The sequence below is a fragment of the Cottoperca gobio genome, chromosome 21 (assembly GCF_900634415.1).
Source record: "Cottoperca gobio chromosome 21, fCotGob3.1, whole genome shotgun sequence".
Classification (NCBI taxonomy): domain Eukaryota; kingdom Metazoa; phylum Chordata; class Actinopteri; order Perciformes; family Bovichtidae; genus Cottoperca; species Cottoperca gobio.
In genome coordinates, this window is record NC_041375.1 from 23095716 (window position 1) to 23167804 (window position 72089).

General features: G+C 42.2%; 2 protein-coding genes across 2 annotated transcripts in view; both read left to right on the forward strand.

The window, feature by feature from the left end:
- Window positions 1-2074: 2074 nt before the first annotated feature.
- Window positions 2075-30745, forward strand: arhgap20 (Rho GTPase activating protein 20). Its single transcript, XM_029459703.1, has 15 exons — window positions 2075-2322; window positions 5074-5159; window positions 11902-12078; window positions 13408-13557; window positions 14231-14272; window positions 14536-14620; window positions 14782-14859; window positions 15009-15075; window positions 15516-15725; window positions 18706-18896; window positions 19310-19474; window positions 20332-20441; window positions 20985-21174; window positions 25622-25736; window positions 26963-30745. The coding sequence occupies exons 1-15, from the start codon at window positions 2230-2232 to the stop codon at window positions 28651-28653; spliced, it is 3450 nt and encodes a 1149-aa protein (XP_029315563.1). The 5' UTR covers window positions 2075-2229; the 3' UTR covers window positions 28654-30745.
- A 37095-nt stretch (window positions 30746-67840) lies between these two features.
- Window positions 67841-72089, forward strand: part of LOC115026170 (radixin) — a 32913-nt gene continuing 28664 nt past the window's right edge. The window contains exon 1 of the mRNA XM_029458845.1: window positions 67841-68189. The gene's annotated coding sequence lies outside the window, so the exon portion shown is untranslated. The remainder of the gene's footprint in view (window positions 68190-72089) is intronic.

The window sequence follows — 72089 nt, forward strand, 5'->3', positions numbered from 1 at the left end:
TAAATTGTGTGTGTTTTAAGTTATCATGGAGAGAAGTATGTTTGCCATGGATACTGAAAGAAAAAACACTCAGACACACTTTTTTATTGTCGCAGCCCGGCATCTTCCAGAGTGGAACAAAGAGGAGGTAGAAACAAAACAGTGCAGCGCCGTGGCGGACGTGGTCAACCAGTGGCGTTTCCAACCACATTACTGACACACCCTCGATTTAGTCTCGCTTTTTTTGTTGTTGCTTTGGATCCCTCCAGACGGGCCACTCTTGATAAAGAGCCGGAAACAAAAGCAGTCATTTAACCCCTAAAGACGAGAGAACACAAAGTGTAATTGAAGTTCAAGAACAACTGTGACTCGGCCACACTGGGCCTTTGATGACAGGATGATTTAGTCGCAGAGAGAAAGAATGCAGTTGTCTGTGCATCGAGAATTAAAGCCGGTCTCCAGACAGAAGCCGACAGTATTTCCCCGGCTGTGGTTTCATGATCAAAGGGGATGGCCGAGCACTATCAATGCTCTTATCATCATCCTATGCATGCCACTTTTCAGAAGACAGATAAGATGGCACAGTTGTTACGTACCTTTGTGTTTGCACAGAAGAGATAACGGCCTACATGTTGTCAGAGGCAGACAGATGCACACTCGTGTCTGAGCACATTTTCTTTTGCTTTTTTGTAAAAAACTTTAATTGATTTGCAAGGAACTGTTGGTTTTTAATGGTTATAACTAGAATCATAACTGTGAAACCAGAAGAAACAGATTCAATCCAAGTTGCTAACATTCTATTTGCATGGTCAACAAATCAGTTTGACTTCAGCTTTGATGGAGGTATGTTCTCTTCTCGCCTTCAGACTTTTAAAAGTCAACACTCCCACCCACTCGGAATGTTATCCTACAGTAAGGTATACTGTAGCTGTAGCTAAAAGGCAAATGTGTCATGTGTCATGCCTATGTAGAAAAAAAAATACTGAGGACATTCCACCTCATCAGTCATGTTATTCTTGGCCCTAGAAGTACATTCTTACACCTGGCCTGGACCCTCTGCAAACCGCCATCCTGTGGTACAAGAACAGTCAGCTTCTATATGGCACTGACTGCCAGACAAGGAAAACATATGAAGGTCCCTTCAAATAAAAACACACACTTGTAGGTACACAGACAAGCTCAGGAGTTAAACCAAAAGCATGCTTTCAGGTACACGAGCTGCGTCAATGAGGATTAGTTCAGGAAATGAGCAGAAGTTAGTTACGCCTTCAAAATAAAAGGGCAAAAACGTTCATCATCCAACATTTTATACTCAGTCTTACATAAAACAGAGTAAAGCTAAATGTGTGAAATGTATTCTCATAAATTCAGCAAAGGTAAAAATATTTTGTATTTCAAATATATAAACAATAAATTGAACTGGATCATCCGACTTCTATAGAAAACATAATACATGTGCATGCTCAATTAAACCTCTTTGTGTTGTAATAAAAACTTTATTTACATTTAGAATGACACATAAGAATAAGAAGATTAAGAAGATAATAAAAAAGAAATCAAATAAAAGACAGAAATGCAGAAGAGCTTAATCCAACATAATAATAATAAAAATAATGTCATCGTAATATCCTGCTGTTCTTTTGTTATTATTGGATATTATTGGACTGTTTTTCTTTTGTCTTTGTCCATTTTGACTTTGATAAAGACAGAGTAGAGTTGAAACATGAGTCTGGTTGCACAATTAAAGACTGCAAATCAACCAATATGCATCCAGGAAGTTACCTGCTTTGCTCAGGTATCCAGCTTTGCTCCTTTTTATTTTAGGGCTTACATGTAAACTGGAAGTTCACTTTATTTGTTTGTAGTTTTAACAAGAAGTGCTAACATTTGTCAATAATGTATCTCTACTTAATACTCGTGAGGCAAAAAAAAAACACTCCCGTCCTGTACGCTCCTATTTTCAATTAAACACGGTTTTACTTTGAAAAGCAAGAGCGGAAGTTGTGTGTTTTATCCTCGCTAACTGTACAACACGAGAGTCCGTTGAGGCGGACCGGAGCCGCGCCGCTCAGACACACACAGAGGAGCAGCGCGCGGGGTTCGTCTCCTCTTTCTCCGGATCAACTGCTCTCCATCATGGACTCTCTTTGGGCTCGTGCCCTTCTCTTTGCTGGATAAACTTTGGACTTACACTCGTATCATGGGAATATACTGTCTGCGCGCTCGGTCCCGTGGATATATGTAGTCTTGATGGAAACGATGTCACCACAGCAGGGGACCATGGGACAGAACAGGTCCGACTCTCTGACGGGAGAGAACAAGACGCTCACCGACAACAAAAAGGTACAAATGTCGCTCCTCTGTAGGACTGTTGCTGCTGATGGAGGCTGACTGTGGGCACGGTTTGCGTTTTTGCGCATTGAGTTGCTCGGTGCGCTCATTAAGGATAAATTAGTATATTCCAATTAGACTCTTAGGAGACGTGAAACCTATAATATTCCTGCAAGGAACTCTCAGTGTGCTGTGTCTATGTTGTGTTTATCTTTTAAAGTTTAAAGACCAAATAGATGTATTGTGTGTCTCTATAAAATCCAAATGTCCTTTGCTTCATTTGCATTATTTTCTGTCTTTGTTTGTTATTGAGTAGTTTTTCTTGATATACTTGCAAATCAGCAATTATTTGACGTGATTTGAGTGTTTTTGCACTAGACATTGATAACGTTGATAGTGGTGCCACTCTGCCATGGTTGTATGTTAAACATTCCCTTTTATCAAACCTGTATACTCAGTGCGTTTCATTTATCTGATGACTTGGGCTATTTCCTTCGTGCACGTGGAAGAGTAGGCTACCGTTTTCCCAACCGCCTTTGCATTTTGATATTTTGTAATAATGTTACCAAATGTTTAAACCTTTTAACCAGGAAAAAACGCCCAAACCTCCATCTCATTACAGGTTTTATTGGTCTTCAATTCAATTTTTGTTCTCCTGGATAAACCAGTTTTTGTCTGAGCTGAGGAGCCGAGAAGGAACCAAATAACAGCCGGATAATGTGCTGATAGTGATTATTTGTTAATCAGACAGAGAGGAGTCAGCACGCAAACACAGACGAATGGTTCCTGCACTGCCACCAGTTCTCTTAAGTTACTCCTCAAAAGTATAAACACATAAAATACATCGTTTTAAATGTCTAATCTCTGACTTTCCTGTATATGCGTCCACTTTGTTATTTATTGCAGCTTTCTAACCGCAGCTTTGGTCCATGACACTGATAGATAGAAGAGGTGATTCTCCAGCAGCAGGTCAGTTAAGTCGCAGTAAACAGCGCCCCCATCCAAAGCGTGTTTATAAAGGTTTAACGGCATCTTAATCAGGCAGGATGTGAGCGGTGACAGGGAGGATATATCTACCCAAAAGTTTTAAAAAATTGCCCATTTGTTTAAAAGATAAGCAATGACCTGCAGCATAACCAACTCAAACAGCACCAGTGATATCCTCTGCCCTTAATGAGCCTTTATCTGTGTAAAGAAACTCACATTAACATCAAAATCAATGCATGATTGTTAACAGTTGCTGCAGAACATGTCATTCCAAGCCCTGCTACAGTGTTACCCTCCAATGTATTCAACACGATACATCACTTCTTGGACAGAATTGTGCTTTCGTAATGTTTTTGTAAGTATTTCACCACATCCCAGGGCTTGCTGTTGGTAAAAATCTCTCTCAGGAATCCCAAAGTTTTGTTTCTGTAGCAACTTTTTTTATGAGCAGTTGCACCTTGGCCTGGTTTGGAAAGCTGTGAGAAATGAGCTGTCAGGCTGAGCAGAGAAACTTGAGCGTAGCTTTATTATTACTACATAAATGTAGCGTTTCCACATGCCTCCCTTCAGTCAGGAGTTGAGATGTTTGCGTCTGGAGTTTATCTTGAGCTGCCTGACAGGAACACGCATGTGTGTGTAAGTGTTAATCAGTGTTTATACTGCAGAGCTAGCCCAAATGATAACACTGGCGTCTTTTTTTAAGTGCCTACAGTCCACGCTTCCTATTTGGCTTCTGCAGACAGTCAGCATAATTTAAGACACGAGCGCTTGTTTTTGTCTCTTTCACAAGAAGCCTGACTGTTGTTTCATCATGGTGTCCTGTCAATCACCTCGCACCTGCAGGAGAAAAACAAGCATGTCACTCTTACGAAGATTATGTCGCCTTCAAGACGGATTTCACAGAAGCCCATTATTAATGGAATTCGCTGAGCGTGCAGACTGCACTGGGACAATTTCTGCCTCACCTTAATCTCAACCATAATATTTTGCACCCACCTTAAACCCAATTAAACTTTCCCAAAATGTAATTAAATTCAGAAAGTAATTTCAGGCCAGGTTTGTCAGGAATGTTACCCATAAGCCACTGCAAAATGAGTTCAGGAAGCGCAGTCTTATTTCATTTATGTCGCTACTTTTCTCCCCAAATCTTTTCCAGATTGAATGACCGTCGTGTACGCGAAGAGCTCACATGGTTTTGGTATATTGTAAATAGATTAGGTTTAATTTAAATAGCTGCGGTCGCTGCAGGGATGCTTGTCATACTTCTGCGAGGCAGCGTACAGTTCACCGTGTTACAGTCAGAATATTAGCGGAATCGTAAACATTGTGCAACTGCGAGACGACATATTTCTCTTTCTTTTATTTCCCTTTGTGATTTATCTTTCTGTCGGTCGCAATCTTTAACTGTTTAACTCACTTCCTGTTTTCCTGTTTTCCTTCTTTACTGCTGTCACTTCTCCTTTTCATTCAGTCTCTCTCACACACACACACACACACACACACACACACACACACGCACACACACACACACACACACACACACACACACACACACACACACACACACACACACGGTTTTGTCTATTTCCCTCTCCTGTATTTCCTGCAGTGACCACAGCCAATAACCCGCCTCAAGCTGTGCTGAATGTTTGCTTTGCAACGCTGTTATTTTATTATTCATCATGTGATGCAAACCAAAGAAAATAGTGCAAACCTTCGCCTCCAGTCACTGTTTGCATTGACCCCATCCTCTCTCTCTCTCTCTCTCTGCTGTAGAAGATGAAGACTTTGGCCCAGAGACGACAGTCCGCTCCCTCGCTGGTCATCAGCAAAGCACTTACGAGATCGAGAAGCACGTCCAGGTATGAACGAACACACACACAACCTGCTTTCACGATAAAGAGCTGCTGATGTCACTGTTGGCCTGCAGTTCCTCAATGGAGCATTGATCTCGCTCAGTAGATGGTGTTACAGATGTAGCTGCGGCAGAGCGCACCGCTGGAAGAGAGATTAACCCCGCTGTACAGGTTTGGCTGGTTTCTGAGCAGTTTGTAATCGTGTCTCTAAGTTTACAATTAGTTTCTTTCTGGCTCTGTATAAACTTCTGCTAACTTAATGCCTTTTTATGGATGGTTGATGCATTGACTCACAAACTTCTCATGTTTTTCATTGAGTTCTCTCATTCTGTAATACTGACCCCGGGGATTTAAGGGGGAAATAGCAAAGAGATTAGAGAAACTGAAGCTGCGAGGCTGCAGGTTGAATTCACCAGACTGACTGGAACAATCTGGAAGAAGAAAGTGAGCAGAAGTGGAAAGCAGCTCTGAGTTGTCTCTCGCCGGAGAAATACAGATTACAGAATTTATGAATTGTAAAACACATTTTCACAAGATACCGACAGTTACGCTCGTCTCAATCATCACTAAGAGTTCGGCCTCCCTGAATCCTTCATGGCTCAGAGCGGCTTTGAATGCTCCCTTCTCCCAGAGCTATCCGGCTTTTCATCACCCTCGTATCGCACAAATCCCTTCCTCGTCCTTTAACAGGGTCGGAAATAAGCAATTACAAACCCCTTGGGGACGGTGCCGGCTTTTCAGGGGGGATTTTAGAGCAGGGAAAATCAATTTAGGGAAAGTCAAAGAGCTTTGAAGAAAATTGTGAAGAAAACAGCTTGAAGTTAAATCAAGAATTGCCAAAAGAGGAAGGGCATCAGGATCCCGCAAGGAATGTCATGGAGTTCCTTGTGGATGCGGGCGGAGAAACCTCAAAATGCTCCTCAAAGCTTTTCGGCTTTAAAATATAGGTTATTGTGCCATCATAACTTCTCTAATGAGCAAATGCGTGGTGAGGAAAGTAGGTTTATAGCATGTTTGTGAGCTTGTGGCAGCGCGAGGAGCAGGGAAACTGAACTGTTGAGACCAGTGCTGAGGGAAACCCTCCTCACTGTTTAATGGGTCAGTGCTCTTGGGGCTGTTTGTGTCTGTTTGTGTTTGTGTGTGTGTGCATGTGTGTGTGTGTCTGCTGAAGAAAGGGAGGAAGACAAACTCACGTATTCAGTTTGTTAGGCATAGAGGAAGAGCGACAGACAAGCTATTGAGTGAAAGTCACTCAGTCTGACCAGTGTGTGTGTGTGTGTGTGTTACAAGTCTCAGGAGGTGTGGAGCCAGGGCTTGACACTCTCAGCTGTCACCCCTAGCCTTTGACCTCTCATCAGGAGGTGTAGGGGCCAGTGGGGGTCACCTTGGGTCAACACCTCCCATGTCAGTGAGTGTGTGAGGTGCTCATTAATGTCCGGATGTGGATATATGTGTGCAGGGGGTGAGATGGGAAATTATTGTGGTCAGGTGACAGTAGGTAAAGGTGAAAGGTCGTGGTAGTGATTATTGGGAATTTCTATCATGTCATTTACTTCCATAGTTTTTTAGAAATACTCTTAGTTTTTTGTTTGTTGTTAGGGCGGCACAATATATCATTTCAGCATCGCAACGTGCAGTACTCACATCGCAGGTAGCTTTTGTATAAAACCCCAAAGTCCTACAGTTACTCAGTTCTGCAGCAGTACTTAGTGTTTTCTTTTATCATTCGATATACTTGAGTTCCAGCTTTAAGCTCTTTCTGGACATCCTTCTTCATCTTGATGTCGGACTACTGTAGTTAAAAGCATCAGCTGGATGTCTTCAAAAAAGCAAATAATCATGACAATAGGGATTTTTATATATTTCACAGACTTCTCCTTTATCCTTCTTTTGCTCCCTCTCTCCTGCATTACCCATCAGGCCAAGAGGCGCTGAAAGGCTCTCTGGCCTTCAGCTCAGCCACACTCACACACACACACACACACACACACACACACACACACACACACACGCACACACACACACACACACACACACACACACACACACACACACACACACACACACACACACACACATACGTGCACCTCATCCAGAAGTATAGCCTCATTCTTACAGCCTCCAGGCGTACAGTACGGGGTGTTATGGGTTCAAACTGCAGTGTAGGTCTCCTTCTCCTCAGGCAATGAAATGTATACTGCAGGGAGGAAGGTGGCTGCGCCGTAAAGCATAGAAACATATGATTGGCTGGCTGCCCTGACCTCACACTCTCACTCACCATCAGCCACAGTGTCACCACAAAGTGACACATACAACAACATCTCTGGCCATTCTTCTTGCCCCGGACACACCTTTGTAATAATACAGTTATGAGGATATCACTGTATTTATTCAACCATTTTAATCCCTTAAGCATTAAACTCTTAGAAGAAGAGAGAAAATGCTTAGTTTTGGGTTTATTTTGTGATATTTCTGGTTGTTTGAGGACATTTGGTCCTCAGAATGACACTTACAAGAACATCCACTGACTCGCACATCATGCAAAAGACTTTTCCTGGTTTTAATAATGAGCTCTGCTAAGCATATCACGGCTGACAGACCCTGGTCACTTCTCTTTTACTGACTGAAAAAAAGGGAAGAATTTCAATATTCTGACCTCATCCTTTGTGTGTATGTCCCTTTATGCGTGTGTGTGGGTGTGTGTGTATGTGTGTGTGTGTGTGTGTGTGTGTGTGTGTGTGTGTGTGTGTGTTAACCTCTAGCATTGTGTGTAAGCCAGGGCTGACATTATAGTTTGACTATGGAAATGATCTGTCCCAGTGAGTCAGGTGGAAACAGGAAGAAGACAAAGGGTTAATGAGATGTGAAGCAGTCAGTTTGATTTTAAAAACGTCTCTTGTTCTCACACACACACACACACACACACACACACACTGAGCTGTCAATAGATGTTTGTCTGGACAGCTTTCATCTGAGAGAAAGAGGTCAAACTACTGGTGATGCAATCCTCCTCATGCACAAACACACAAACACACAAGTTTAACGGGGGAGTTGCAAACAGACTAGCACTCATGCACACACCCTCTGACTTTCTTTCCCACAAATTCTTCTGCACACACACTTTTAAACACACTCACATATCTTCAGTGAAACTCTGACTCGCCTCTTTTACTGTCTTTTTCTCCCAGTCGGAGTCGACATGTTGCCAAAGGAACAAAGGAGCGAGTTGAGAGCTTCTTCTCCGGCCAGCATCTTTCTGTTCATTCACGTCTTTTTGGTTCGACTTGGATTGATGCCATAAAAACATAAAAAGTGTTGGTGGCCTTGGAGTCAGATCAGTTGCAGACAAACCGATGATGCAGATTATACATAAACAAACGGTCAGAGTGCTTCTCAGTGTTATTAAAAAAGCTGAGCAGATGGACGCTTATATAAGTTTGTCATTGCTGCCCTCAGGGAGTCGGTCTGCTGGATCAGGGTAGAACATTTGACAGCTGAGGTGACGTAATAGTGTTTGAAAATCATGAGGCCATTTATTAAGCCAAAGAAACCCAGATGAAAGTGAGAGAGGGAAAGACAAACGTGGGTTGAGAGAGAAACATGGACATGGATGGTGAGGGAGAAAGAGGAAGTTGCAGCTGTTTTTCCAGCTGTTGTCCTCAGAGTGTGTCGTTACAGGTGTGTGTGTGTGTGTGTACATGTCACTCATGGTTGTGTCCATGACTCAGACTTTACTTATCTCTCCCATCCCAGCCTCCATGACTTAAGCCCTCAGTGAATCAGACGTGAGGAGTGATGCAGGCACGTCGGTCCTCATGAACGATGCAGATCTGTTCCAGTTTAGCTTCTTATTCGAGTTTTTTAATCTAATTTTGGTCTTGTGTTACATGTTCTATAACTCCAGTAGTTTTAACTGCTCTCTGTTCCGGTTATTATTTATTTTCCATCTTGTGTGTACGATTTTATACGGCATTGTTATTATTGTTTTTATTCATTTCTAAAAAAACAACTTCCTTGGTTGTATTTGTTCCTAATTTCTCTTACTTATCTTGTAATTCCTTTAGTCTATAGTCTGATTGAGGGTCTAAGGACAGACAGCTTCTAGATTTCAGGTTACATAAATCAAATAGACTTTCAACTTGCCCTGTTTTGTGATTTATGCTGATAAGATCATTATCAACCTTTATATACAAATCATGTCCGGCGCTGTTTAATTATTCATGCTGGGACATTAGTATGCTGTTGTTGTGTGCTTCATTTACACTGGCCCCTTATTGTGTTCCCAAAAGTGAACCGCTCTCCCCACACGATGCCGTGCCGCAACAAAGGTGTCCATGTATGCGCGGGCGGGCTGAGCACTCAATTTATCAACATCACATGATGTACAATGGAGCCATTAGCTGCTCAGCCGTCAGATTCAAAGGACGGCCGGCTCAGCTGTCAATCTCACATTCAGGAGGGAGGGATGTGTGGTGAATACGGAAGATGTCGTCTTTTTTTGGGGGGCAGCGAGATGTGAAAGGGGCTTTCCAGGAAGGTCTGACCATTTGTATTAGTGTGTGCGACTGTGGGCTCCTCTGACAGGAGCATTTCCTGGATCTGCATGGACACTAGGAACAGAGGAGGATGTGTTGATAAACTCAATGGGAATTATTCCCAGTGCAACTTAATCAAGCACCCCAAACAAGTCCTCCCAACGTCCCACTGGGGGGGTCTTTTACCCGTGTGCTGTCCTCCTGCAGTGGCATGTGGAGAGACATTAAGAGAGCAGTTACTGCCATGTTGAGACATCCAGGAGATGCTCTGATGCCGGGTGAGTCACATGTCACGGATGAAGATAACTCATTTTGAACTTTATGAAATCTTTGGAGAGATTTGGACAAAGGGGAACGGGGGGGGGGATATAGAGGCTGACCCTAACCCAACAAACATTAAGATGTACATGTTATTGCTGCCCCCTGACAAAGAAAGAAAGAAACACTTAATGTGTTGCAGTTGAAGGGTGCATGAGTTATGTAAATGTTTTCATAGGGGGGTGAAATCATTTCACAGTTTACCACATGGAAAGTATTTTCTTTCTTCCAGGAACAATAGCTGATTGTTTTGCAACTGTAAGCATTATCGCAACATGGTGTCATGTCCTTAAGCTAACCAAAAGACGTGTTCTTCTGTCTGTTACTCGTTTTACACTCAGTTCCAATACTTCTTTAACTCCCCGAGCGTGCAGGGCGACGTGTCCCATCCAGCATCAACTCTTATTTGGCTGCATTCATCGCCTATAATTGAATTCTCTCAGCCCCGTTTTAGATTTATTTTTGGATGACACACAAAGACAGACAGAAAGGGAAGCACTCCAGCGTAGTCATCTGTTCTTCGTTAATGAATTATGTAACCAATCACTTATACAATGTATTAGTGAATCCAAGCTTCTCTTTCTTCCCAGAAAACCTTTGAATGACCACCGGGTGCTTTGTTGAAGGGGCAGTATGGTGTGTGTGTGTGTGTGTGTGGGTATCGAGGATGTGCACGAGTAAGAGAAGGAATGGAAAGTAGAATATGGTTAGAAGTGGGTGTGCACATGCGTGAGAGAGCAGACAGCGTGTGTGGGTGTTTGTGTACATGAAGGAGACACAGAAAGGTAGAGACAGAGATAGAACATGTGTACGTGTGTGTGTGTGTGTGTGTGTGTCAGTGGAGATTTAGGTCTTTTATCTGGTAGTGAAGGGTAAACAGGAAAGGATGGAGCCCTCAAACAATTTCCTCTTCCTCCAAAAAAATCCCCTCTGTTTTCATCTGTCTATCAGCGGCACACGTTGAAGCAGAGAAACAAGATAGACACATTCAATCAAAAAAAACGAGACATTTCTGTCATTGTAGCAAACAACCAAGGAAGTATTTCTTATAAAACTTTACAAAGTGCTTCGCTGAAAGGAGAAAAGAGTTCCTGCTGTTCAATCTCAGATTTTAGTGGCTGTTTAAGTCCACAGAGCATCTTTGTGCAGCTGCAAAACATGCAAATAATAATACATTCGTAGCCAAAGGATTGCACTGAAGGTCCAAAAGGGGAATATTTATTTTACTGGGAATGTTTGATTATGTGTGTGGTTCAAACTGTGAAGGAAATGCAGGAAATAACAAGGTAAATATTCCACTTTTGGACTTTAATTTCGCTGCACAAGTTATTTGGACATCTAAACCTTTTCCAAGTTTGGTTCACCACGACATGGGCCTCATCTCTTTTTTTTTTAGTTCCAGGGTTACTGCTGCGTCGTAATTCCACACTGTGGAGGAGTTTGGAAAATCCCCGAGTGCTAATACAGCACAGTTAAAACGCTGGAGTGGATAAAGCTATATAAACACAAGATGTTCCAGGTTATTCAGGTTTAGCTGCTACCTCGTTAGATTCAGCTTCTTAGTGTTGGACTATTGAGCATGCTTTAGTGATGGCCTGTTACTTCTTTCTTATTTCTGAACTTTAAGGAGCTTCACAGTCTTCTTCTGATGGTTAGTAAGCGGCTCCATTCTAACACTTAGTGGGGAGTCGGTGCCTTGCTTGTTGTTAAAAGGGAGAAAGAGAGAGTTTGACTATTTGTAAAGCCCTTTAAAGGAAATTTGAGATTTGTGAAGTTGGTCGATATGGATAACATTCACCTGACTTGACTTGCATTTGAACGCAACCAACCACATCCAATGCTGGGGTTCAAAACTTGTGTCTAATAGTGTATTTCCTTCTTTGTCTCTCCCCAAGGGAAAGCTGCCTGACGCCAGTCAGCCCAGAGTCATGTCCCCTGGTCCAAGGCTTCCTGGCTGAGTGTCCACGCCGCCTATTCTTGGGTCATGCCCAATCGCAGCTGAAGACGGGCCTGCAGACCCAGGAGAGACACCTCTTCCTCTTCACCGACACGCTGCTCGTTGCCAAGGCCAAGTAAGTTTCCTTCTGTGTGTCTTGTGTAATAACAGAGAGGATGAAGGAGTGTATGTTTATGCGGTTGTGTGAGTGAGAGGGAGATGGAAAATGCAGAGAGGGAGACGTAAACAGGAAAAAATAGACAGAAACAAATTTGAGAAACAAAAAAGCAACATTTCATAGTTGTTTCTCTAACGCTGAAGGCAAAAACAATTTGTACAGGATGGAGTTACATCCTATCTTTTCCTTCTCCTTCTCTTACTCTCTTGCTTCTTTAACTTCTCCCTCCCTCATTTTCTCCCCAGTATATAATTATTTCCTAGCCAATTAAATCCATATGAAGCCTGGCTCAGATCAAAGCCACGCTGGCCTACAGTATGGGGCTCCCCACCCACAAACTGCCACACCCACATGTTCAAAAATAGAACCTTAAAGAGCACATTTATGTTTTTGAAGTCCACAAACACACAAATACATACACTAACTCACACATTTAAACACATGGACATGTGACGGACTTCTGCTCCGTGTACTTATACTCACTGTACACACACACACCCCTCAATGTCGACACAGCGAGACCTCTGTGGTCCGTCCTAGGAGTCATGTGCCAGTGGGTGGAACTGACCCTGCCAGCACAGACTATACGCTATACTTGGCCATTACATTGTGGCTGAACACAGGGTGAGTTTGAGGAATGTGTGTTGGTATGTGTGTGTGTTTGAGAGAGGAGAGAGGCAGTTAATTGATGTGTGTGTGTGTGTGTGTGTGTGTGTGTGTGTGTGTGTGTGTGTGTGTGTTTCTGTGCCTTTATATCTGTGTAATAGCAGGGAGAGTATGTGTGTAATGCCACATGTGTGCGTTTGGACTTCTTCCCTCTATAATCACAGATGTAGTGGTGGGTAAATACACTTCTGCTGAGCATGCCTGTATTAAAATGCTGAAAATAGCTCGATCTTTCAATGATTCTAATCTATATAAAGCATTTCTTGAAGGACTGACATATGTTAGAGGTTTGTGGAAAAATATCTATGAAGAACATTAAAAGTTAGATTGTAACAGTAGAGGATCCCAGTTGGTTCCTTGTGGAGGACATTTGGGGTTTTTATGCAACGTTTTACAGTAAAGCTTCTGCAAAGATTTCTCCTAAAGTAGAAAATCATTGTAAAGTAAATATCTTTGAGTTTTTGGACAGTTAGTCAGAAGACACAAACTATTTGGACGGGTCATGAACTTGTGATTTTCACTATTTCCTTAGATTTTGCAGATTAATTGGTAATGAAAATAAATTGTTACTGTAGTTGGAGCACTAGTCTAGTTTAACATATCACATTGTGTCTTCTGCAGGTCTTCCACTCACTTCAAAGTGAAGGCCCAAGTCCGAGTGTGTGAGATGTGGACGGCCAGCTGCCTGGAGGAGGTGTGTGAGGGAAGCACCAACCCAGAGAGGAGCTTCGTCATGGGCTGGCCTACTTGCAACAGTGTGGCCACTTTCAGGTACACACACTCTCACACACACACACACACACACACAAACACACACACACACACACACACACACACACACACACACTCTCATAAGCAAGTCGTTCACATTCAAAAAGAGGAATGCCTGCACTTTTATCTGTCAAGATGATCTTAATTTGATCAAACAGGAGCCGTCTTAGTTTCCTCTAATATAACTTTGTTCAGTACGTCTGCTTGCGTTGCATGACAATTATTCAAGCCAGGCCAAATGCCTCCAGTATACTTTAAAAAGAGTACACTGTGTTCTGAGGGTGCCAATGCACATTACAAAGGGAACTAAGAACTGAACACGCCACCACAAAATCCCTAAACCCTTAAGTGTGAAGGCAGCTCCCAGACGTAAAGACACTCAATCCAACCATAACCACATGTGCACAACATGCACCAACATGCAACACGCAACACGCATACAAATGCATTCATATATGCTGTGCTGTATCTTTGCACCTTCCTCATTGGCGTACACACTTCCATGTTCATTCACACACACACACACACACACATTTCGCACCAGAAGGAATGGGGTCCTAGCTCGAGGTGAAGTCTGCGGTTTAAACCAGGCGAAGTTACAACAGAGCAGAACAGACAGTTGCTTTTATTCGATTTCCTCTGATTATGTTTTTGTCTCTTTACTCCTCTTCAGCTCTGAGGAGCACAAGGACAAGTGGTTGGCACTCATCAAAAGGTAAATGTCTGGTTTTGGTACAATATGTTAGCTTGCTTCATCTTACAAAGATTTGAATTGGATGGAACAGAAGTGATTAAATAAAAGCTTTGTAAATAAACACATGCTTTACATCCAATGCATACATTGTATCTGCTAAGATCAATTGATATTTTACATGCTAGCATTTATTCTAAGTAGCCTCCCATATCACAGCGCTGGATCTGCCATATGAATCTATATTAATTTGAACTCTGACCTCTTTCCTTTCCCCCTAAACACAGTCGGATAATTGAGGGAAAAGAGAAGGACGACCCCAAGACCATACCTCTGAAGATATTTGCAAAGGATATTGGAAATTGTGCATATGTAAGATTCTCTTCTTCCCTCTGTGATTTTTATTGCTTCTATAAGCACAAAAGAAAGATGTTTTTCCTCGTCCGTCTTTAAGCGGGTAATTAATGACATTACTTGCAGAGCTGCCATTTATGTAACACACATGCATAATGTTTCCATAATGTTTCCACCAGGCCAAGACGCTGGCGGTCAGCAACACTGACAGCACCACTGATGTCATCCGCATGGCTCTGCTGCAGTTTGGCATATCGGTGAGCAACCAAAGATCCATTTCCAACGACTATACTTTGTTATGTGATTTTAAAACTGTAGAGATTCAGTCCGGACGCTAGAAATAAGTATAAAACAGCACAAATATTGTGCATATTGTTAAACCCGATTCTCTTTTTCCTCCGTCTAGGGCTGCGTTAAAGACCACAGATTGTGGGTGAGCTCCAGTAAGGACGACCCTCCGTACCCCCTCATTGGTAAGACACAAAGGTTCTTCACCTCCAACAGTGTGGGATTTATAATAAGACTGGTGATTCTGCATGCATTCTTACTATTGCATCTTTTATAAATACATCAAAGTTAAACATCCTGTCTCATCCCTGTGTTGAGCACACGAAGCCGGGCAGGACTAATGCAGAGAATACCCACAGGGGGGGGTCACTAATGCACCAAACACTCAATATCTGAGAGCATCAGAGCCGTTAGTGTCACGGTGGTCTTTCCATGACATTCTGTTCAATATTGTGTTCTGTAGCTCACACTGAACTCTTAACACCCCGACTGCAGGCCGCTGATTCATCGCTGCATCGCACGAGTTCTGCCCTAATTATTTTATTTGTTTACCTTGACTCACGTCACATGCACAGACTGCACCCACCAGACCCTCTAACCTCTGCGCCCTGATCCTCTCTTTCAGGCCACGAGTTTCCCTTCAGTATTAAGATGAGCCACATTCGGGATGGTGGGAGCAGTGGCGGAGGACTAGGAGGAGGAGCAGGGAGGGATCCAACAAGTCCCACAGACTGCCCAGGGGTGCTGCTCCTGGACCAGTGTCTCCCCCCGGACACCCAGTGCCAGTTTATCCTCAAACCCAGCAAGGTTGCCCCAGAACAGGGTTCACTTTTAGGTAAGACAGATGGTCAGGACTCAGGATTAAAAGCTATGTGAGCGACTTCAAATAGCTGTGTGAAGTAAGAGTTGTGAACTTGAACTTTTCCTACGTAATAAAAAGGAGAAAAAGTCCAAACAACACTGATGAATATTGATGCGTCATGTGAGACACCAGGTTTTATAAGACAAGTATGTCATTTTGCTTTTTAAAAATCGTAAAAATCTGTCTTTTCAAACCAAAACTACTAATTTAGTGTTAAAAAAATCAGCAATTTGTGTTTAAACGTGCAGCAAGACAATATGCATGAATCAACAGTGAGAGTATGTGAACACATTAGCTTTCCAAATACTGTGTGAAACCGCAAGATGAAACATGAGGATACAGAAGTATTAATGCAGAACAGAAAGTTCTCTGTGACTTACATAAACCACTTCGCTTTGTTTGTGCTCATTCGCGCCACTCGGTCATGTTGTTAGTCGAGAGGATGAAGCGGTAGGTGAAGAGGAAAGAAGAGTCAACGAGAACGGTGGGAAAGGAGATTTTAGCGGACGAGGGGTTACAGCGGAGGTTAGGAGAGACGCCGTGTCAGAATAAGACAAACATCAGACAGACAAAGAGGAAGAAACCCCAGAAGGGATGGATGAGGGTGAGAATAGGAAGATGGGAAGTGAAAAGTGATGACACGGCGATTGAGTAAGTCTGAAGGCCAGCGGAGGTGAAGGAAAAAGAAACACCAGACTGCAACAGATAGAGAGAGAAGAATTTACAGAGGGAGAGACCTCAAAAGTGAGAGGGGTAGAAAAATGAGAAGGAAGAGAAAGAAAAACAAGAGGCAGGAACAAGGGTGAGTGACCGGGGTGGAAAAAAAGAGGGGGTGAGGTTCAGAGGAAAACAAGTCGAGGAGAAGAAAGTGTGTGTTTTCCAGTCGAGGAGGCTGCAGTTTGCCAGCCACAAGCTTCGCCTCAGATTCCTTTTCCTCAAGCATAACAGCATCTTACGTAATTGCTCCATACCAGCCCCGCCGCCATGTCGACCTAATCGTTCACACCCAACCCAAAATCTAACAAGCAAGTGTGTTCATTGAGTGGCAGCCGCGGCAGAAGCATTCATTCTCAAACAATCCTGCAGGAAATCCTGCCTTGAATGTAACACACTAATATAAATGAAAGGTTTGCTGATGTACATTTTACAAATTGCTCCAAAACGTGTCCGTTGCAACATCCTGCATGTGTTTCTAGAGTTGAGTTACTGCTGTGACAGCATCCCTGTTCAACACAAAGCCTCAGTGTCTGGCTGCTGGTCGGCAGCGTAAAGAGTAGATGTCCCTTTCTGACTTTCTGAAAACAAAGATGGCGTCCACACCTGTTCCCAGAGTTTTAGCTTTTCGGTCGCAGATCACCATCACAACCACATCGTTCACTAACATGCACCATTAAACAGCCAGACGCCCGAGTGGTTCATTCTCTGGAGCTGCACAGTGTTGATTTATTAAGAAGGGTTCATGTGGAAGAACTGAGTTTGTTTATTTTTTGGGAGGTTTTACACAATAAAAAAGTAGGGAACTAAACTGGCTCATAGGGCATCTCTCTCTTCATGACAGTGTTTATCAGTTCCTTCTAACACGCTTATGACATTATAAAAAGGATGAGATCATAGGACGATGGACGCTGCCCACCTCGTCCTAAAACTCTCCCCTGTGATGATGTAACGCCCGATTTACAACAAGGTCATGTTTTTTCCATGATGGCGAGGCCGGCTGTGAGAGCTGCACAGTAACTCTGTTACTGCTGAACATTGTTCCAGAGTGTATTTGGGCGCGACGCCACAACAGATCGTTAAATAATGAATTCTATGTGAGGTTTGCCACATATTTTGTGGGTCTTTTGAGCTCCTCCACCCACTGAAAGAATCTGTCAGGAGAGTCGCACCCTTGGATACAAGTCACAATCGTTTTATAACTTAATGTTAGACTTCTGGTGTTGAAGTTGTTACAATTAAATTTCCCTGCAACGGCCCCTTTATGATTTATTTCAGCTTGTGCACATTTATACAGCTCACCAGGGTATTTTAGAATAATTGCAATCCAGAATATAATTAATGATTATTATTTTGATTATTAATTCATGTATTGGATCATTTTTTAATATTATTTTTTAATTGATTAAATGTTAAGTCCCTAAAGCCCAATGTGACATTTTCACAGTGCTTGTTTCGAGAGGAAGGCGTCAAATCATCACATTTCAGATGCTGAAACCTGCAAATATTTGATGTTTAATGTCTTCAAAGTCTCTGTTCCCTAAAGGCAACACAGCTGTAATGTTATGTTGAATGCTGAATGTTCTACATTCTCGTTAACACGCACTTCAATGCACGTTCTATAAGTGCAGAAACATGCTGAGCTGTTATCTCATAGAGAACATGTAGACACCGTGAAGACAGACGTGCAGACAGACACTCCAACACAACTGACACAGGTACACATTGTGACATTATGGCACCACCAAGCAAGTGTTTAACAAAGCACGCAGTGACACACACAGAGCCCCATACATGCATGTAGGATGAACACAGACACGCACACACACACGCACACACACAAACTTCAAATTAAATGGTGCTCTTGAGCGTCAGGGCACGTCTACATATATTTATCTCAAACTCTGAGTCAATGGTTCTTTCTTCTTCTGTCTCTTGCTGTCTATCCCACCTAAACTGTGCGTGAGTGTGAATATTTGGCCAACATTTAGTGATATCATGATATCAAGCGCTCATGTGCGTACGGAAAAAGTCCAACATCTGGGACTTTTAGGCCAACTGTTAAACAATTTAACCCAGAACTCTAAAAAAAGGAAATCCTCCAAACCCATTACATTTGAGCTCAGTGGATCATCGAGCATCGTGCACTCTAGTGACTTTGACATTTATTACTCAAGCAACAGCAATCTGATTATGTCTGAAGCCACAGCTCACCTCTTCCTCTTCTTTCTCCCCACAGAGCCTGGTCAGCAGAAGTCCTTTAAGAGGAAGAGGTCTCTGATCAACTGGCCTTTCTGGAGAGGCTCCAACACGCAGCTGGACGGCCTGCCCCTGTCCCCGACCTCGCACTCCCCAACCCAGGGACGGCTGTTCGGACGACCCCTGAGCTCCGTCTACTCTCCAGACCACGGTCTGCCCAAGCCTGTCATGGTGAGTCCGACGCAGGTCATGTGGGCCATGGGAAGGGTCAGGGCCCCGTCTGGAGGGGTCACGGTGTATTTGGGGAAAGGGGGATGTAGTGTTATGAGCGAGTGGATTCATTTTCACTGTTAGATTCCTGTTCTGTGAGTTAATGACCCTCAACACCAAGTCATAAAGAAATAATGGACAAACGTGAATTACTAGAGAAGTGAAATCTGTTGAATAAGCGATCCAGTTTCTCCCGTCAACAAAATGTTTCTGTGAAATCTAATTTCACTCATCCGGAAATCCCTTCATTTCCTTTGGTTTAAAACATCACTGGACTTTCTGAGCAATTAAGTGCTTTGGTGTCAAAGCATTAAAGCATTAAGCTTCTGCTATTAGGAGCAGAAAGCATTTCTGTGATACTGTGTTCTCTGCAGGACATGTTGGTGTTCCTGTACTTGGAGGGGCCGTACACCAGGGGCGTCTTCAGGCGCTCAGCTGGGGCCAAAGCCTGCCGGGAGCTGCGGGACAGAGTAGACAGTGGAAGCGAGGACCCGGAGATCACACACCAGTCTGTGTTCGTCATCGCTGCTGTCCTCAAGGTAACACACACACACACACACACACACTCAAGCACACACATCACACACTGCCCCGTCACACTGGTTTGAAACCAGACAACAGAGAGCAGGAGCGACTGATGTGCGTCCAAAGTCACATAAATCCAGACAGGATAATCTGTCTCTGCACAGCCAGGCAGGCTGCCAGCCACACACACAAGGTGCTGCATTGTTCAGCATCCAGCGCTGGGCATCCAGGGAGCAGCTGAGGTGCTTTGGGGTTTTATACAGAGCTGATTCATCTCCCTTCCTTGTCGGGCTCTACCTGGACAAGGATTGTCCATCGTTGGTAATCAATTAGTCCATTGACAGAAAAGTAATTGATGCCAACTGTAGTAATAACTTCAAGTGTTCAAGTTATTTCTCAGGTAAAACTATAGTAATGTGGACACATTTCTGAGGTGATAATCTTTCTTCTAACATTTGACACGAGGTGCATAATAATGTTGAAGGAGTCGTGTTATGTTTGATACTTTCAGCATGTCTTTGCTCTAATTCCCTCTTTGTCTCTTTGAAAGCTTTTTACTTTTTGACCTTATTACGGCTATTTCTGTTAATCCCTCGAGGAGTTTCATGCACCAGATGACCTCATTTTATTGGCGCAGATATATCAGAACTTTTGTTCATGTACCTGATGAAGGTCGCGTGGACTGAAATGTTGCATGAACTAAGGAGGAAATAAAACAGCAGTGTGCAGTTAAAATACAAAACATTTGCTAGATACTACACGTGTGCAATGTGAAGGCATTGCTGGCATCAGTGTTGCATTTTATAGACTAAATGATTAACTCAGTTCTTGGTCATTGATTTCAAAATCTCTCTTCATTTTTTGCATCCAGGACTTCCTGCGCAACATCCCGGGCAGCCTGCTGTGTGTGGATCTGTACGAGCAGTGGATAGATGTGATGGAGGGGGAGGGAGGGGAGGACAGGACGCAAGCTGTCCAGAGGTAAGAGAGAACATCCTCTTCAAACCCTGAAATAAATCACATTTAATCACCAAATCCTACTGCAAGCACACACAGTCCAAGTCATACAGTCCGTTATACAAGGAAACACCTGAATGAATGAGAGTTCTGGTGGCTTTATGGTGGCCCGACACCGTACTGTGTGTACTGTGTGTATTGTGTGTACTGTGCACACACAGAGTACTGTGTGTGGGTGGGTACTGTGCGTACTGTGTGTACTGTGCGTACTGTGCGTACTGTGCGTATTGTGCGTACTGTGCAACTTTGTTGTTTATGTCTAGAGAGGGAACGAGAGACAGGGAGAGACGTCACGTCAGCTCCAGAGGCAACAAACTAAATCCTTCTGCTCAGGAAAATAAAACATGAAAGCAACTATGAATATGTTTGTGGAGAAATTCCTTTGGAGATCAGCAAACAACATGACAACACACACACACACACACACACACACACACACACACACACACACACACACACACACACACACACACACCTTTCTAACCTTCGTCCTCCCTCCTCTCTCAGGTTGCTCCGCCTCCTGCCCAGTGAGAACCTGCTTCTGCTGCGACATGTGGTCGCCGTGCTGCACTGTATCCAAGGCAACGCCCACGACAACCAGATGAACGCCTTCAACCTGTCGGTCTGCATCGCTCCCAGCATGCTTTGGGCTCCAGCGCCAAGCACCCCCGAGATGGAGGGGGAGGGCACCAAAAAGGTGAGGAGAAACACGCACACACACACACACAGACACACACACACACACACACACACACACACACACACACACACACACACACACGATGTGAAGTGTTTAAAGGAGCTTATTATTGAATCTTGAATCTGGCAGATGGTTATATTTAATTAAATAGTTCTACATTTTGGGCAGAAACTTGATTACTCTGCTGATTATTTTCTCAATTAATCAGTTTATAAAATGTTTAAACATTATGAATAAAGCCACAGCTTCGTTCACCACTTAGTTTAAGACTACAAACAGGCTCAACATCTTCAAAAAGTGTCAAAATCTCCACCTACCAGCCTCCCTAAAGTCCACGTAGAACACATTATATGGACTCCAGTATTTACGCTAAGGATAAGGATATTAGCACTTGGAAAGAAAGCAAATAAATGTAATTGAACAACACTCTGAGTACACTGATGTGCTGCAGGTGTGTGTGTGCGTGTCAGAGAGGCTGAGACAGTTTGCAAACTCTGAGGAATTTAACATTTCAATAGAATAATAGAATCTGCCTCAGCAGGAGTGTGTACGTTGCGTGGTGTGTGTGGCACCAGACGAGAGTTTGACAGACAGGCAAGAAGTACACCGTGTGTGCACATGTGTGTTCCCCTGCGCACACAATTTGAACGCCGTCAGCACACAGTTTCCCTGCGGAGAGTTGACCTTGAAGCAGGAGCTGACCCACTAACGCACAGCTGTAACACACACACATTCAACCCCGTCCCACACACACACACACACACGCTCAGTCACGTTCACATGTCATCGCTGACGATCACTCATGAGCTAAAATCATAACATTCTTACACTCTGTTGAGCTTGAAATCCCCGAGCTTAGAGCAAGACTTGACAGGAAAGAGGAAAGCTTCACAGTTTCATGCCGGCTTACTCCCAAGCACACGGGACAATATATGTATCTACTTAGAGGATTAAGTCACCATTAAAGGGTTAGTTCTCACAATTTGTTTTACTTACTCAGCTTTGGAGACGATGTCTGGATCTATTTTACATGAATCTTTGAGCTAAGATGTCAGCACTGATTTCTCAAGCTAACTAACTCAAAGGTGAAGCAACATGGCTCACTCGTGCCCCCCCCCCCCCCCCCCCAACCAGAGCCCATCATGTTGTCACTAAGACATACAAAGCATACAAAGCTTTTTGAATTGTGGTCTATTTGGAAAAGTTACTGTATTTGAGTTACACACAATCTCACTGGGTGGCTGGTTTGCTTATCTTTTCAAACGGTTGTGTGTGTACGCTTGAGATGTTTGAGGTTCATTGAGAAAACATGCAAAGAATTTCCTACAGAATCCTGAGGCCAAGTGTGTGTTTAGGCAAAAAAAAGAAATTGTGTCGCTGAAACACCCCTCTCTTTCTCTCCTCACACACACACACACACACACACACACACACACACACACACACACACACACACACACACACACACACACACACACACACACACACAACCCTGAAATATCTCTTTCACAAATACTCCCCTGATGGCACTTTCCCTCTCACACTGCCTGTTTGTGTGAGCAGCCTGAGTGTAGGCAGCCTGTTTCTGGGAAAAAAACTTTAAATAATAACAAAGTGAGATTTCGACATTTCCCTCGTTGCGGTTCAGAGCCGCAGGCCAATTTAAACCGGCGTGGGCTCCTGGCTGTGTAATGGCCAGTTTCCAACCTTGTCTGGAGACACGTGAACGCTCAGTTTAAGCCAATTCCGTTTAGTCTCTGCTTCCTTCCTTCTTTCCTGCATCGTATGATTTAAATGTCTTTGGTTTCGCTGTTTAGGAGGTAAATACAGCTTTAGTTTGAGTTCGGCTTTAGCTGGAGACAAATCATTCAAAAGAACGTTGTTTTTCTCTCGCTTCTATGTGGACCAAACTTTTACTGTTACGTGTTTGTCACAGTGACTTCGTTCATACCGCAGGAAAATAGTTTGTGAAGAAGCAGAATAGTTGAGCGAGAGTTTAAGATAACATCCTATTGAGTTAAAGAAGAAGAAGCTGTTCTGAATGGGCTGGTGATGGACGGGTGAAAGGATGTCCGCAGGCTCTTTTCTCAAAGCGCTCTGTATCACGGAGCAGCACCTCTCTGAGTGACGGTGAAGAATGTCGACTGGAGGAGGACAGGGAGGCTAAATGAATGAGTGTTACTGTAGATAAGAAAGAAGAGGGAAGTAGAAAGGAAAAGAGAATGGAAGTGGGGAAAACATCTGAAAGGAAAGGAAGAGATGAAAAGCTTTTTACTTTAGCGTCTCAGAGGAGAGGAAAGGTTGGCGTCCAATCTAATGACTTAAACATATTTAAGACTTTTCGATGAGCTACACGTCTTGTTACGTGCAGAGTAGAAGCTGCCTTATTGGCAGGTAATGGGAAGTAATGGGGAGTGCAATCAATGTTATCTTTCCTTTAATTATTCTGCAAAGACAGTAAAGTAACACAGGCTCGTTGTTGACTTTCTGTATGGAAGGTGCAACTTCAACTATCAGATTAAACTTATTTAATATGCTAGCTGCTGCTTTTAGCCTCATTAGTAAAAACAAAACAAAATGAACGAAACAGGAAGAGATGCTCATTACTATAAGCCTATTATCGAATGATTTGCGGCTGGATGGTTGTATCTATACGTCAGACATACCAGCCGAGAAACTAAATGTCCCCTGTAATCACGGATTGATGATCACATATCAACCAGGGAGCTGTTAAAGTGTCAGTCAGACGACGTGCTGTTCTGCAGGAATGAGGCGGTGGAATGTCATTGTGCGCTGATAGCAGACAGATGTCACAGTGGTAACAGTATCGAAAGGGAAATACATCTTACCTGTAATCAGAAACAGGTTTTTCACTCTTAAAGATAATTGGTTGAAGCAACATCACTGAAATTCTTCTTTGTTTTGTAGAATATGATTTATGGAAAGGTGTGCAGATACTCACGTCTCAGCAGCTGTAGGTACCTGCAGACTGTATTAGTGTCCGTCGTATTGGAGGCACTGAGAGATCACAGGTGACACATTTGTGCAGCCATGTGCTTGTTATGTAAGTGTCACTGCATGTTATGGATTGCACAGCTGATAATTACCTTAATCCAAGTGAAATGTGGCCTCAGGCCTTCATACAGCAGTCCTCAGCACATGTGGTATCTGCAGAGAGGTCGTGTACCCACACAGGAGATCCAACCAGGACACTAATGTTGCATGTGGTAACAGCACAGAGAGATTAAATGTCTGATTGCTGGAATAAAACGGCTGTAGTTATGTAACAGCTCTCATCTCCCGTCATCTGTCAGGTAAAATGTTTGTCATATTTTAATCCAAAATGTGGTTTATTATCAAAACACAGTGAAATAACTTGTTGACAGTTTGTTGCTAGAATAGAGACAAAGTGCACTTGATCCTCCGTGTGCACTTAGCAGAGAATACTGAACCTGTTGTGCAGACTCTTCTTCTGAACACTGAGTCACACGGACACCACACAGCTGTACGCACAGACATCTGGCCCCACAAACAAACAAACAATTGACAGATTTTAGTGGAAACTTTCCGTAAATTGTGGAGGATGTGACTTTCTGAGTGGCCCTGGCGTCTATCAGTGTCGTAGCACGGCAAATGTGTCTCGTCAATTGTGTGTGTTTAGTTTTAAAGGAGGTGGTTTCAGCCAAACAAAGTGATTTGTTTGAGGATAGATTCCAACTGGGCGGAGCACAGGCCCTTTCAAACCTTCCCTCGTAGTGACTCTTTAAGAAAACAGCAGATAGTTTATGTAGAGAAGCCATTTGCAAAATGTGTTATCCTTCTGTTATCCCTCTTTGGCGTTTGTAGCTGTAATTGTGGGTATTTGCTCTTAAATATGACGATGAATGAAATAGTGTGCATCGTCCTAAAAGACATGAAACCGGGAAGAAGGTGTGTCGATGTTTTCTTGGTCGGTCTGGAATGCAAATTCTCGTGTAGTTGGAAAGTTGACATCAGCGCAAACAAACCAACACACACATTTCTGAGAACGATAATATGGGACACACACACACACACACACACACACACACACACACACACACACACAGTTATATATGATTTCAGTGACAACAGTACAAGTGTTTCAGCATCAGAGTCACATCTGTCAATGTCAAAATGTTTACTAGGCAGCGTGAATATATTGTGTGTGTGTGTGTGTGTGTGTGTGTGTGTGTGTGTGTGTGTGTGTGTGTGTGTGTGTGTGTGCATGTTAGCTGAATTACTGCTGAACTGTGTCTGGTTCCCTGAGGATCTGCTACAGCAAATGAAGCTCTGCATAAACAGAAACATAATTACACCTTCAGCCAACTGTATAACAATGAAAATGAATGATCAGCAGCTGGAGCGAAAGTAAAGTAAAGTCAGAAGTGTTCACGCTATGACCAGCTGGTGTTTCTCCCTGCAGGTGTGTGAGCTCGTTCGCCTCCTCATAGAGAACTGCAGCAGCGTCCTGGGAGAAGACGTCACCTCGCTGTTCAGGAGCTTCAGCCAGAAGAGCAGCTGCAGCGACCATGGATCAGGTCAGGACTGAGAGATGAATAGAACATGAATGAAAGATGAATAGAGTCTGATGGAGGCCAAGTCTGTAGAGCTGGCTTTTACCCAGAATTCCCAGTTTTGTTCTTTCACAGCTTAGATGGCAACGTTCATATTTCAGCTCTGTTGCGTATACATGTGGAGATGATGGATTGAGTGTAAAGAAACATGTCAAAATGTGAACATTACAATATTTTTCTTTTTAAATGCCATGAACAAAACTGCAACTAGGAGAATTAATTCTCTTTAAATGCAATTCTTAAAACTTGCAAAGTGGTTTCTTTGGTTTTCAGTTATAATACATTTCTAAAATCAAAATATGTGCACACGTAGTTCTTAATGAGGGTCAGGATCAATGTGAGAGTCTTAATCAAGTGTGTGTGTGTGTGTGTGTGTGTGTGTGTGTGTGTGTGTGTGTGTGTGTGTGTGTGTGGTTAAACAGCAGCTCCTTAACTGAGAGTGCTTGTTGACTGTCAATGCTTCAGTGTGTAGCACCTCAAAATATTGTAAAAAGGTGGTTTCAGACCGACTGGCTCGCTGTGAGTTTGATTAAGGCTCTTTCAGGCCTGTTGATTGGGGTCAGCAGATCGACCTGCAGTCATTCCAGTGATTGTCAGGGTCACAGGTGCTGATTAACACAGCACTGAATCTCCTCTTCACAAACACCGCTAACTTTTCTTCCTGGCGCTATAAATACCCACCAGAAGGTCAAAGAGCACTCAGCAGGACGACACTTTGTCCTCTGTTCTCCTCGTCTCCAACAGTGAACTGAGGCTTTGTTCATTTCAGCGGCCAACATTCTTAGTTTCTCTCTCACTCACTTGAGCTTTGTGGAGGAAGCTTCTACCAGAGGAGAGAAGCAGAATGTGGGCGACATACTTACGGTTCTAATTGCATTTTTTTTTTGTGTAGGTTGTTGTGTAAATAAAGGAAGTTTGATCTGCCACAAGTTGGGCTGCTAATTTTGGTTGCTAGTAGGTGGAAATAGCCTAAATTGCAGGATACTTGCATGAAAGGGAATGTCTGCCAAAGCTGTGTAATTTAAGCACACATGCAACGTAATCTTAAAGTAAGAATTATCGTGATTCAACAGTTTACCACTTGTTTAGTCCAAGTCCCGTAATAATATTCTTTCTCTGCTCTTCCCTTCATTGCTTCATCTTCCTCCTCATCTATCGTCCCCTCTGTCTTTCCATCTGTCTCTTCACAGATGTGTCATCCTTCCAGATGAACGACTCGTCCTACGACAGTCTGGAGAACGAGCTGAACGATGACCCCGAGTCTCCCTTCCAGGAACAGCTGCCTCTTCGTGACAAGGACAAGCCCGACAGTCGCAGTCGTGACTCCGTCATCACCCTCAGTGATTGTGACCCTGATCCCGACCCTGAGACCGACCACCTACTGCAGCTCCCCCCTCTGGCCAGACCCCGGAGGTTTAGCCCCGCGGTTCGACAGCTCCGCACCCGCCAGACAAACGGGCCGTTACAGGGTCCCAGGAGGCTGAGGAGGAGTTCAGAGCCCGCCTTGTCCCTGGCAAGCACACTGCCCTCGGACACAGTGATGATAACCGCCATTAACCACCACCCAGCATTAAGAAAGGTGAGCTATGATGCCGCCATGGAGGGGGAGGGGGCGGAGGAGGTGTTTCTGGAGCAGGGGCTGAGCGGGCTGCACCTGAAGGAGGTGGAAGAGGATGGCTGTGAGAAGGGAGGAGTTAAAGTCCAGAATGGTGGGCGAAGGAAGATGAAGCACGCCCCTCCGCCTCCGTTGCGACTGGATGCAAGCTGTTCCAGTCTGTCGTCACCGGCGACCTCACCCACAGGCTCCTCCCTCAGCTCTTTAGACTCCGCCTTCTCACAGTACTCTACGGACTACGGCACCAATGGGGCGAATCCATTGGCTGAGCCTGTTCCGCTCTCCCCTCTATTTCCTGGACGTCCTCAGCTGTCACTCAGGGACTCCCCCCCTCAGAGGGAAGCCCCGCCTCTTTGGCCACAGCCCAACCAGGCTCCTCGGAGCAGCCAAACTCCCCCACACCCACATGGTCTCCACCCTAACACGTGGCTTAAGAAGGACCGCCGCCTGTCACTAAAGCAGTCTGATAGTGGAACCTCAGAGGAGGTCTTGCCTGAAGTAAACGGGAAAACCCACCCGACCAGTAACGGCTACTCTGACAGCGCCCAGGAGGCCGAAGCAAACCGAAACTGCCAGCGGAGATCCAGCAGCCCTCCGTCTTACCAGCAGGCTCTACAGCAGCTGCAGCACAGCCGCTCTCCTTTCTACAGGGGGACAGAGAAAGCTCTGACGGTTAGAGAGCTGAGGCAGCTCCAAGACCCGACCTGCACCTCCAGATCCCCGATCCCAGTCTCCCCTAACAGCCCAAATCCACACACAGGAAGTGAGGTCGCACAGAGGCTGGCTAGAAATGAGTGTGCGCAGCCCCCACAGGGTGTCTTCTATGGACAGAACGCCACCGCTCTGGTCCTCCAGAGGCAAAAGTCCCATTCTACAGTCATGGAGGGACACAAAGGGCAGAGGACCCTTCCCCTTCCCCGCCGAGCATCTGAACCTTCCAAGGTCACTGCAAACTCCTTCTCCAGCCTCACCCTGGACAGACCTCGCTCCTCTAAGGCTCAGCCCCAAGATGGCGGCCTGAGAGTGTCCGAGGTGGAGCCCAACCACGACGAGCCACGCTTCTGCCTGTCTCCCTCCGCCACCCGGGCTGTAAGGGACTACTTTTCCTCCCAGGGTGAGGAGGATACAGACACCTGCCTGCGGAGGAGTCAGGAGGTGGCGCTGGCTATTGTGCAGGGGAAGAGGGACTGGCAGAGCAGGCGGTGCAGTGACCCACGCGTGGACGACTTTGACCAGCTTTTTTTTGCAGAAGAGTCATACGTGTAAATAAGAACTTTGTACAGAAAAGCTGTGTATGAGAGACTGGTTTTTATCGTGTGTTCACTTGTAAACAACTCCCCCCACATACACCTTTTTCTCTCCGGCAGCAGCAGTCATCCCGACACAAAAAGGTGTTGCAGTTTACTCTCATGGTACATCCAAGGTTTTAGATTTTAAAAGGTACAGATAAACATCCTGCTTCCATGTTTCACCTCCTTGTGATCTTAAACTGTTCAAATGTATTCAAATTCCTCGTCAACCGTAGATTGAAATGTTTGAAGTTGTTATAATCCATAATAATTTAAGTTTAAAAACTCTTTCATGTATTTGACAATGAAGTTGCTTTGTGGTCCTCACATGATTATTTATTGAGTAGTAATGCCTGATTCTGTGGATTCATTAGAGAAGATGTGAAGAAACACTTTCTATTGGACATCTGGATCCCTAAACAATCATTAAAGCTGCGAGTCGAGTTCCAGATCTTGTGCCAAAATCTGGTTCCTCTGAGAAATATTTTGTGCGTCCTTGTTTTGTCTTTTGGAATGTGTTGTTGCTTTTTAAGCACATTAGGAAAAAATGAAGGAAGACGAGCTCTTTAGAAGTGAAAGAGAAAAGACAAAGAAGCTTTTTTTTTTCTTTCTCTGGACGCTTTTAAACTGAAAATTTATTTTTTACCATTTCCAAAGACGGCACAAAAAAAGACTGGTGAGAAATCAAAGCCATGACTTATTTTTGTCGTCGGTTTTTAACAGCAAAACATATAAAATGTTATTAAAAATAGCCCCGAATTTGCATGAAAATTCAGACTTTACTGTATATAATCATACTCATCGCATTCTTCTCGTGCAGAAAGAAACATATTAAAGTCACCATGTTTTTAAGGGAATACAAATGACAACAATACGGTCATGATGACAGCTGTGACTCCATGGAAATACTATGAACATGCGTTCAGCTCCATCCTCAACACCGGAGACGTTTGCAGGAGTTGAGGAAGTTTTAGGGCAGACGCCTCCACTGTACATTAAAACACCTTAGTCTTTGTTTCTTTCATGACAAATTGCATCTGTAAAGTGAAACATTTTCCCAAAGTGAGTGAAGTGTTTGTCTGTCTGAATCAATAGGGCCGGTATTTATTCATATGAGCTGAGTTTGCAGACACACAGCACACAGTGTTGTCCCCTGTAGCTCTGGTTTGTATCTGTGTGACCCGGACGGGAGGGAAGGGGGGCGGGGGGGTATCAGTGTGTGTGCGTGAAAGAAAGTCAAAGTGTTGTGGAATATGATCATTGACAGCGTGTCCAGAGCAGGAATGTGAGGAAATGTGTGCCATTGAAGGAGAAATCTCTTTTTATTCTTGCTTGTATACACTTCATTATTCTAAACTAGAACTTTCAGTCTCACAAGAATGACGAGGACACCGCCTGTGTGTGTGTGTGTGTGTGTGTGTGTGTGTGTGTGTGTGTGTGTGTGTGTGTGTGTGTGTGTGTGCTGATACACCACAGTTTCTCTAACTGTTGTATGTTTTGTCCATAATTATATGATATCACTGTTCCAGTGCTGCAGTCATTGCAGTGCTGATTTCTTATGTGACATTTAACAATAAATGACCTTATTTCACTGTGCATTCATGTACTGAGAAGTGTGTAAATACATACTTATAGGTATCCTTCTGTAAGATCCATTTGTACCAGTGTTAACACAGTGTTATTATGAGCTACAGGATCACACACTGCAATAAGGTTGTTGTCATGTTCGGAGTTGCCCCTTTAAATGGTCTCAAAATGTACTTTATCCTGTATTATTACTATATTATAATTGTTTTCTCCATTACAGTGAATTGTGTTCAACGTGTATAGTTCTGCATATTTATGATACAGAAATATATAAATATATATATAAATATATTATCTTGTTACTTTGGTATGTCGTGTTGTGTGAGAAAATCAAATGTGTATTTTTGTACATGCCAATTCTGCTGCTGCTGTCTCTATAGAAAGTATATTTGCTACAAAACGCACCATTTGTATATTGTGTACATCTGATGTCTAATTCTCACGAGAACAAATGATCATTGATTTTAATAAATGTTGCTCTTGTGAAACTACTTTGCAGATTGAATTGATTGTGTTCTTTAGTGAAGCTATTAAAGTAGTATTTCTGCACGGCGGGAGACGGGATACATGCAGAGACACTTGGATCAAAGTGATTTACTGCACGCTCCTCACCAGATTTAGCGAGAAAGTCGCTAAACTGGCAACACTGGCTCTGCTGCGTCACCTGGAGCAGCCTCGGCTCCACTGACGATCCACGTCTTTGCCTATTTTTGGATTAGCCAGAAGTAAGACGGAGTTGGCACTGCCAAGATGGCGACTGCCAGAACCGCCCACATTGAGCTCCACGACGGCTCTTCAGACACCTATAGGTGACGTCACAGGAGACTATGTTCATATTTCATTTTTGGCTTCTACCAAATGCAAAAGGGGAAATATCTGTCTCTGTAGGTGCGTTCACTGTCTACGTGCTGTTTGGTGATGAGCAGGTAGTGCACGCTGGGTGTTGAGAGATTTTTCACTTAAATGAGAGCTGTGAGAGTGAACGTTGCGGGTTGCACAGCTTAATAACAAGCTTAAACTCACTATAAAGCTCTCAGCTCTGTAAAGCTGAGGAGAGCTGCAGACTGGGGCATCATTCTCAGTATTGTCATCAGTATGAGACCAATTTCACATTGATACATGGATATGAAAATATAGATTATAGTGAAAAATGTGATATATTTACTCAAACTTAAAATAATTGGTTGTTTGAATAATGCTCGGCTGTACAACGTCAGCCGGTGAGGTTGTAGAAGTTGGAGCATTACATAATTCCCCTCTGACTGCAGCCTGAAGCGTCCCAGAAAGGTTTGTTTTAACTTTACTGAGTTATGAGTGCGAACCTGATACGAATATTTACTGCAAGGAAAGTTTGAGGGGCAAAATTTACTTGCACAAGAATGAACTGTGGCCTTGTCATTGTTCCTCAAACCTTAATTTATAATCTTTTCTGAAAGCATTAGCACACAGTTTAACCAGAAACAGAACAGCAGCAGTCAAGGTTGACTCGTATATTTAGAAACACATTCTGGGATGTCAAACCCAGCAGAAATATAGACGTAATCATCAAAAGCCTTGAGATTTGTACACCGGTGTGTCTTATTCTCCTCTTACTTTCCACCAGTACGTGACATTAAGATACTGTTTGCTGATGTGACTCCATGGGCCTGATGTTCCTCAGGGAGGCAGGCTGCTCCACAGTTAAGTGATGTGATCCAAACACAACTTTGTTGCATAAATGGGAATGTCCCCGACAAAATTCACAGAGAATATTAAGAATAATAAGAATAATAAAAATAATAGGAATAATAAGAATAGGAATAATAGAATAGGAATAAATAAGAATAATAAGAATAAATAAGAATACATAAGAATAATAAGAATAAATAAGAATAATGGGAATACATAAGAATAATAAGAATAAATAAAAATAGGAAAAAATAAGAATAGGAATAAATAAGAATAAGAAGAATAAATATGAATATCATCAAATCAAAACAGCCCAATATCACAAATTACACATTTGTCTCAGTGTGCTTTACAGACTGTACAGGTCACGACACCCTCTGTCCTTACACCCTCTGTCCTCAGACCCTCTGTCCTCAGACCCTCTCATCGCACAAGGAAAAACGTCCTAAAAGAAACCCCATAATTAAAGGGGAAAAAATGGAAGAAACCTCAGAGACTGAGGAGGGATCCCTCTCCCAGGACGGACAGACGTGCAATAGATGTCGTGTGTACAGGATAAACAACATAGTACAAATACAACATTTGACAGAAAATGTGTTGAAAAAGAGAAAGTTTGGATGAATCCAGGAAAATGTCAAAAAGGGTTCCCGGTGTCCAGCAGGACCAGGGCAGCAGGCGCAGCCACGATTCATGATCCTGACGTAAACTTTATCAGTGGCAACCTGCCACATGAGACACAGACACTCCGGGGATGATGCCCCGGATGATGAGTTAGTAACATACATTTACATAAATGCATACAGATAGAGAGGGAGAAGAAGAGAGGGAGGGGAGGAGAGAGGAAGAGAAGGAAGAGAGCAGGGAGGTGTCCCCCAGCAGTCTAAGCCTATAGCAGCATAACTAGGAGCTGATCCAGGGCAAACCTGAGCCAGCCCTAACTATAAGGTTTATAAAAAAGGAAAGTCTTTAGCCTGCTCTTAAATGTGGAGAGTGTGTGCCTCCCGAACACAAACTGGAAGCTGGTTCCACTGGAGAGGAGCTTGATAGCTGAAGGCTCTGGCTCCCATTGTACTCTTAGAGACTCTAGGAACCACAAGTAACCCTGCAGTCTGGGAGCGTAATGCTCTAGTTGGTTTATAAGGTACTATGAGATCTTTAAGATATGCTGGAGCCTGACCATTAATTGCTTTGTAAGTCAGGAGAAGGATTTTGAATTATATTCTGTATTTTACCGGGAGCCAGTGCAGAGCAGCTAATACAGGAGTAATATGATCCCGTTTCCTTGTTCTTGTCAATACACATGCCGCTGCATTTTGGATCAACTGAAGAGTCTTAAGCAACTTTTTGGGACAACCTGATGACAGGGTCTATTGGGGTGATAGGCTCAGGTGCAGAGACAGACACAGGCTTGGAGTGAGTCAGAAAAGTCTTTACTTTTAGAACAGGTGGCAGGACAAAACTCAAAATACATCCAGACCACTAACAGGTAAAGTCTGGGCAAAAACAGGATCAACAGAGGATATCCGAAAAGCAGGCAGCAAAAGGATCTCAAGAACTAAAGAGTAAAAATGCAGTTAACTCAGGAACTCGAGACACAAAAACAGACACTTCAAGAGACGGCTCAAAAACTCACAAACTTGGCCTCCGGCAACAATTCAAGACTCAGCAATGAACAGAAGAAAACAGGCAGCTTATAAAGGCTAGCAAACAAGGAACAGGTGCAACCAATGAAACAATCAAGACAAGCACATGACACAGAAATGAACGGTGGCGACCCCACATGGTCCAAAGAGCAACTGCAGTCCAAAAACCCTGACAGGACCCCCTTCCCTATGAACGTCTCCTGACGTTCCCACACGGGCGATCAGGGTGGCTCTGATGGAAGGCCTCGATGAGGCCCGGATCGAGAACATGCCGAGACGGGACCCAGGACCGCTCCTCAGGACCATAGCCCTCGCAGTCCACCAGGTATTGAAGGCCCCTCCCCACCCGGCGAGAATCCATTAGGCGGTGGATTGAATAAGCAGGGCCACCATCAACGATTCTGGGGGGCGGAGGGGGTTTAGCTGGAGGGACCAAAGGACTTGTGGCGACAGGGCGTAGGCGAGAGACGTGGAAGGTGGGATTGATCCGCATGGACCGAGGAAGTTGGAGACGGTAAGCCACTGGGTTGATCCTCCTCAAGATCTTGAAGGGCCCCACGAACCGTGGCGCCAGCTTGCGGGACTCCACCTGTAGAGGAAGATCCCGTGTCGACAGATAGACCCTCTGCCCCGGACGTAGCGGTGGTGTAGGTCTGCGGCGGCGGTTGGCATCGCGCTGGCGTGCGGACCGCTGCAGGGTAGACCGGGCCTTGCGCCAGACCCGCCTGCACCGTCGGACAAAGCTCTGGGCCGAGGGAACACCCACCTCAGTCTCTTGGTCAGGGAAGAGTGGAGGCTGAAAACCAAACTGTCACTCGAAGGGACTGAGACCTGTAGCAGAAGAACACAAGGTATTATGTGCATATTCAGCCCATATCACAAACCTGCTCCATGATGATGGATTGGAGGAGGCCAGGCATCGGAGGGTGGTTTCCAGGTCCTGATTTAGCCTCTCAGTCTGACCATTGGACTCAGGATGGAACCCTGAGGAGAGACTGACCGTAGCCCCAATCAGTTTGCAGAAGGCCCTCCAAAACTGTGCGGTAAACTGGGGCCCACGATCCGAGACCACATCCAGGGGGAGACCAAAGAACCTGAAGACATTCTGGCACACAGCCTCGGCGGTCTCTAGTGCCGAAGGGAGTTTGGGCAGGGGAACGACCCGACACGCCTTGGAAAAGCGGTCGACAATAACCAACATGACTGTTTCCCTGAGAGGGGGGAAGGCCTGTAACAAAGTCCAAGGAGATGTGGGACCAGGGCCGCTTGGGGATGGGTAGAGAGCGAAGGAAACCATGAGGCGGGGTACGGGCGCTCTTACTCTGGGCACAGACAGAGCAAGCAGCAACAAAGGACCTCACATCTGCATTCATGCCAGGCCACCAGAACCGCCTCTTAACAAACTCCAGAGTCCTGCGTGCTCCCGGGTGGCTGGTAAGCCGTGAAGAGTGCCCCCACTGCAGAACTTGGGATCGCACCACAGTTGGGACAAATACCCGATTGGAGGGTCCATTCCCGGGGTCTGGCTCCCTCTTCTGGGCCTGGCGAACCAGTGACTCGACTCCCCATCGGACAGGAGCCACAATCCTCGAGCTCGGGAGGATGGGTACTGGAACTCTCTCACCATCTGACCTGTGAAACAGTCTAGAGAGTGCATCAGGCTTCTGGTTCTTCGAACCGGGGCGGAAGGACAAAACAAAATCAAATCTATTAAAAAAAAGAGCCCATCTTGCCTGCCTGGGGTTGAGACGTTTGGCCCTCTGAATTTACTCCAGGTTTTTGTGGTCGGTCCAAACAGCAAAAGGGTGTTGGGCCCCCTCCAGCCAGTGGCACCACTCCTCCAAGGCCATCTTGATAGCCAGGAGCTCACGATCTCCAACATCATAGTTCCTCTCAGCAGGCGAAAGGCGAGCAGAGAAGAAGGCACACGGACGGAGTTTTCCATCAGCCGGACGCTGGGAGAGCACAGCCCCCACTGCCACATCCGAGGCGTCCACCTCAACCATGAAGGGGAGGGAGAGGTCGGGTAAGGTAAGGATGGGGGCAGAGGAAAATCTCATCTTCAGATCCTGGAAGGCCCGCTCTGCCACTGGAGACCACTTAAAGGGGCCAGATTTCTTCTTGGTGAGATCAGTCATGGGGGCAGCAACTGCACTGAAGTTCCTGATAAACTTCCTATAAAAATTGGCAAAGCCAATGAACCGTTGTACCTCCTTGACCGAAGAGGGTTGGGGCCAATCCCGGATAACTTGAGTCTTCTTGGGGTCCTTGATGAGACTCCCTTTGGACAGGATGAAGCCCAAAAAGGACACCTTGGAGACATGGAATTCACACTTCTCAGGTTTGACAAAGAGGTGGCTTTCCAACAGGCGCTGGAGGACGACTCTGACATGATGGACATGTTCATGGAGGGACTTGGAGAAAATCAAAATGTCATCCAAATAAACAAAGACAAAACGGTTCAACGTCTCTCTCAATACCTCGTTGATGAGTGCCTGGAACACTGCCGGGGCGTTGGTTAAGCCAAACGGCATCAGTAAGTACTCGTAGTGGCCCGTTGGTGTGTTGAACGCCGTCTTCCACTCGTCACCCTCCCTGACCCGGACCAAATGGTAGGCGTTACGGAGGTCCAACTTGGTGAAGACGGTTGCCCCTTGGAGGAGTTCAAAAGCAGTGGTCATTAAAGGCAAGGGGTAACGGTTCCTCACCGTGATCTTGTTTAACCCCCTGTAATCTATGCATGGCCTGAGGCCGCCGTCCTTCTTCCCAACAAAAAAGAATCCGGCACCAGCAGGGGAGGACGAGGGGCGAATGATCCCAGCAGTCAGGGAGTCCTTGATATAATCCTCCATAGCTTGGGTCTCAGCGGGTGACAGGGAGAAGATCCTACCTCGTGTAGGGAAAGAGCCTGGAAGGAGATCAATGGCACAGTCAAAGGGCCTATGAGGGGGCAGGGAAGTGGCCCTCCTCTTGCTAAATACCTCAGCTAGGTCGTGGTACTCTGAGGGGACTCGGGACAACTCGAGAGAGCTAGGAAGCTTAGTGGCTGGAGGCACAGCTCTAGTGAGGAGACAGGAGGACTTGCAATTGGGACCCCACTCAACCACAGTTCTTGAAGACCAATTGATGTGAGGGCTGTGGTGAGATAACCAGGGGAACCCTAGCACAACAGGGAACTCGGGAGAATGAATAAGATTAAACTGAATCTTTTCGTGATGATTGCCAAAAATAGACAAGACAACAGGAGAGGAAACATGAGTCACAGTACCTTGTCCCAAGGGCCTACCATCCAAGGCGGTCACTGAGAGTGGATGGTCCAGCCTGGAGATGGGCAGGTGAAGGACCCTGGCAAGGGTGAGATCCAAGAAATTCCCTGCAGCGCAGAGTCAATGAGGGCCTGAAGAGGATGATGTTGGTTCTCCCAGGAGATGGTGACCGGGAGCTGCAGGCACGAAGTCGAGGCTGAGGGAGTAAGAGTCGCACCCGTCAGCTTTTCCCGCAAGCTCGGGACATGAGGAACGAAAGTGGTTAGGGCCTCCACAATAGAGGCAGCGTCTCTCCCTCATCCTCCGGTTCCGTTCTGCCTGGGACAGGCGAGTACCACCAAGCTGCATTAGCTCCTCAGGACAAGGTGGGTTACTCTGAGGTTCCCGAGGCCACTGAAGCGGAGCGGAGGTTGAAGCTGTGACTCCGGAACTGGGGCGACTGTCCATTTGTCGTTCGTGACGCCTCTCCCACATACGGTTATCGAGACGGATAGTCTGGTCAATTAGGGACTCCAGGTCTGACACCGGATCTTTAGCTGCCAGCTCATCCTTGATTCCGCCACAGAGGCCATGCCGGAACGCTGTCATCAGGGCCCCCTCATTCCACCCACTTACAGGAGCCAGGGTTCGGAAGAGCACAGCATACTCTGCCACACTAGAGCCGCCTTGACACAGCTGGATCAGTCTGTTACCAGCGTCTTTACCTCCTACTGGATGGTCGAAAACCCGGCGCATCTCATCGGTAAAGACCCTGTAGTCATTACAGGAAGGGCCCTGCTGTTCCCAGACGGCTGTAGCCCATGACCGGGCCTTTCCAGTCAGGAGAGTGATGATGTAGGCGATACGGGAGCGCTCTGAGGGGAAGTAGGAAGGTTGAAGCTCAAAGGTGAGAGAGCATTGGGCTAGGAAAGCCCGGCAGTCCTTGTGGTTACCCTCATACCTCTCGGGAGCAGGGAGCCGTGGTTCAGACGGAAGCGGACCGCGGGCACCCATGGAGCTGGACTGCTGAACTGCTGGAGTCAGTGGAGTAGATGGAGGTGATGGTAGACCCTGTGTCCTTGCGTCCGGCAGACGAGCAAGTAGATCCACAAGGGACTGTTGGAGGTTCTGCAGAATCCCCTGCTGGTGGGACAAGAGAGCCTCGTGACGACGCACTGTAGCATCATGGCTTAGAACTGCAGCGTAGAGTTGCTCCTCCGACGTCGGTGCCGGCGGAGACTGGGGGTTAGTTGTCTCTGCTGAGCCAGATTCCATGGCTGAGTCTTGCTGACAGGGTCTGTTGGGGTGATAGGCTCAGGTGCAGAGACAGACACAGGCTTGGAGTGAGTCAGAAAAGTCTTTACTTTTAGAACAGGTGGCAGGACAAAACTCAAAATACATCCAGACCACTAACAGGTAAAGTCTGGGCAAAAACAGGATCAACAGAGGATATCCGAAAAGCAGGCAGCAAAAGGATCTCAAGAACTAAAGAGTAAAAATGCAGTTAACTCAGGAACTCGAGACACAAAAACAGACACTTCACGAGACGGCTCAAAAACTCACAAACTTGGCCTCCGGCAACAATTCAAGACTCAGCAATGAACAGAAGAAAACAGGCAGCTTATAAAGGCTAGCAAACAAGGAACAGGTGCAACCAATGAAACAATCAAGACAAGCACATGACACAGAAATGAACGGTGGCGACCCCACATGGTCCAAAGAGCAACTGCAGTCCAAAAACCCTGACACCTGATAACAATGAGTTGCAGTAATCCAGCCTTCAAGTATCAAATGCATGGACTAGTTTTTCTGCATCATTTTGAGACAGGATGTGTCTTATTAATAAGAAGACTAATAAGAATAATAAGAATAATAAGAATAATAAGAATAATAAGAATAATAAGAATGAAGAATTAACAATAAATAAGAATAATAGGAATCTGTGTTATTAGAGCTTGGTTTAGTTAAGATGCACTTTCATATGTTGTATGTGATTAAAATTGTCATTTAAAAGTGAGTCAGTAACAATATTCTATTTCCCAGCTGAGGATTCCTCTGTCCTCACATCTCTTAGCCTCGCCCTCGTAAGACGCGAAAAGACGCAAGTAAGGGAAGCGAGGAGGCCAAATCCAGTAATGGGATGAACCCAGTGACATTCTCTCTACCTGTCCATCAGACGCCCTCTGTCTTTTTCACCTCCCCTGATCACCTGACTCTCTCATCCAGCCCTTACTTACACAGCCATTCCCTTCACCTGACCTTCCACCTGTTTCCACTTTCCCCCATCAGCAGCACATTCACTGATCGTGCTGCTCACAATGAAGCAAGACAAATCTATTATGTATCTACTAATCTACTATGTTGTATTCATACCAGGTTTTTAAAACACATATTAGTGATCTTGTAATTGATTCACCCTAAATGCAGCACTTTACTCTTGTAGTCCGTAACATTCAGTGTGGTACAGTTAAGGTCTGAAGGTCTCCAGATATGTGAAAAACACTTAAGTTCACCACCTGAAACAAACCATAAAATACATTTTTACGCACTGAAGTCAGCAGACATGTTGGAGTTCATGGCATGTAACAACCAGCTGTTGAACAGCATTGAAGAAGCCGCCATCAGATAACAACAACAATCCTCAAACTGTACCCGAAATGTCAAGGCGTCTTTCTGAAGTGTTTTCTTCTGAGAGTCCTTTATGTTGACCTGGAGGAAGATATAAGTAGGGAGAGGAACTGTCATTAACCAAATGTAGCCTATTTATAGCTCGACACACCTGGCTTGTGGATTACCTGCTGCATGGCATCATGAACCCTCTGGATGGGTTCATGATGTCATAAGTAATAATCATTTATCGCAGGTGAAAACACAACCGAAATCTTCTAATACCTGACTCCACACTGAGCTTCTTATTTCAGAAAGAAGGTTTATAAGTGAAGTTGATGTTACATACGATGGAAAACAACATTTTAAGTTTGTCTTTTGAAAAACAACAATTGAAATAAATACAAAAAAATTCAAACATGATCTTGAACCTCTTGTTGTGATGTATTTCATGTAATGTTATTTTACCTTGACCTCTCACACACTTGGTAAAAAGCTACTCTTTGGTAATAGCAGTCAAGATACAGTAAAGATGACACTATAGCAATAAAATGTGAGTTCTCATTAATCAACTTGATTTGTGGAGTCCAACACCAGCAAATAAAAACAGGCATTATGGTCATAAATCAAAAATAAAAGAAGTAAACTCTGGAAAGCACTTCATATATAATTTATGACTCTGATAGAGATAAATTAAAACATGAAAGCAAATATGTAATGAAACACCATCACATGTGAGGATGTTTAGAATGCAGATCCGAGCTGCGTGTGGAGCCGATCAGCTTCTGAATCGTTCATCTTCCCTCCACAGAGACGACTCACAGCTGCAGCAGCATCACACACACCGCTCACCTGATCCCACTCTGAGCTGCTGCTGCTGCATCACACACACCGCTCACCTGGATCCCACTCTGAGCTGCTGCTGCTGCATCACACACACCGCTCACCTGGATCCCACTCTGAGCTGCTGCTGCAGCATCACACACACCGCTCACCTGGATCCCACTCTGAGCAGCTGCTGCTGCAGCATCACACACCGCTCACCTGATTCCACTCTGAGCAGCTGCTGCTGCAGCATCACACACCGCTCACCTGGATCCCACTCTGAGCTGCTGCTGCTGCATCACACACACCGCTCACCTGGATCCCACTCTGAGCTGCTGCTGCTGCTGCATCACACACACCGCTCACCTGATCCCACTCTGAGCAGCTGCTGCTGCATCACACACACCGCTCACCTGATCCCACTCTGAGCTGCTGCTGCTGCATCACACACACCGCTCACCTGGATCCCACTCTGAGCTGCTGCTGCAGCATCACACACACCGCTCACCTGGATCCCACTCTGAGCAGCTGCTGCTGCAGCATCACACACCGCTCACCTGATTCCACTCTGAGCAGCTGCTGCTGCAGCATCACACACCGCTCACCTGGATCCCACTCTGAGCTGCTGCTGCTGCATCACACACACCGCTCACCTGGATCCCTCTCTGAGCTGCTGCTGCTGCTGCATCACACACACCGCTCACCTGATCCCACTCTGAGCAGCTGCTGCTGCATCACACACACCGCTCACCTGATCCCACTCTGAGCTGCTGCTGCTGCATCACACACACCGCTCACCTGGATCCCACTCTGAGCTGCTGCTGCTGCTGCATCACACACACCGCTCACCTGGATTCCACTCTGAGCAGCTGCTGCTGCATCACACACACCGCTCACCTGGATCCCACTCTGAGCTCCTGCTGCTGCATCACACACACCGCTCACCTGATCCCACTCTGAGATGCTGCTGCTGCATCACACACACCGCTCACCTGGATCCCACTCTGAGCTGCTGCTGCTGCATCACACACACCGCTCACCTGATCCCACTCTGAGCTGCTGCTGCTGCATCACACACACCGCTCACCTGGATCCCACTCTGAGCTGCTGCTGCAGCATCACACACACCGCTCACCTGGATCCCACTCTGAGCTGCTGCTGCTGCATCACACACACCGCTCACCTGGATCCCACTCTGAGCAGCTGCTGCTGCATCACACACACCGCTCACCTGGATCCCACTCTGGATCCCACTCTGAGCTGCTGCTGCTGCATCACACACACCGCTCACCTGATCCCACTCTGAGCTGCTGCTGCTGCATCACACACACCGCTCACCTGGATCCCACTCTGAGCAGCTGCTGCTGCATCACACACACCGCTCACCTGTTCCCACTCTGAGCTGCTGCTGCTGCATCACACACACCGCTCACCTGGATCCCACTCTGAGCTGCTGCTGCTGCATCACACACACCGCTCACCTGATCCCACTCTGAGCAGCTGCTGCTGCATCACACACACCGCTCACCTGATCCCACTCTGAGCAGCTGCTGCTGCTGCATCACACACACCGCTCACTTGGATCCCACTCTGAGCTGCTGCAGTGAGGGGCAACTCAAACCAAGACAACTGCACTGTGCATGGGTACCATGTGCTTTTGATAAACTGCGAGCTCCAAACGTTCCCTTTCCTCTTATTATATGCTTTGTAAAGTAAGTCAGCAGCTGAACTTCCAGCCTCACATTGATCCACAATGCACCTCGAGCGGCGACATCTGGAGCTCTTTTCTACGTCTTTACCAAAATGTTTGAGTATCAAACTATCAGTTTGTGCAGGCTCTTTTTTCACCTTATGATTTCAATGACTACATCGACATGCACAATATACTTGACATGTGTCCTGTAAATAGCATATTTCTTATTAAATCTTATTCCGAAAGTAGCATTTTCTGATTAAGACATGTAGGATATGCCGATATTATTTGGGTTTAGGATGCTTTGGACAACACATTCAATGCATCTCAATCAGGGAAGTTATCACAGTTTGCGTCACACTTTTAAAACATTTTATAAGACTTGGATATCAACAGCACAATGCTGATCTTTTCAAGAAGGTGTTTGAAGGAATGAAAGAGGGAAGCTGAGTTTGCTCGGTCCTCAAAGACAACTCACATCTGCAGCCGCTGGATCAGCCTCACTTCTTCTCTGGTTCCCATTATGTGCTGGTCAATGCAATTCAAATCTCCCCAGGGTGAGGGGTTCACTTCTTGGACATGTACACAGCTAATTTGTAATAAGCGTTTGCAACACACAGCCTCTCACCTGTTTATGATTCAACACACACACACGCCAGAGATACATGTCACATGTGTGGTTGTAAAGAGAAACTTTTAAACATGATGAAAGTCTTGGATATCAACAGGTTTCTGGATATGTGCAAATATACCAACGCTGAACTTTTCAAGATTGTGTTTGACGGAGTGAAAGAGGGAAGCTGTGAACAAATCATATAGAATCATACTTTGTGAATGCTTGTTCCTGGCTCTGCAGCAACAGTTCCCACTCTCACAACGGCACTAACGTTTCTTTTGTTTTCAGAAGGATGATGAAGGAGTTTTAGGGCAGCTCGGCTTCTCTGCAAGATTGCCCTGCCAGCTCGTAGCTCTCTGTGCAGTGAAGTCACGCTTGATACGATCTATCCCTCTTGTGAATTTCAGTCAAAACAGCAATTAGCCTGTTTTCCTCCCCACACTGTTGACCTACTGAAACGCATGTAAATCCCTGCACAGGAACCTTGGTAACATTCCCACATATTGTTTTTCTGACACACATTCTGCAGCTTTGGTGAAACGCTTATGTTGCAATGAAAAGCAGGAGTCAGTTTGAGTAAATTCCCCCTTTATGCCCTCGCGGGATCCTGCATCTGATGTCGATTAAGTCTCTATGTGCAAAACATCACGAAATAATGACACTGACAGAGAAATATTTCCACGCCAAGTTGCAATCCTATTTTACAATCCTGTCCCATGTGATGGAACCTCCAACCCACCAAATATAATTGTTTGGGGATTTATGGGACTCTGTAGAGGTACGGAGCCATTTGAAGAAAAACATGTCGTTTTTTTTGTTTGACATTTTTACATCTAAATACCACAAATTGCAGGCATAGCTTCGAAGAATTTAAGACCTCCAACGGACAGGAGAGAAGATGTATGTGTTGGGGACAGAGGACTGGAGGAATGGGGACACAGAGAGACAAACACACCTGTGAGAGACAGAAAGATTGCATGTGTGTGTGTATTTGTAAGCATATCAGTGTGTATACACTGGAGTGGCACACTAGTGGGCACTTTGGAGTCCACTAGTGTGTGTGTGTGTGTCTGTGGGACTCAAGGTTCCCTCCATTGAATACACAGTAAAACAAAGCTGCACTGGCACAGTCACAGTGTGACTTGTTTGAATGTGATCGTCAGAGTCAACTGATGCTGATGCACGACTTCATTTCTCTGCCAGTAATAATGTCACGCTTCATTAGGAGTCCAGAAAACCAGACGCAATTAATGCACATTCAAATATGAGAGTAGACTTTCTTCAAAATTGTTTCTGCATGTTGCTCGACTGCTGCGTCAGATTTAACTTTACCAACGTTTATAATGTGTTGCCCTGAGAGCTCGCCTGTGTAAAAACGTACCACACTAGACGGACTGAAGATGACCATGCAGACTCTTCCTCTCATCTACAAAGGCTGGAGTCTCTGTCGATTTCTTGCCTCCAGCTCCCTTTTGAACAATCATTCCCCTTCGTCTCTGTGCAGCGTACACAAACACAAACGTGCACATATGCACACACATTTAGATGTCTGCTTCAAATAGCAACTCATTATATTAGCAGGCTAAATATGCAGACATGCACACACAGGGACACGGCCACGCTTCTCTCTTCTCTGCAACATGGGGGAATCCTCAGGCAGGCTTCCCTGCTGTGTTCCACGTGCCCGTGTGTGTGTGTGCTTTTATATTTGTGACCCTTTCATGTGTGTGTGTCAGTGAAGGTGGGCAGGAGGGCGCATGAGTCCGACCTTTGCTGGCATTAAAAGAAACGGATTAAGCCAAACTTTCATCTACTCCTTTGTCATCACCACCAGCGCTCTCATCCAGGCTCCCCATGAAGTGATTGTCTCAATGCTTTGAAGATCCTTTTTTGGAACCCCAGAATATTCCTTTGGGAATCCCGTCATACGGGGACCTTAAAAGTGTTACGGCCTGTTGCAGATCAAGCTGTGAAGCACAGTGTTTGTCGTTTTGTGTTATGATGGCTGCAAAAGCTGCATTCATGTACATTTAAATCAACAGAGCACTCCATAAGGATCGTGTTGCATCTTCACATACAACATATATTTTAAAAACAGCATTTAGAAACTGGACAATCGTGTTTGTCACCAAAAATCAAGCCTTGAATTAAGAGCAGTATCCTTTATTCCCTTTGTGAGGATCTCTAACAAACAACAAACTAGATTTAGGATGCACTAGGTGACAGACCGTGAAACATGGAAGGAAACATGAGAGGGGGAGGAAATGGCAGGTGAGGTGGGGGTGCTGCCATGACCTTCCAGTACAACTGAAGAACCCCTGATACCCGTCTGCCCAACATCAAGGCATCAAAAGCCCACGGTCCCCCCTCTATTAACACCTCCACCCCATGTCCCTCTCTGATGATTGACACGTATGTGAGTCATGTTTGGTGGCAGGTCAAACGTATTCATGTTGAAGGGTTGTCTTTTGTTCCTATTAATAGATCGCTGCATGCGGTCATTTCTGATGATTATGCAGCAGACTGCAGACGTTTAAAAAGATAGTGCACGTGATGTTTAACGCCATTCTGTCGACAAATGGCATTTTTACAACTTCTGAGCTGGATTTGTTGGGAAATGCTTACATGTCCTGTACAAGTGTGTGCAAGCATGTTTGTGTTTGTGTTTGTTTGTCTGTCAGCTGGTGAGGTTACGAAGGACAAAGCAGGATTGAGCTTCTAACAGCTTCAGGTACATTTTTGCGAAATAGATACTGAAGTGCAAACTGTCAGGTTGGTCTTCACGCCTCAGACGCTCGCTGCTCAGTCAGTGTGTAATTTACACCACACAAACCATCCGTCACTCTTATTACCCCTTATTACCAGCTAAACCTTTTGATGTGACACAGATGTGTTCCTGCACACACACACACACACTTGTGCAAATACAGTATTATATAAATGCACTATAACCAACCTCAACTTGTGATACAGTGAAACCTCTGAACACTTGAGTGTGAGAGTTTGCATTAACAAAAAACAGCATCAATAGAAAATACAATATATATTTTATTAAAAATACTTATAATAGTATCATTTAATGTACTTTTAAAACTATTAAAAATGGGAATAAAGACCTGTCTCTATTATAAGCATGTTTCAAATGAAACCCGAGGTAAATAAAGGTCACGCTTTGAGAATTTAAGCTGAATAGAACTCTGCAGATTAATGGATCAATTGACTCAAAAGCTTTATTTTCAATAAGCTTTGTTGACTATAAAGTCGGGCTTAAAGTCCACGGACTGTGATTCAACAGCATGACCTCAGAGGAAGAAGTTGGCAGGCACGGGAGCTGCAGTTGAAACCTTCTTCTTACCTGGTCATGGGTATATTCCTGACCTCCAGCCCTCTTACATAAGTTTATTTACTGCACACTCAGGCAGTTACAGTTCCCTATCGTGGTAATCCAAAACTTTTGATATGGCCAAAATATAATTGTGCACCATGTACTGCTTCCCAAGAAGTGACTCAGCCCTACTGGAGGTCTCCAACTCTTGTGCAACAGTGGCTGTGTACAGCTACTTTAGTTTTATAATGCATTTACTTCACTTACGATCATGAGCTCGGGGTGTTGACCAAGATAATGAGATTGCAGAATCGTGGACGTGTCTTTTGGAGGATATTCTGGACCAATCCAACGGGGAGAAAGCCAGAGAGCAGACCAAGAGGAAGGAAGATACAATATATCACACGTGGCCTTGGAACACGTTGGGTTTGAGGATGATAAGAAGCTTCGAATCGTTGTGACTTCTCAATAACCCGTCTAGAAAATGGATTTAGAAAATGTTGGCTAGTCAACAAACAGAAAGTAGTGCTGTGTTTATCTCTCTGAAATATAAAACATTTAAAAATAAGAAGTTTGATAAATCTGACCTTTTTTTTTTTTAATATTCTGCAAATTCTTTATGCCAAATTTACATTATGAAAAAAATTAAAATCATGTTAAAAAATAGCTTCAAATAAGGAAAATATTAATGAATTAATAAAAAAATTAAAGAGCATACAATAATATTCTAGACAGTAGTGTAGGTGGGGCAATAACTCATGTTAATTATTGAACCGAGTTTCTATCCCCTTAGAATCACACTTGTCACCATGATGCTCGACCAGCGTTTGATGGACACTCGGACCATGTTGTCATAGACTGCAGGGGGTTTGGATACAGTATAAATGTCATATGTTATGTAATTAGTGATGTAACTATAAATAAATGAAGAAGAAAGCCTCGCGCACGCCTCCACCAAGACGCTCGTCAGTTTAGTTTGATGCATAAAAGTGGGAAAGTGATTGTGTCACCAACATCTCTATGTGTGTTGGGACTGTGGATATTCACAGCACATGTACCAATGTGTAATATTATTATTATGTATAATGTCTTCACTGTGTAACATCATTTTGTTTGGGAACCTTTGCAAACTAATTCAATAACAATTCACAATGTGTGGTGCAGAAACAGATGGATTCACTTTAGCTCAGAAACAAAACAGCGGCTTGAAGTAAAAAGAAAATAAATTAAAAAAGTTATTGTGGTTTCGAAACATCAGCACCTCAGTGTGATGCGACACAGAATAAACATCTATTTTAATTCACTTTAAACTCTCTAAACTCTATTATATTTGAATAGTCACCACATTGTCAGATGATCTTCAGCAGCCACCACAGTACGAGGAACAATTTCCACTTTTCATCCGCTTAATAAATCCCGCACAAGGATTTGGTTTACAAATTCTCTCCGATCTGATATATAATCTAATATAATCATTGTAAGTGGCCCTAAGAGGCTTACGCACAATTCGATTCATATCTGACAAACGGAACAATAACAGAATGAAATCTAATATTCGGGCGTGTCTCCATCCCTGATTAGTGACAGAATATAATCCTCCACGCTGACCTACTTTCTGCTTCTCTATTGGCTCACAGCCCAGCAATTGTCGAGGGAGGCAGAGTTCACCAGCTGTCGTTCACCAGCCTGTTTGATGGCGAGGAACTCAGATTATCAGCGTGTTCTTCTGTGTGTGTGTGTGTGTGTGTGTGTGTGTGTGTGTGTGTGTGTGTGTGCGTGTGTGTGTGTGTGTGTTTGCAGCCAACAAACAATGAGTGCTGTGAGTTTAAAACGTCCAAAGAAATGCTCTGATTCTTTGCCATTTTTGTATTTGTGTCACTGACCGGTGTTTGTACACAGTCGATTACCTTTTGACTGTTTTATAAGTGTATTTATTTCTAATATCTATTTCTAAAGTCTGGTCCCCGGTTCCTCCAGGCGAAACGCAAGGAAGGGTCCCTGAGTTCCTCAAGAGGTTCTTGATCCCCTGGGAGAGTTCCTGCGATTGAAAGTGTGATTCTCTCACAGCTGACACTGAGTCATGTAATACTGGGCCTCTGAGCGTGTCAGAGCTGAGTCATGAAGGTTTGAACACTCTGCCGTGTGTTCGTGTGCACTCCAGTTGCCCTGCCTTGCCAGTTAGTCTCATTTTGGGGATGCGGGAATGTAACGTTGTGTCATTAAGTGAAATATTTGAAACAGGGATGAACGACTTAAAGAGAATCAGGTGCAGTCTGTGATCTCAGGCCGGTGTCGGAGAGAAGTTCAGTGTTTGACTGGCTTGTGATGAATCTGCCGAGACTCTCGCTTCTGGTTCCTCTGCACCGGGTGGAAACCAAGAATCATAACCAGAGCACTCCCTGTTTGGTCTTCCTCCCTTCGCCTGACAAAACGAGACTTCTGTCAATGTGGTGCTGGTGAGTTTGGAAGCAGAGAAAGAGAAAGAGATGGATAGTGAGGTGAGAGGTTGGCTGCGTTCAACTGTTTTCGGTCAAATCTGCATCGCAAAAAGTGTCGATCGAGACTGAATTGGGATTTGATTTAAAGCTGTTGGTATTAAATGTGTTCCGGTATCAATTATTCCTCATTGTCTTGCCAAAATATTCAAAGATTCAAAGATTAGCATAGTTATTTCTCCAGAACAGCAACTTTGTACATCACACAAGGTCATTACATTCAGCGTTTATATAAATGTTTGCTAAATGCAGCTTTAAAGCAGAGAAAGGATGAAAGGAAGCCGACACACAGACAGCCCCACCTGCAGACACACAGGTAAACATCGGAGAGGAACAGAGCACCTTGTTATATTTCCAGGTATTGGGACTTCTGCAGATACTTCCTCAGGATTAATGAGAGCATTTAGCTGAAACATCACTGACCTGCAGGAGCCAATCAGAATCACAAGTCATTGTTTCACCGTTCCTGTGATTGCAACTCACCGTGTCCTGCAGCTCGAATATGTAGAACTCCGCACGGTGTTCAGCTCTAGTGTCGCTGTTACGGCCCACTGACGACATCGCTCCCAGTTTAACACCTGCCATGTTGGATCTGATAGAAGCACATGCTGCATGTATCACCTCCTGCTGCTCCCTTGTGATACCGTGTCACAGGATGGACGGAAATTAGAAATGATGACATAAGGAAAAATGACTAATCGAGCATTCCAAGAAATAAGGCAGAGAATATTAATTGAAGCAATAATGGCAGCTGTTTTCTCTGGGGGGAATGACGTAAAAAAAAAAATACATTACACAAAAATAGGAAAGGTTACACATGATGTATCACGCAAAGTGTTGACGTGCTACAGTTACTTAGAATTAAGTTAGTATCATCAATAAAAAGTAAAAAACTACAAACATGTCGCCAGATTTGATATGAAAGAGTCCCTCTCTGTTTGGCATAGATTTTCTCTAGATGTAATACATTTCATGTTACATAATACATGTTGGGAACATCTCCAAGAGCTCCTTATTAAAAGAAAATCTAATAAATGAGCCAAAAGAGTTTGCTACGTATGACATTGTTGGAAACGGTGAGACATTGTTTGTAGATCTTCGGTCTTGACCTTGAGGTTTCTTTGAACATGTTTTGTAATCTGCAGTCTATGCACAACTTTGAGTACATATGTTCTATACTCCAGGAAGGGTTTGTTATACAAATTGAGTAAAAACAAGCAAAAACAAAACACGAAGAGGAGAAGAAAACCAGATGGGAAGGAAAACACAAAGAGTGAAAGAGCTGTCAAGTTCAAAAAGCACTCTTGTCCTTGTTAAAAGCATCAAAGCGTTGAGTTCTGACAGGGTTGGAAAAAGGTCGTCCTGCAAGAGGAGGCTGCAGACGAGGTCAAAGGTGAAAGTTTGAACCGTGGTGGAACAAGGCAGAGAGGGAACCATAACTTCTACTTCATGTGAGAGAACCTCAGTGTGTTAATACAACTGAACTACATTACTTTGTGTTTCTGTTTGCACAATCAAATCCACAAACTTCAGGGGAATATTCATTTCCAAAACTGTATATATAGTGTTGTGTAAATGAACTGGAGTTGAAAAGCTTTTAACGATGAAGCGATGGGACGAGACAAAGACAAACAGAGACAAAAGAGTGAATGTTTTATTAAACAGGTCGGTTTTGCACCTGTTTGCCTCGGTGGTGAGATCAGAGCAGGGAATCAGTGCACCTGAGATCTTGTGAGTGTCTTGCTCCTGCAGTTGAACAAATGTAGCTTTTGGCTTAAGAGGTTTCCAAGCTTCCGACGTTTGTTTTTTAATTTCAGTTTTCATTTGAATATGTAAAAGCAGAGAGCATGTATGTATGTGTGTGTGTGTGTGTGTGTGTGTGTGTGTGTGTGTGTGTGTGTGTGCAGACCAGAGGCTCACACACGAGGCAGCGAGGCTAGTTTCTACATGGACGTGTGAAAACAGTCTAGTCAATGCGAGCACAAAGGTCGGCAGGGTCAATACGGGCGGCGGCAAGTCAAATATAGAAATGACATTTAAGTAACAAACGCTGTTGTCAAAAGCGTGGCCGATGGAGAACCAGCCGGGTTGCCTGGAGAGCAATAGAAGGTCAACGCTGGAAAAGCATTCGCATCAGCACACTACATGTGGGTCTTACCTTCTGCTCATCTGCCAGAGCAGCCTGAGCAACAAACTCATCAAACATGGAAACAGACATGTTGTGCACAACCTGCAGCATTTCTGTACGTGTGGTTTGTTTTTGTATTAACAGCTTCTGTAAGCCAAAGTGTCTTTGCCTTCGTTTTCTTCCAGCAACAGGAGCTCATGAAGCGCAGAACGCAAGTTTTCCTGCTAAATACTTTCAGTACTTTTTCCTGCTAAACACAATACTGTACTTTACAATCGCCGCGCAGAAGTTTCTGCTTTCTCATTGTTTGATTAATCCGCAGAATAACATGTTCAAATGTTCAATACAAGTTATCTTAGCTCAATATAACACCATGTTCCTTCATAAGCAATCACAGAAAATACTAAAAGGGCTCATTGTCAAGGCTGCCCAACACACACACGCACACACAAACACACACACACACACACACACACACACACACACACACACACACACACACACTGCTGCTACTGCAACAACAAGTGCGGGCAGAGGCCTCATACAGGTAATCGCTTGCCAACTCCACATGGTCGCTTGTAAAACTCACAGCGTAAACAACAGAGCCAACAATGAGTACAATTACACACACTAATATCTGAGGAGTGTTTCTTTAAAAACAAAACAAACAAAGGGCATTTCAGTGGAACTTGTGAGTGACTCAACTGTCAGTTTCTTGTCTTGTTTTCATGTATAGCAGCGATGACATCACACATCACACAGTTTGAAAACGTGACGTTATACAAGGTTTTTGGGAGCTGGGAAATGTACACCATGATACCACGTTTAAACAATTCTAAACAAAAACACTGTGTTTACGTCTGCAGTCACATTTCTAATGGAGTTTACCGGCAGTCTGAGCTCATATTTACAGTATCTTCTGTGTGAGGGAAATATTACCTTTTAAGCTGTGTGTACATGCACACTGTTTACATCTCCATACTGTGAGCACGAGTGTCTCGGTGCACATTAACTAACAGAAGGTTTTATATATCAACAAATGCAATGACCTCCATACACAAGGAGTTAAAAAAGATCTTTGTAATGTACATAAAGACACACTCAAGAGACCCCCCCCCTGCCTAGAGATTCCCAAGAGAGAAGATGTAATCATCCCAACACCAAAAAAGGACAGTGAGGGAGAATGGAGAACACGACAAACACACATCAACATGTGTTTTAAGGCCAATACTAATATTTTACAACTGAGTTTACCAGCAGCTAAAATCTAAATATTTAAAACAATTTTAATTTTAGCATATTTACACTATTCAGTGCTTGTGAAACATCCTTTTGACCATCATGGATCTCTAAAACTAATGACGGATAAATCTAGTTTCTTACAACTCGGATCCTAAACACGTCGTATAAATCAGACAAATCTTGCAAAATTGGACGAGAAAATAAAGTAAAAATCAAATCACATTGTTCATTGAGCTGCCACACGTGTGCACACCTACAGTGTTACCTCCCAACATCTACATTTATAATCTTGCTAAACTCTTGTTGACAACATTTCTGATCGACTGACCCACTCGTGTTTCTTGCCATTTTTGGATCTCAGCTATAAACTTGTGAACAATCTTATCGTAAACAATCATGAGAGTTGTTGAGTTATTCCTCCTCTTTCCCTCCCCAACTTTCCTCCTGCTGTTTTGTGTCTCCCCCCCCCCCCCCCCATCTTCCCCTCCCCCGCTCTGTTTCTGTCCTCAGCTCTTGGATGTTGTGATTCCACCATATAAAGCCACAGAGGGTCCTGGTCTGCAGGCGACACGTGCCACATGTCACTGTGCGTGACGGGGATGTGAACGTCTAAGTAAAACTACTAATACTAATTACTAGGATTGCTCTTTATTTATCATCTCTTTATCATTTATTTAGTTCTCTTTTAGTATTGTAATACTATATTTAGACACTGTATGTGTGCTATAAGGAATAATGTGAAATTATTGCACTGTGAAATAAATATATTGCGTAGTATAAGTAAACAATATAAATATTCAGCCATTCAATATTCATTTCTCAATGTGTTGAACAATTTAAATGCTGGATATCACTGAGCTTGAGTGTTAAATATGGTTTTAATTATTTATGTCTGTTTATTTAATTTTGTTTCTGTCCCTGTTTTACATCATAATAAGCATCATTACAGTAATAACAATAACAAGAATTACAATTGCCCTTCTTATCACAATTAAAGACAAAATTAGATGTGTTCAGCCGGCAGCACATTGTTCCACCTGAATAATATTTATTTTGGCCTTCAGAAGCTCTGGTGGCCGGTTTCCCTGTTTCTCCTCTACGCTGCTGAAAACATCACGTCACCTCACAGGCTGTGTTTACTATCCATCTCTGTGTTGGTCCAGTTGCCAGAGCTCGACACCCAAACAAAAGCTCACGTAACTGAGTTATAAGATCTGAACTGTGTCCAGATGATAAACGGAGCAGTTGATCTCTGATGAGAGTTAAACTTGACTCCGTCCTGTCCTGCAATACCACTTGTTCCTCTAGAGGTGATAGTGAGTCACTGTAGCTCCAGTGTGCCTCAGTACAGAGAGAAGAAGAAGAAGCTGCCTGGCTGTAAATATTACAGCCATGTTCCATGTTTGTTTATTGGATTACATTCAAAGTGGCGGAAAACGAGAAAACCACCCGCACCACCTCGCTCTGTCCTCACAGCTGACGGGAGGATGTCTCTCTGAGCGTATAGTAGCTACAGAAAACTACAGAAACTGCAACAAATTGTCACAATACTCCAGCGTACTGCTTGACTGCCTGTGTGAAGTGCACATAAGAAGGAGACGAAATAAAGAAAAGAAAACATCAGTAATTGTTTGATTCTGAATTAGTCGTCTGAATCCAAATGTGTCGTCTGGTTGCTGCATCCATCCATACATCCACCCATCCATCCATACATACATCCATCCACCCATCTATCCATCCATCCATCCATCCATCCACCCATCCATCCATCCATCCATCCACCCATCCATCCATCCATCCATCCACCCACCCATCCATCCATCCATCCATCCATCCATCCATCCATCCATCATCTACCTCTTATCCGGGGTCGGGTCGTGGGGGCAGCAGCTCCTGTAAGGAACCCCAATCTTCCCTTCTCCGGGCCACATCCTCCAGCTCCGACTGGGGGATCCCGAGGCGTTCCCAGTGAGGAGATATAATCTCTCCACCGAGTCCTGGGTCTTCCCCGGGGTCTCCTCCCAGCTGGACGTGCCTGGAACACCTCCCTAAGGAAGCGCCCAGGTGGCATCCTTACTAGATGCTGAACCACCTCAACTGGCTCCTTTCAACGTAAAGGTTGCTGCAGCAACATGGAAACTGGCCTTCATAATCCAAGTTCTTGGTCGACAAAGAAACAACCATTTCATATAGTTCTACAGAAAAGTTGTCAGCAGATATTATAAGAGCAACATTTGAACAAGATTCATACAAAGGAGAAACGTGTTCTGAGGTCAAAACAAGCTAAAAGTCATTCAGTGTTTTCACTTGAGTTGCTTTTACCTGCTGCATAAATGCCAGAAAGATCAATCGTGGTCAGAGAACATTCAGTCACAATGTCAAACCACCTCCATGTGCAAACACATCGGCTATTGTGAGCGGTACTGTACAGAAAAGTAACTCATTACGAGCACATAAGGGGGCCTGTGTGCTGTGTTTCCTCTGCTACACATACCTCTGTTTGCTTCAATGAATCAATAGACAAAGAATGTCACGTGCAAACATCAAGATTAAACTGTTCTGCACTGTTTGTTTGATAATTCAGACACAAAGGGATCCAGAGATGGAGGACCAGGTGGAGATCTGCAGCCCTCGTGTGGCAGCAGAGGAAGCTTAGTAATTTACTTTACCTCACACGCCTCAATACTTGTGTGTATTTTGTATTGAGCTATAAAAATGATCAAGTAATGAAATGCATGCCCTCCTGAATACATCAAATATTAAGTGGGCAGATAAAATGACTCACGATAGAGAAGTTAAAATGTTGCATTTGTAGACAGGCCGACATGTTGGCAACAGAATAAAGTTTATTCAGACAGGACTTTACCTGGTCAAGAACAGGCTTTCCGGATGATATAAATGTATAAAAACCAGCAGGACATGGCAGAGCAAAGTATGACCGGCTACCCAAACTTACAACGCAAACAAACCAGCAGTTTAACAGCAAACTGAGGAGAACAGGTGTGTATGATCTGATTATCACATGCAAACTGTGAGGGAAATGTGAAAAAACTTATTCTGCATACAGTATCTCATACTCAGAGTGTTTGAATCAGATTAATCTGCGTGAGGGAGGATCTGCAGCCTGTCCTTGATACTCTCTGTGCGCCATCGTTCTGCAAACATGTAGGAGGAAGAACATGTCCACACTAAACTGCTACTTAATTACATTTGGCTCAGTGAAGATAAAGAGTTTGGTGTCAAAGTTATAAAAAAGCTGATTGATGGGCTTGAACGTGTGATAAATGCCACACTTGATACTATATCCTTAAACAACACAATCCTGTTTAAGAGAAGGTTTGTGCTGTCTGTATGACATGTTGTCGTGGAGACAACAAACTGCTGTCATGTTCATAAATGGCCAGAAGGTGTCAGTGTTGCACAACAATGTTAAAACAACCAGCACCAATGCAACATTAAAATTACACCTGCTCTTTAATTCAATTAAACTATTCCTGAAACAAATTGAGTTCAATGTAAGATATTTATGTGCAGCCTATTCCACCATGTTGGTCCATGATTATAAGTTATAAACGCACTTTAAGGTTTTAAGGTGTTTCTGTATCATTTATTAAAGGCTTAACAGACTTGAATTGACCTGTGTTACGCTACTATCTGTGGCATCGAGTGCACCCATGAGATTACAGTAATCCCATTTAATGTACTTCATTACTTCCTAAAACTGGTCTGAAAACACCAGTGAGTGTAGTGACGCGGCCTTGAAGAGGGCAGAAGGAGAAGAAGAACCAAATGTAGGAGGAATGTGAATAATATGATAATGTGTTAGGCGTTTAGCTGAACTGAAGATGTTAAACCACTAGCCTGCTCTGTAGAGTAAAATGAAATATGAATACTAAACAATTAAGTGTGACTCTGTAGCGTTTTCATTCTCCTCGCAGTGTTTCACATTGATGTCAGAGATGCAAACTGAGGAATCAGGCATCCATTTTAAACTGACTCTTTCTATTTCTCCTGGTAGTGAAGCTGCTGGTGTCCAGCACACTGCTTCTGATGGCTGAAGCCTGTATTCAGAGCAAACACACACTGACCGTCTCTCTGCTCTGTACATGACTGTGAATATATATCCTGTATATTGTGAGGAGCGTCGCAAATAGTGTGTGAGGAAAATGAGAGATGGATTTCATCTTCTTCTTTTTCTTCTTCTTCTTCTTCTTCTTCTTCTTCTTCTTCTTCTTCTTCTTCTTCTTCTTCTTCTTCTGTTCTTCTTCTTCTGTTTCTTCTTCTTCTTCTTCTTCTTCTTCTTCTTCTTCTTCTTCTTCTTCTTCTACTTCTGTTTCTTCTTCTTCTGTTTCTTCTTCTTCTGTTCTTCTTCTTCTGCTTCTTCTTCTGTTTCTTTTCTTCTGTTTCTCCTTCTTCTGCTTCTTCTTCTTCTGCTTCTTCTTCTTCTTTTTTCTGCTTCTTCTTCTTCTTCCTCTGCTTCTTCTGTTTCTTCTTCTCTTTTTCTGTTTCTTCTTCTGTTTTTTTTCTTCTTCTGCTTCTGTTTCTTTTCTTCTGTTTCTCTTCTGTTTCTCCTTCTTCTGCTTCTTCTTCTTCTGCTTCTTCTTCTTCTTCTTCTGTTTCTTCTTCTTCCTCTGCTTCTTCTTCTTCTTTGTTTCTTCTTCTGTTTCTTTTTCTTCTTCCTCTGCTTCTGTTTTTTCTTCTTCTGTTTCTTCTTCTTCTTCTTCTGTTTTTTCTTCTTCTTCTTCTTCTTCTTCTTCTTCTTCTTCTTCTGCTTCTTCCTCTGCTTCTTCTTCCTCTGCTTCTTCTTCCTCTACTTCTTCTTCATCTGCTTCTTCTTCTGTTTCTTCTTCTTCTTCTTCTTCTTCTTCTTCTTCTTCCTTCTTCTGTTTTCTTCTTCTATTTCTTTTCTTCTTCTTTTTCCCCGCTTCTTCTTCTTCCTCTGCTTCTTCTTCCTCTTCTGTTTCTTCTTCTTCCTCTGCTTCTTCTGTTTTTTCTTCTTTTTCCCTGCTTCTTCTTCTTCCTCTGCTCTTCTTCTTCCTCTGCTTCTTCTTCTTCTGTTTTTCTTCTTCTGTTTCTTCTCTCTTCTTCTTCTTCTTCTATTTCTTCTTCTTCTTCTTCTTCTGCTTCTTCTTTTTTCTCTGCTTCTTCTTCTTCATCTGCTTCTTCTTCCTCTGCTTCTTCTTCTGTTTCTTTCTTCTTCTTCTTCTGCTTCTTTTTCTGTTTCTTCTTCTTCCATTTCTTTTCCTTCTGTTTCTTCTTTGTTTCTCCTTCTTCTGCTTCTTCTTCTTCTTCTGCCTCTTCTTCTTTTTTTCCCGCTTCTTCTTCTTCTTCTTCTTCTTCTTCTTCTTCTTACTTCTCTTCTATTTCTTTTCTTCTGTTTCTTCTTTTGTTTCTCCTTCTTCTGCTTCTTCTTCTTCTTCTGCCTCTTCTTCTTCTGCTTCTTCTTCTTCTTCTTCTTCTGCCTCTTCTTCTTTTTTTCCCCGCTTCTTCTTCTGTTTCTTCTTCTTCTTCTGCCTCTTCTTCTTTTTTTCCCACTTCTTCTTCTGTTTCTTCTTCTTCTTCTTCTTCTATTCGTTTTCTTCTGTTTCTTCTTTTGTTTCTCCTTCTTCTGCTTCTTCTTCTTCTTCTGCCTCTTCTTCTTTTTTTCTGCTTCTTCTTCCTCTGCTTCTTCCTCTGCTTCTTCTTCTGTTTCTTCTTCTTCTGCTTCTTCTTCTTCTGTTTCTCCTTCTTCTGCTTCTTCTTCTTCTTCTGCCTCTTTCTTCTTCTGCTTCTTCTTCTTTCTTCTGTTTCTTTTCTTCTGTTCTTCTTCTGCTTCTTCTTCCTCTGCTTCTTCTTCTTCCTCTGCTTCTTCTTATGTTTCTTCTTCTGTTTCTTCTTCTGCTTCTTCTTCTTCTGTTTCTTCTTCTGTTTCTTGTTCTTGTTCTGTTTCTTGTTCTGTTTCTTTTTCTTCTGTTTCTTTTTCTTTTTCTGTTTCTTCTTCTGTTTCTTTTCTTCTGTTTCTTCTTCTGCTTCTTGTTCTTCCTCTGCTTTTTCTGTTTCTTGTTCTTGTTCTGTTTCTTGTTCTGTTTCTTGTTCTGTTTCTTCTTCTTCTTCTGCTTCTTCTGTTTCTTCTTCTTCTTCTTCTGTTTCTTTTCTTCTGTTTCTTCTTCTGTTTCTCCTTCTTCTGCTTCTTCTTCTTCTTCTTCTTCTTCTGCTTCTTCTTTTCTGCCTCTTCTTCTTCTTCCTCTGCTTCTTCTTCTTCCTCTGCTTCTTCTTCTTCTTCTTCTTCTTCTTCTGTTTCTTCTTCTTCTTCTGTTTCTTCTTCTGTTTCTTCTTCTGTTTCTTTTCTTCTGTTTCTTCTTCTGCTTCTTCTTCATCTGCTTCTTCTTCTGTTTTTTCTTCTTCTGTTTCTTCTTCTTCTTCTTCTTCTTCTTCTATTTCTTCTTCTTCTTCTTCTTCTTCTTCTTCTGCTTCTTCTTTTTTCTCTGCTTCTTCTTCTTCCTCTGCTTCTTCTTCCTCTGCTTCTTCTTCCTCTGCTTCTTCTTCCTCTGCTTCTTCTTCTGTTTTTTCTTCTTCTTCTTCTTCTGCTTCTTTTTCTGTTTCTTCTTCTTCCATTTCTTTTCTTCTGTTTCTTCTTTTGTTTATCCTTCTTCTGCTTCTTCTTCTTCTTCTTCTGCCTCTTCTTCTTTTCCCCCCGCTTCTTCTTCTTCTTCTTCTTCTTCTTCTTCTTCTTCTTCTTCTTCTTCTATTTCTTTTCTTCTGTTTCTTCTTTTGTTTCTCCTTCTTCTTCTGTTTCTTCTTCTTCTGTTTCTTCTTCTGTTTCTTCTTCTGTTTCTTTTCTTCTGTTTCTTCTTCTGCTTCTTCTTCTGCTTCTTCTTCTTCTGCTTCTTCTTCCTCTGTTTCTTCTTCTTCTTCTTCTTCTTCTTCTTCTTCTTCTTCTTCTATTTCTTCTTTTGTTTCTCCTTCTGCTTCTTCTTCTTCTGCCTCTTCTTCTTTTTTAGGTTGTTTCTGTATCATTTATTAAAGGCTAACAGACTTGAATTGACCTGTGTTACGCTACTATCTGTGGCATCGAGTGCACCCATGAGATTACAGTAATCCCATTTAATGTACTTCATTACTTCCTAAAACTGGTCTGAAAACACCAGTGAGTGTAGTGACGCGGCCTTGAAGAGGGCAGAAGGAGAAGAAGAACCAAATGTAGGAGGAATGTGAATAATATGATAATGTGTTAGGCGTTTAGCTGAACTGAAGATGTTAAACCATAGCCTGCTCTGTAGAGTAAAATGAAATATGAATACTAAACAATTAAGTGTGACTCTGTAGCGTTTTCATTCTCCTCGCAGTGTTTCACATTGATGTCAGAGATGCAAACTGAGGAATCAGGCATCCATTTTAAACTGACTCTTTCTATTTCTCCGGTAGTGAAGCTGCTGGTGTCCAGCACACTGCTTCTGATGGCTGAAGCCTGTATTCAGAGCAAACACACACTGACCGTCTCTTGTTGTACATGGACTGTGAATATATATCCTGTATATTGTGAGGAGCGTCGCAAATAGTGTGTGAGGAAAATGAGAGATGGATTTCATCTTCTTCTTTTTCTCTTCTTCTTCTTCTTCTTCTTCTTCTCTTCTTCTTCTTCTTCTTTCTTCTCTTCTTCTTCTTTTTTCTTCTTTGTTTCTTCTTTTTCTTCTTCTTCTTCTTCTTCTTCTTCTTCTTTCTTCTTCTATTCTGTTCTTTTCTTCTGTCTTCTGCTTCTTCTGTTTCTTCTTCTTCTGCTTCTTCTTCTGTTTCTTTCTTCTGTTCTCCTTCTTCTGCTTCTTCTTCTTCTGCTCTTCTTCTTCTTTTTCTGCTTCTTCTTCTTCTTCTTCTTCTCCTCTACGCTGCTGAAAACATCACGTCACCTCACAGGCTGTGTTTACTATCCATCTCTGTGTTGGTCCAGTTGCCAGAGCTCGACACCCAAACAAAAGCTCACGTAACTGAGTTATAAGATCTGAACTGTGTCCAGATGATAAACGGAGCAGTTGATCTCTGATGAGAGTTAAACTTGACTCCGTCCTGTCCTGCAATACCACTTGTTCTCTAGAGGTGATAGTGAGTCACTGTAGCTCCAGTGTGCCTCAGTACAGAGAGAAGAAGAAGAAGCTGCCTGGCTGTAAATATTACAGCCATGTTCCATGTTTGTTTATTGGATTACATTCAAAGTGGCGGAAAACGAGAAAACCACCCGCACCACCTCGCTCTGTCCTCACAGCTGACGGGAGGATGTCTCTCTGAGCGTATAGTAGCTACAGAAAACTACAGAAACTGCAACAAATTGTCACAATACTCCAGCGTATGCTTGACTGCCTGTGTGAAGTGCACATAAGAAGGAGACGAAATAAAGAAAAGAAAACATCAGTAATTGTTTGATTCTGAATTAGTCGTCTGAATCCAAATGTGTCGTCTGGTTGCTGCATCCATCCATACATCCACCCATCCATCCATACATACATCCATCCACCCATCTATCCATCCATCCATCCATCCATCCACCCATCCATCCATCCATCCATCCACCCATCCATCCATCCATCCATCCACCCACCCATCCATCCATCCATCCATCCATCCATCCATCCATCCATCATCTACCTCTTATCCGGGGTCGGGTCGTGGGGGCAGCAGCTCCTGTAAGGAACCCCAATCTTCCCTTCTCCGGGCCACATCCTCCAGCTCCGACTGGGGGATCCCGAGGCGTTCCCAGTGAGGAGATATAATCTCTCCACCGAGTCCTGGGTCTTCCCCGGGGTCTCCTCCAGCTGGACGTGCCTGGAACACCTCCCTAAGGAAGCGCCCAGGTGGCATCCTTACTAGATGCTGAACCACCTCAACTGGCTCCTTTCAACGTAAAGGTTGCTGCAGCAACATGGAAACTGGCCTTCATAATCCAAGTTCTTGGTCGACAAAGAAACAACCATTTCATATAGTTCTACAGAAAAGTTGTCAGCAGATATTATAAGAGCAACATTTGAACAAGATTCATACAAAGGAGAAACGTGTTCTGAGGTCAAACAAGCTAAAAGTCATTCAGTGTTTTCACTTGAGTTGCTTTTACCTGCTGCATAAATGCCAGAAAGATCAATCGTGGTCAGAGAACATTCAGTCACAATGTCAAACCACCTCCATGTGCAAACACATCGGCTATTGTGAGCGGTACTGTACAGAAAAGTAACTCATTACGAGCACATAAGGGGGCCTGTGTGCTGTGTTTCCTCTGCTACACATACCTCTGTTTGCTTCAATGAATCAATAGACAAAGAATGTCACGTGCAAACATCAAGATTAAACTGTTCTGCACTGTTTGTTTGATAATTCAGACACAAAGGGATCCAGAGATGGAGGACCAGGTGGAGATCTGCAGCCCTCGTGTGGCAGCAGAGGAAGCTTAGTAATTTACTTTACCTCACACGCCTCAATACTTGTGTGTATTTTGTATGAGCTATAAAAATGATCAAGTAATGAAATGCATGCCCTCCTGAATACATCAAATATTAAGTGGGCAGATAAAATGACTCACGATAGAGAAGTTAAAATGTTGCATTTGTAGACAGGCCGACATGTTGGCAACAGAATAAAGTTTATTCAGACAGGACTTTACCTGGTCAAGAACAGGCTTTCCGGATGATATAAATGTATAAAAACCAGCAGGACATGGCAGAGCAAAGTATGACCGGCTACCCAAACTTACAACGCAAACAAACCAGCAGTTTAACAGCAAACTGAGGAGAACAGGTGTGTATGATCTGATTATCACATGCAAACTGTGAGGGAAATGTGAAAAAACTTATTCTGCATACAGTATCTCATACTCAGAGTGTTTGAATCAGATTAATCTGCGTGAGGGAGGATCTGCAGCCTGTCCTTGATACTCTCTGTGCGCCATCGTTCTGCAAACATGTAGGAGGAAGAACATGTCCACACTAAACTGCTACTTAATTACATTTGGCTCAGTGAAGATAAAGAGTTTGGTGTCAAAGTTATAAAAAAGCTGATTGATGGGCTTGAACGTGTGATAAATGCCACACTTGATACTATATCCTTAAACAACACAATCCTGTTTAAGAGAAGGTTTGTGCTGTCTGTATGACATGTTGTCGTGGAGACAACAAACTGCTGTCATGTTCATAAATGGCCAGAAGGTGTCAGTGTTGCACAACAATGTTAAAACAACCAGCACCAATGCAACATTAAAATTACACCTGCTCTTTAATTCAATTAAACTATTCCTGAAACAAATTGAGTTCAATGTAAGATATTTATGTGCAGCCTATTCCACCATGTTGGTCCATGATTATAAGTTATAAACGCACTTTAAGGTTTTTAAGGTGTTTCTGTATCATTTATTAAAGGCTTAACAGACTTGAATTGACCTGTGTTACGCTACTATCTGTGGCATCGAGTGCACCCATGAGATTACAGTAATCCCATTTAATGTACTTCATTACTTCCTAAAACTGGTCTGAAAACACCAGTGAGTGTAGTGACGCGGCCTTGAAGAGGGCAGAAGGAGAAGAAGAACCAAATGTAGGAGGAATGTGAATAATATGATAATGTGTTAGGCGTTTAGCTGAACTGAAGATGTTAAACCACTAGCCTGCTCTGTAGAGTAAAATGAAATATGAATACTAAACAATTAAGTGTGACTCTGTAGCGTTTTCATTCTCCTCGCAGTGTTTCACATTGATGTCAGAGATGCAAACTGAGGAATCAGGCATCCATTTTAAACTGACTCTTTCTATTTCTCCTGGTAGTGAAGCTGCTGGTGTCCAGCACACTGCTTCTGATGGCTGAAGCCTGTATTCAGAGCAAACACACACTGACCGTCTCTCTGCTCTGTACATGACTGTGAATATATATACTGTCTATTGTTGAGGAGCGTCGCAAATAGTGTGTGAGGAAATGAGAGATGGATTTCATCTTCTTCTTTTTCTTATTATTATTATTCTTTCTTATTATTATTCTTTATTATTATTATTATTATTATTATTATGTTTATTTATTATGTTTATTATATTATTATTATTATTCTTATTATTATTATTATTATTATTATAATTATGTTTATTATTATTATGTTTATTATTATTATGTTTCTTATTTTATGCTTATTATTATGTTTATTTTATTATGTTTATAATTATTATGATTATTATTATTATGATTATTATTATTATTTTTTATGATTATTATTATTATTAATATGATTATTATGTTTATTATTATATTTTTATGTTTATTATTATGTTTTTTTTTTATTATTATGATTATGTTTATTTTATTATGTTTATTATTATGTTTATAATTTTATGATTATTATTCTGATTATGATTATTATTATTATTATTATGTTTATTATTATTAATATGATTATTATTATTATTTTGTTTATTCTTATGTTTATTTTTATTATTAATATGATTATGTTTTTTATTATTATGTTTATTATTATTATTATTATGTTTTTATTATTATTATTATTATTATTATTATTATTATTTTATTATGATTATTAATATGATTATTATTAATATGATTATTATTAATATAATTATTATTAATATGATTATTATTATGTTTTATTATTTTATTATTATTATTATTATTATTATTATGTTTTTATTTTATATATTTTATTATTTTTAAAGATTATTATTATTAATATGATTATTATTAATATTATGTTATTATTATTAATATGATTATTATGTTTTTATTATTTTTAAATGATTATTATTATTAATATGATTATTTATTATTATGATTATTATTATTCTGTTTCATTATTATTCTGTTTTATTATTATTCTGTTTTATTATTATTCTGTTTTTATTATTATTATTATTATTATTTTTTATATGAGATTATTATTAATATGATTTATTAATATGATTTTATTATGTTTATTATTATTATTATTATGATTTTATGTTTATTATTATTAAATTTATTTATTATGTTTATTATTTTGTTATAATAATTATGATTATTATTATTATTATGAATATTATTATTTTTTTAAAGATTATTATTATTATTTATTATTATATTATTATATTTATTTATTATGTTTATTATTTTGTTTATAATTATTATGATTATTATTTATTATTATTATTATTATTATTATTATTATTATTATTATTATGTTTTATTATTATTATGTTTTATTATTATTATGTTTTATTATTATTATGTTTTATTATTATTATGTTTTATTATTATTATGTTTTATTATTATTATTATTATTATATTTAGTTTATTATGTTTTATTTTGTTTATAATTATTATGATTATTATATTATTATGAATATTATTATTTTTTTAATGATTATTATTAATATGATTATTAATATGATTATTATTATGTTTATTATTATTATGATTATTATTTTATGTTTATATTATTTGATTATTATTATTATTATGAATATTATTATTATGATTATTATTATTATTATGTTTATTTTATTAGTTATTATTATGATTATTATTAATATGATTATTTTATTAATATGATTATTATTATGTTATTATTATGTTTATTATTATGATTATTATTATTATGATTATATATTATGTTTATTGTTATGTTGTTTTTATTGTTATGTTTATTTTTATTAGTTTATTTTTATGTTTATTATTATGTTTATTTTATTTTTTATTATTATGATTATTGTTATTAATATGTTTTATGTTTATTGTTATTGTTATTGTTATGTTTATTGTTATGTTTATTATTATTATGTATTATTATTATGTTTATTATTATTATGTTTATTTTATTATGTTTATTATTATGTTTATAATTATTATGATTATTATTATTATGATTATTATTTATGAATATTTATTATTAATATGATTATTATTATTATATGATTATTATTTTATTATTATTATTATTTTATTAGTTTATTATTATTTTGTTTATTCTTTGTTTATTATTATGTTTTTTTATTATGTTTTATTTGATTATTATTAATATGATTTTTATTATGTTTTTTATTATTATGTTTATTATTATATTATTATTATTATTAAATTTATTATTATTATTATTATATTGATTATTTTTTATATGATTATTATTAATATGATTATTTAATATGATTATTATTAATATGATTATTATTATGATTATTATTATGTTTTTTATTATTATTTTATTATGATTATTTTTATGTTTATTATTATTAAATTTATTTTATTATGTTATTATTTTGTTTATAATTATTATGATTATTATTATTATTATGAATATTATTATTTTAAAAAAGTTTTTATTATTATTATTATTATTCTTATTATTATATTTATTTTATTATGTTTATTATTTGTTTATAATTATTATTATTTTATTCTTATGTTTATTATTATGTGTTTCTTATGTTTATTTATTCTGTTTATTATTATGATTCTTATTATGATTATTATTATTATGATTATTCTTATCTGTTATTCTTCTTATTATTATTATTATTCTATTTATTATTATATTTATTTTTTGTTCTAATTATGATTATTATTATTTGAATATTATTTTTTAATGATTCTTATTAATCTGATCTTTATGATATTATTCTGTTTCTTATTTATTATGTTTATTCTATTCTGTTTATTATTATGTTTATTATTATGTTTATTTTATTATGTTTATTATTATCTTATTATTATGATTATTTTTATGCTTTTATTCTATGATTCTTTTATTCTATGTTTATTATTATGTTTTTCTTATGTTTTATTTGTTTTTTATGTATGTTATTGTATGTTCTTTTTTTTCTGTTATTTTTATTCTGTTTCTTTTCTTTTTATGTTTCTTCTTCTGTTTCTTTTCTTTCTGTTTCTTCTTCTGCTCTTGTTCTTCCCTCTGCTTGTTCTGTTCTTGTTCTTGTTCTGTTTCTTGTTCTTGTTCTTGTTCTGTTTCTTCTTCTTCTTCTTCTTCTTCTTCTGCTTCTTCTGTTTCTTCTTCTTCTGCTTCTGTTTCTTTTCTTCTGTTTCTTCTTCTGTTTCTCCTTCTTCTGCTTCTTCTTCTTCTTCTTCTTCTTCTGCTTCTTCTTTTCTGCCTCTTCTTCTTCTTCCTCTGCTTTTTCTTCCTCTTCTTCTTCCTCTGCTACTTCTTCTTCCTCTGCTTCTTCTTCTTCTTCTTCTTCTTCTCTTCTGTTTCTTCTTCTTCTTCTGTTTCTTCTTCTGTTTCTTCTTCTGTTTCTTTTCTTCTGTTTCTTCTTCTGCTTCTTCTTCCTCTGCTTCTTCTTCTTCTTCTTCTTCATCTGCTTCTTCTTCTGTTTCTTTTCTTCTGTTTCTTCTTCTTCGGTTTCTTCTTCTGTTTCTTTTCTTCTGTTTCTTTTCTTCTGTTTCTTCCTCTGCTTCTTCTTCTTCCTCTGCTTCTTCTTCCTCTGCTTCTTCTTCTTCCTCTGCTTCTTCTTCTTCTTCCTCTGCTTCTGTTTCTTCTTCTTCTTCTTCTTTTTCTTCTTCTTCTTCTTCTTAAATACAATCAGCACCGAGATAAATATGAGAGACACACTTTTGTGACACTAATAAGGACATGGGGCAGTCGAGAGAGGATTTTTTTCTTTGTAGAAAATCAATATTATATTATTGTATATAACGTAGCAAATATCAGCAAAAGTATGGCTTCTCACACACTGTTTATATTGGCACTGGCCACGTCCTATAGCTACATTTGAGGGATTCTTCCTAAAGGTTAGTAATATATTAATATAATGTTAATATATAACACTTAATGTACATAGTAGGTAAAAATGATCCGCTAATAGATTGTTATCAGAGTGTTATTGCTCTTAAATATTAATATTGACATCTGCATTGTCTCCAAAACAACATAAATCGGGCTGTAATTGAGCGTGCACAGCAGATTACAGACCACTGATGGTGGTGACCTGGTGTTTCATTATGACTTCAGGTTGAAGGAAGCTGCAGTGACTCACAGCTCAAAGATGACACATCTCTCCTCCTCACAACCACACAGGCTGTTTCACAACACAGCTATTTTCATAAAGCCTTCATTTACAGGCAGGTGATGAATGAAGAGCTATTTCAGGAGACAGAGATGGACAGTACGGCCCCCTGCAGGTGGAAAGAAAAGTGTGGGTAATATATGTGTTTATTCAACGTCACCTTTCATTGAATACATTTAGAATCAGTCACAAGATTTGTGATTCTTATGTATTTTTCATTTTCTGTTTTCCCATCAGGACACGTAGAGGCCTATGAAACCAAACAGAGAATTATAACTCCAATTAAAGTTCTATAAAAATAAAAGTAACTACCAGGATAAACTCTTGAATGCAGTCGGTGTAGTGTTAAGAGTGCAAGAGTTCCTTGGTAGTATAAATATCGGCTAAAGTTTCCTTGAAAGTATCTTATGATGGTGGAGTTCTTAGGGAAACTTCCTGGTTTATAGAAATAAAGTGTATTAAAGAACCTGATAGGAATGTGTAGAGGTCAACAAAATGATTTGTAATTATATTTTGATTAAAGCAGAATTGCCCTTTTGTCGCTCACACTCTTATTTTTGGCATATTGATGCATTTCTGTCATTGTTCTTACAGGTCATTACTTTTTACTGCCATATTTTGGGGTTTTCTGTCTCCCATTCCATGAGGTATAACAAGGTGTTGCACACAGTATCACAGGGATTGTGTGTTACTTTGGTGAGAGGTTTCACTTTCAAAATAACACTATATTTGGGTACAGCTAAATTAGTAACTATCGAGTGAGGGGTATCCATGTTTAGGAAAGTAAAGCTTGCGTTGTATCTAAAAGATCCAGTCCTACCTGGACTCTGAATATTTAATGTACACTTAATGCATCTTTATAAACCCTTTACTGGCACAGTAAGGTTAATATAAGGTGTGAACTATACGTAATACAAGTGAGACACTTTAACACATTTACCAGAAGGACCTCTGTGGTCTAATCTTCTCCTTTCTGGGTGTGATAAAGTGTTTCCCCCGGTTCACACCCCGCAGCAGGCTGCTCTGCACAGTTTCAGTCACGGGGTGAGGGAGGGGGTGAATCTGCAGGACTCTGCTCACCACGCCTCGGTACGGTGAGTTCGTCAGCCATATTGACTGTCTGTACCTCTTCTCCGGTCGTGGGAGCCCTGGCGGAGGAGTCTCCACCGCTGAAGTATCGCAGTACACTGTCGGTACGCGTCCGGTAAACAGCGCAGAGGACGGGAAGGTGAACCGCTCTATTTTTACTCGCTGAGGATATATAAAGTACTGGTGCCAGCTGGAGGGGGTGACAGTTGGACACATCCTCAGCGCAGCCAGGCGTTAGAGGTGAGTTGGATCGCCTTCATCTCTGCCTTCCTTCCTTTAAGCCGTTCAGACGAGGCGGATTTATTTTCTTCTCCGGGCTGGGGAGCGGCTGAGGTGTTTTTACGCAGGTCAGTTAACAAGCCGTGGTGCTTATAACTTATTATTTTTTACAGCAGAGACCTATCAGAGGGGCTGGTTTAAGAAGGCTGGGTCCGACGTGCATTTTCTTTTTTTGTTGCTTCATCTTTTCTGACCGGCTTCTTGCACGTTTTCGGACGGGAGGACGGGTGAGTGAAGTGGAGCCACTTTGCGCTGCTGCGTTGTCAGTTAAATGTTATGCAACAGAAAAGAGCTTACATTCACAGTCAGGGTAATTAGATGCTTGTCCCTTTTTCCCCCCCCCAGAATGATCCATTCACTTGTTCACAGACCATATTGGGTGTCAGCATCCAGATTCAGACGAACTGTTTACATTTCTACACCCATGTTGGTGTTTAGCGACGCGTCGGAGAGCTGGGCTCATTATTACCCCACTGACACCTAGAGGAGCATGCTCGAGCCCAGCTGTGGTGTTGGAGTTCAGTGCTTTACTTCTGTTTTTCTAGTTGGAGGGCTCTGATGTTCTTTTGTGAAGCTCACAGCGAAAACAATGTTTATTGCGCCGTTTGCAACTTTTGCAATGAGTCCTGCTGACGACGCGCTTTTCTCTCTGCAACTCTGCTGCAAACAGCTGCGAAAACATCATAAGCATGTTGTCACATTAAAGCTTTTTTTTTTCCTGTCTCTTGCTGTGAATATTTGTGGACTCGCTTCTCGTGGTCTGAAATTCTTGCGGTCGATTCAAATTCCACTATTTATTTTTATTTTTTAGCGTCTGCATCCAAACAGTTACTGTAACTGGGCAACACAACAACCAGCTCGCTTTCATCACGCAGTCTGACGTTAAGGTTTGTGAGTTGACCCTCCGCCCTGGAAACCACGCAGAATTACACCGCGTGTAACACGGACTAGTTTAGCTTTTGCACGTAAACAGCGGCCCTGAATACAGACACATTAGCGCGCCCACACATGATGCTCGCGGTCCATCTGGCACAAGCAGATGCTCCGTCGGCGTCCAGGGACGTTACGAGTGTCTGATTGGCCTCATTACAATAAGGGGAGCGCGTTTATTGGCTATTACTCCTGTCGCTCAAGTCCTCCTGTTGCTCTTGACTCCGCCTCCTCTGAGGACCAAATTACAACTCATTTGAGAGAGAGGCTCGTGCATCATGACATGAGATACCTTTGACTGCTGGTTTTAGATTTCTCTCCGCACTGCACATTTGTGTAACCTGTTGAATCTCATGCTTCCAGATCAGAGTCGGAGAATGTTGTTACTGTGGTTTTGCACATTCAATCGGATTTAGTGAAACATATGTTGTTTGTCTTGTTGTTGTTGTTGTTGTTGTTGTTGTTGTTTTGCAGCCTTAGTGCAGGTTTAAATGCATCTACCAAAGTTGTTTTCTAATTCTTCACATCCATTTAGAATGAACCATTTTATGTTTGTACTGCTCATTATTATCAACTTTCCATTTTTGAAGAGAGAGTCTGCAGAGACACACGTAACGTTGACCTTTGACCGTCCACAAAGTCACATCTACAGCAGTGTTGGTATTCTACGGCACAAACTGAATAAGTTAATAAAATATACTTCATGCAGAGACAGACTGGGATTATTTTGCACAAACGGACACGTTAATCGATGAAGCAAATCTCAAAATTGTCCTCAGATTCACCGTGTGAAGCCGGCTGAAGCTTTGCTGATTTCTCTCTTCACACACCAGCTGCTGCTGGGCGTCTGTGTGAAACTAGTAACTGTTTGTTGTGATACTGAACAGTAGGAGATTTGTCTCATTGATATTTTCGGGATATTCTTAAAATTGGTTTTTATTGTTTTGTAGTTTTGGTCCCTCAACACGTCCAGTTAATCCCAAAAGAAAAGAAAAGGATGAAAGAAAAGTGAGAAGCTTCAGTTTCACAACTCACATCACAGCCAGGTTCTCTGACAGACACTATCTAGTTTCTCTTTCCGTCCCTCACCTTTAGCGTCTCACTATCGAGTCATCTTCTGTTTGATTTCTTTCACTTTCTGTTTCGTTATTTCTCTGAAACGTGACACAATGTTCCAGGTAAAGTCACTGGATATATAAGGAAGGACAGCGTGAAGAATGTGTTTTATTTTGAGCCCTGACCTTCATGTTTAGATCTTCATATGCAGAGTGAAGCCTGCTGGTCTCAGATTGAACCTTCACAACAGGGAAGGTTCAGGTCAACACCAGACCTTCAGTGAAACATTGAATATCAAACTGCTAAATCGCTTCGAGTCGACCTGGATGAGTTTCAACAGACGGCAGCGGTGATGCCTTTCATCTCAAGTTTCCATTCAGTTTAACAGCTGTTAAAACTCTTTGCTTTTTGTTTTTGGACTCATAAAAAGATCATTAAACAAGAGGAGAGAGAGCATCGTTTGTCACACACTGCTGCAGCTGACAGTCAAGATCCAGATATGATATGTTCTTCATATCAAACTAATTCCTTCTGCATGTTTGACTTGTTTGGAAGAGATACTTAAGAAAGACGTCACCTCTTGCAGCATACGTCTTTTCAGTGGCACCACAGCAGCATTAATGTCATTTAAAGTGGCAGCATTATGTTGCTGTGTGTTTGTGTGTTTGTGTGTTTGTGTGTTTGTGGTCTCACCCTGAATAGACCATTTGTGCAGTTTGACAAACACTCTGCTGTTGTACAAGCAAAGCAGTTGGTGTTGTTTCCTGCTGTTATAACAGCTGTTGTTTGTGTGTGTGTGCATGTGTGTGTGTGTGTGTGTGTGTGTGTGCGTGTGTGTGTGTCGTCTCTGGCACTTACAGAAGGACATGTTGCTTCTGCAGACACATGTAATGACAGACACAACCCACATGGGGAAATGAACAGCTTCATTGTTGTCTTTAGAATATCTTTGTGCAGATATTTGGAGCCTACAAGGAATGAAAAACCTCACAAGAACACACACACACACACACACACACACACACACACACACACACACACACACACACACACACACACACACATGCACACCGCATCAGGAGCTAAACCTCAACCCGTCAAACAAAACGATAGTTAAGCAGCTACTTAGTCCTTTAAGTTACGTCACTCTGAAATCATTCAGGCAATTAAATCAATGAAGGTTTAAAGATTTCATTCCAAGTTAAGAAGCAAATCAATTATTTGTGCGACGATTAGAAATGACTTGCAGAGAAAGAAGTGAGCCTGGTGCCAGCAGAAACAATCGGTCACAGTTGGAGTTGAGCATAAAGAACTTGTTCATAGGGATTCATTAAGAAACATGCTTTTCAATTCTTCTTATCACTGATAGAAATTAACTAAATTATATTTCCTTCTGTCCAGCCTGACAAAGTGTTTCTTGGAGAAGAGTGTAAGAACATTGTCTCCAGTGTCCCCGGACTAAAGTTAGCATGTCCAACTCAAACAAACATAAACAAACAGCTATTATTGGACTTGTACTTGGCAGGATGGAATTGTTCTTTATTGTTTTGACACATTCTGTGGTTTGTGCTTTTAATATAATTGTGTTGATTTTCCTGTTTGGTGCCTTAAGTCAGTAAAAAAGAAAAGTATCACATCAACTCTGAGTGACACTCAACCCCACTAGCAGTACGTCTGTAAAGCAGGCGTACAGGACACTCTATAAAAGTGTGTGTAAAATGCAAAAGTGTGTGTGACGTTGATTTGGACACACTTAGAGAGGGAGAGAGGAAATAGTGCAAAGAGAGCAGCGTTCCTTCTGCATGAATGGTGACCTGGAAGCTGTATCTGCCTGGGAGCGACCCTCTGGTTTCCCTGAATGAAGACACACACACACACACACACACACACACACACACACACACACACATACACACACACACACACGCACACACACACACACGTTCACCCTGAAGGCTTATAGATCCAGGTTTACGAGGTAG

What these genes read in the sequence shown, in the direction of transcription:
- arhgap20 (XM_029459703.1), top strand. Translation starts at nt 2,230, where the DNA reads ATGGAAACGATGTCACCACAGCAGGGGACCATGGGACAGAACAGGTCC. An exon ending in CTGCTCGTTGCCAAGGCCAA is followed by an intron (nt 12,079 to 13,407) that starts GTAAGTTTCCTT and finishes TGTCTTCTGCAG; the next exon opens with GTCTTCCACTCACTTCAAAG. An exon ending in ATATTGGAAATTGTGCATAT is followed by an intron (nt 14,621 to 14,781) that starts GTAAGATTCTCT and finishes TGTTTCCACCAG; the next exon opens with GCCAAGACGCTGGCGGTCAG.